Below are 70,496 nucleotides of genomic sequence, written 5' to 3' on the forward strand. Positions count from 1 at the left end.
CACACACCCTTCCAATCCAGGCTGCTTTGGAATGACAGAGCACATGATCCTTTCACTAATTAATCTGAAGACCTTGTAAATCATCCACTGGAACCCGTGTAGCACTTTCCAGAGGAGGGAACTGAGGCTCAAAGAAGTTGTCTGGCCCAAACCGCATGGCTAGGTAGAGGTAGACTGGGTCTGCCCTAAAACTCAAGGCTCCTGACTCCCCGTCCTAGCTGTCTTTTTCTCCTCCCATCCCATTCTCCCGTCACTTCCTAAGAGCCATTTCTCCTTTAGAAACAAAAACCAAAAAAGCAGATGCCCACACACACGAACACACACATGCGCGCACACACACTTTTCCTGAAACTAGTGAAAAATCATTGAATCCGGAAAACCGACGTTCAGCATGACATTGTACTTAATTAATGATGCTCTCTTCATATTTTTCCTCTCTTCAAATTTGCTTTTTAACAACAGGAAGAGTTAAGTAGAGTGACTGCATTAACTCTGAATTTCTTGCCTTTGAATAGTTGGTGTCACCACCTTCATGTGATTCAAATTTAGTTGCTTTGCATCTAATTGAAGCATTGCACACAAAAAAAGGTAATTTGCCGTCCAAAGGAGGAGTGAGGGGAGAGCAGAGAAAAGAGGGGACATATTACTTAACTTTGTGATGATAATTACCTGAACACAAAGACGCTTACAAGAACATTCTACACTGGATATCAGCCAGAAAAATTAAACCTATGTTGCTGCTTCAATACATCTGAATACTAGGAATTGGCAGAAAAATATCTATTCTATGAATAATAGCCTCTACAGTCCCAGAGGACAGCGGTACATGAATTTTAAAAAAAGGGGGGGGGGAAGAAAAGAGAAGAAAAAGAAAAATAGTCTTGAGCTTTTTCCAAAATGGTGCTAATGCGCCACTGAAACTTAATTTTATAATTTACTGGCAGTCAAGATGGCAGGAAATAAAATAATTTGCTGTATTCTGCACAACAAATCCTGCTTTTCCTGGGAAGGGGTAATTATCCCCATGGAAAAAAAAAAAGAAAGAAAAAATACGCCATCTCATATTAGGCTAAAGTCTCATCAAGAAGAGAAAAAGTGCCTCATTACACGTAATTACCAGGGAATTAGAAACATCATTTAACTAAATGAGCGAATAATGCTCAGGATATTGAAGAAACTTGCCTGCACTTCTGCAAAGCACTCTAAGTCCCATTACAAAAATTGCCCCTCTTTAATGGAATAATTTTCGGCCTTGTCTGCCTTGCTTTAAAAATAAAGAGGCTCGGAGAGGCAGAAAGAGGCTGAAACTGCCATAAACAACTGTTGAAAGGACTGGAGAGAAGGCGCGGTCTCTCCTGGAGACCAAGACTCAGAATGACTCATAATCTACCATAATCATGAAAATTAAACCTGAGGGCTTGAAGAAAGGATTACCCCCTTTTTAATTGTGCTTCCTCAAGACTGCAACGTACTTCTGGGTATGTATTAAGGGACGACAGATGAAAGATCTTCAGGTTCGGGTACAGCTTCCCTGCTCCAATACAAAAGCAGTTACAGCCATTCCACGTTCTCTTAAAAACAGAAAATTATAACATACCTGCAGATTGATGTTTATTGCGACTTCGCACAATGATTTTTCCAGCCACTCTAAAGCCTCCAGGCTTGGGTTGGGATGCCCCTCCCCCTTTGCCATGCACTTTCAACATTTGTCAAAATTCAGCATCGAAGCAGTGAATGTAACAGAACTACCCACCTTCCTACAACAGCACCCTTGACTCACACAGGGAGCTAGAGTTGCTGGGTGCGCTGGTCCTGGCTGCCTCGTCAATGTCTTGACTTTAGAGCAAGGAAAATCAGAAAGGAACTGGTACTGGTCAGATGCTTTGTAAATGACCCAAGAAGGAATTGAATAAGGTGCTTCAAAGAAGAAACTGGGGTCAGGGAAGACCGCAGTATCATCCTGAGGACCCTACCCCAAGAGCCTTTAAGGAGCCACCCCTAACCTTCAGCGACACCAAGTCCCCTTCCCTGGGAGAGGCACAGCCCGAGCTACCAAAGGTGCCATTCCTTTCAAATGGACAGTGGTGAGGAAGCTAAATCCAGCCCAAGGCTACTGAGCTCCCCGTTCAGGTCCTTCGTGTCCTGGTCCAGATTCCTACACATAAACTAGTCGCCTTTCAGTCAAGCAGGAATGACGTTCTTGCTTCTACACCATGCCTGAGCTCTTGTTGACTTGCAGGTTCTGTGGCCCAAATGCATTCCTTCCTGGTGCAGCACATGTGAAGGATCGCAGAAGAGAACCCCATGAACCACTGACACTCTGGGTGTGCTCATCGCAAGCACCTGCCCTTGGGAAGCTCGCAGATGGCGGGCAAGGAAGGCAGGGGTGCCAGCGCGGGAAAGACCGGAGGCTGATCTGTCCCTCTGCCTCTCAGAGCCACCTGGCCACGGCCCGCTGAACCACTCTCTAGGTTCAGTACCCAAGAAATCAGAAAATAATGAAAGGCAATTGGCTGGTTTCCTCAGGGATGAGAAGAGGTTCATACACATGATGCTCTGGAAACAGAAACCACTTTGAGGGATGATAAAGGTCAAAGTGCCCTGTGCTGCTTTAACCCTCTCATTTAACTCCAGGATGGAGGTTGGCACTACTGAAGTTTCCAGAAGACGGGAAATGAGAAGTTGACCTCCTATCCCAAGCTAATGGAGCAAAGTAAAAGGGGCAGGGTAAAAACAGCTACTGCTTATCTCATTTAAGGAACGAGAGTCTGGTTAACTGATTTACCCACTAGGATCACACAGCTCATAAGAGTGGACCCAGAATCACAACACAGATCCACCTGCTTCCAAAACCCTTCCCTCGGGCCCCACTGCACTATCTCCTCCAAGAAGAATTGCCAAGGAGGAATGATAACAATACCATCCACTGTGGCGGAGGACTTCCAGATGTTTTTCAAAGCGCTTTCACACCTCCAATCTCCAGTGAAGTCAATCAGAACAGCACAATACCCACTCCGCACCAAAACAGAAAATGACCTGGAGGAAGTCATCCTGCCAACAGCAGCCAAGACAAGTGGCACTTCCTCCTGACCTGGTGGTCATCTTGCTAGTGCTGGTAAAACAAACCCTGAGAGATGATACGCCTGGCCTAAGAGGTCTAAGTCCAACCCCTTGGTTTCGTTCACCAACCAGGATTAATTCTCTCGATGTAGGCAGTATTGGGAGACGGTAAATATTTGAACCACTACTTTTATTTTTCTAATTGCTTCTCATCAGGTCATCTAACTGGTGCAAATAAAGCAAACTATTTAAACCACATGAGCTAACTCATCAGGATGACATAGTAAGCCCACATTCTGATCACCCTCTGCTCCAGACACCAGAGCAAAGATGGCTAAATTAGAAGAGAAACAAAAAAGACAGATTTTGACCCGAAAACCAGAAACCCAGGTTTCTGTGGAGTTGAACAGCTGATCTCTGGGGCTGTCAGCAGAAAGCAGCAGCAGGGAGTTTCGTGTCTGCTGGGTGGCAGGGGACTGCTAGACAGGAAGGAGGAGGTTTAAAGAGAGAAAAACCAGTAGTAACAACTAAGGACCAAAATTAAGAAACTTTACTCAAAATCTCGATGGGGAATTCCTAGGACAATGTATACATATATCAAATCTTCCCACTGTATACTTTAAATATCTTATAATTTTGTCAACCTCAATAGAGATGGGGGAAAATAATAAGCCTAAAAAATAAAATTATAAGTCAGCCATCAAAATCAAACTGAAATATATATTTACTCCAGATGACATTCATTTTAGAGCTCTATCAACCAAAGACTTTCTTTATGTCTAAAATATTCAACAAGGTCAAGGAAGGCATGACTTCATTAAAATCAATTTAAGAAGTTATGTATCAAAAATAGGCAAATATAAAATAAGAAGAGGAAGATATTAAAAAAAAAACAGAAATCCTAGAAACAAAAAACACTTACTGGGTGAAATAAATTCTACACTAAATACAAAGAGAAAACTAATACATTGGAAGAGAGTTCCAAGGAACACACTCAGAATGGAGCACAGAGAGAAAATATAACTTCCAGCAAGCAGAAGTGCCAGAACAAGGCAATGTAACGAATTTGGGCCAAGCAATACTCACAAACACAAATGTGACAAATTTCCAAGAAGTTAAAGTTTGTACACTTTGAATACCAAGCAGGTATAGATAAAATAAATCGCAGTGAAACTACAAAATATAAAGGATCAGAAGAAGATCTTAACAGCTTCCAGAATGTAACAGGTAATTTTATGTGTCAAATTCACAGGGCCATGGTGGCCAAATACTTGGCCAAACATTATTCTGGGTGTTTCTATGAGGGTGCTTTTGGATGAGCTTTATATTTGAATTGGTGGACTTTGAAGAAAGCAGATTACCCTCTATGAAGTGGTGGGCCTTACCCAATCAGTAGAAGGCCTGCCTATAACTAAACGTTCACCTCTCCCACGCAAGAGAGGATTCGACCAGCAGCTCGCCTTCAGATTTCATATGCAAGATCAGCACTTTCTAGTTCACCAGAAGACTGCCTTTGAAGTGCTCTCTTTACTAGCATCCAGCCTGCCAGACTCCCCATATCCAATTTTGGACTCACAAGCCTCCACAAATGCATAGGAGTTAATTCCTTAAAATAAATCTCTTTATATACACATATACATCTTATCAATGCTTTTTCTGGAGAATCTCGACTAATATACAGAAGGAAAAAAACACAGATACTCTATAAACAATAGTTATACTTAAAACAGGCTTCTCAGCAGGAAAGTACAGATGCTAATGAAAAGCAGCCTGCATCTCTAAAGCAAATTTTCAACAGACATAGTACAGCCCAAATTTAATAATTAAACTGTTTAGCAATGTGGAAGAATTTTCCATTGATATTATCTATTACTATTACCAATATTAGTTGCTCAGAAACTATCGTAATTAGACAAATGAAAAGATGTGGAAATAAAGACAGTTTTTAAAAAGGAAAAAAAAAAAAAAAAGACTGTGCCTGGGTGGCTCAGTCAGTTCAGCATCCACCTCTTGATTTAGGCTCAAGTCATGATCTCAGGGTCATGGGATGAAGCCTGTGCTTGGGGCTTGTGCTCAGCAGGGCGTCTGCTGGAGATTCTCTCTTTCCCTCTCCATCTGCCCCTTCCCACCCCTCTCTCACACTTTCAAATAAATAAATATATTTTTTAAAGCAGACTGAGGGAAAATAAACTGTCAACCTAGAATTTTATATACAGCTAAGCCACCCTTCAAGAGCGAGAACAAATAAAGACATTATCCGGATACAAAGATACGCTCATGCCCACTATGGGTAAAGATTTTTTAAAAGTTAATACATGTAATTAATTAACTATAAAAAATAACTAATTTTTTATTTTTAAATTGAATAAAACTAAAATTAAAACTGTAAACATCAATTATAAAATAATGGGAAGGAGTGTTTAGTGAACAGGTAACATGTGTGAGACCACGGTTGCTGGGAGGAGGCTAGCAAGGCTGAGCCCAGAGTTTGATAGAACATTTATACTTGTGGTGCCTCACTGGCTCAGTGCGACCCTTGATCTTGGGGTTGTGAGTTCAAGCCCCACACGAGGTGTAAAGATTACTTAAAATAATAATCTTTTGGGGGCGCCTGGGTGGCTCAGTGCCTTAAGCCTCTGCCTTCGGCTCGGGTCATGATCTCAGGGTCCTGGGATCAAGTCCCGCATCGGGCTCTCTGCTCAGCCGGGAGCCTGCTTCCCCCCTCTCTCTGCCTGCCTCTCTGCCTACTTGTGATCTCTCTCTGTGCCAAATAAATAAATAAACAATATTTTTTTAAAAATAAAAATAAATAAATAAAATATTTTTTTAAAGAAAGTTTTATACTTAATTATGAGTGTTTAAACTTGAAGGGAGCTATCAATCTACAGTCTTCAAACTAAGTGAGATGGAGAACAAGGAATATGAAAAACTTTATCAATCCACAGAGAGCAGAGGAAAGAGAAAAGAGAAAACAAAAGCATGGTAAATAAAAATACTCAAATCAATGAAATAGTAGATACTATAGAAATGAACTCATATACATCAGTGATCACATAAAAATCTAAGTGGATTAAGCTCATCAATTAAAAGACTGAAATTATTAGACTGCATTTCCATTTTTAATCCAGCTATATGATGCTTAAAATAGACATACATAAAACCCACCAGAAAGTTTGAAAATATCGGAATATAAATATATATCACATGCAAATGTTAACCAAAAGAAGCCCAAAGAGTAATATAATAGCAGATAATATATAAAGCAAAAGGTATTCATAGGGATGAAGAGGTATACTTCATAATAAAGAGAAAAAAATCCACCTAGAAAATATAATAATCACAAACTTGTATATGCTTAATAACATAACCTCAAAATAACATAATTCATAAAATATATAAAAATATATAAAGTAAAAAATTACACAAAGCAAAAACAGAATTACAAGCAAAAACTGACAAATCAACTTAGTTGGAGAGCTTAACACATCAGAAAATTGATAGCTAATGTAGTTCAAAATTTAATAAGAACATAACAGATTTGAACAACAAAATTAACTTTCTAATAAATATAAAAATTGAACTCTACACCTGACAGAGAAAATTCTTTGCAGATGTACATGAGCCATTTATAAAAAATGTGTGTCACAACGGAAAACATAACAAATCACAAAAACTGGTATCATTCAGACCACTCTCCCTGTCTACACTGTGTCATTTAGTTATAACTCAACAAATAGCCCACATGTTTGGAATTTAAAATGTACATCTCAATAATTCATGACTAAAAGAGGAAACTCTCAATGGAAATTATAAAGTATGCGGAACCAAACAACAATGAAATAACTCATATCAAAACTGATGAGATAGAGCAAAGAATATACTTAATCGTAAAGAGTGTAGAGCTTTATATACATTTATTTTACATTGAGAAAGACTGCGCATTAGTGAGCTTTGTGTTCCACTCAAGAAGCAAGAAGGAGAACCGAAAAGAAAACCTAAAGACGTTGGAGGAAAGGATGGGGCGCCTGCGCGGCTCAGTGGGTTAAGCCTCCTCTTTCCACTCAGGTCATATCCCGGGGTCCTAGGATCCAGCCCCGCATCGAGCCTTGCATCAGGCTCCTTGCTCCTTGGGGGCCTGCTTCCCCCTCCCCCCGCCTGCCCCTCTGCCTACTTGTGATCTCTGTCTGTCAAATACATAAATAAAATTTAAAAAAAAAAAAAAAAGGTTGGAGGAAAGGAGAAATTAATGAAATAGAAAAGCAGAGCAGACAGGAGCAAAAAAACCAAAAATGTTCTGTGGTGGGAGGCAATAAGATAGACATTCTTCTAGCAAGATCAGTCAATAAAAGTCACAACCAATATTGGGAATAATAAAGTAAGTAGTGAAGATTTTTTTAATCCTAAGAGAATGCTACAAACAATAAATTTGGAAATTTACATAAAATGAAGTGCAATACATGTATTACCAAGATTGACCCAGGAAGAAACAGAAAAGTGAAATAAATCGAATTAATTACTCATCAATCTCCCCAACTTCCCTACCACTTAACAACCTACAAGGTCCAGATGATTTTCTAGGCAGCTTTTACCAAATCTTCAAGGATCAAGTAATCCCTAAATTGTTTTAGAGACTGGAAAAACAGGGGGAGCTACCCAATTTGTCTTAGAGGACGAACAATAAACTTGATCTGACAACCGGACAAGACCCGGGCAAGAAAGAAATCACGGGGCGCACTGAGCAGCATTAGAATGGAGAGCGGCCACCCGGGCTGGGAGAAGCGCTGTGACCCAGCAGCTGCTGGAGCTCCCCAGCCCCGCGCCAGAGAGGTCACATCCTACCAGCTTCATGAAAACTTCAAGTAGAAATCCAGCAAGAATTCAAATTCTCTTTTTTTTTTTCCCCACCTTTACAACCTAGAAGCCACGTTCTCACTCTTCAGTACAGCTGGGTGACGTCGGGCTGAAATCAGTCACACTCTACCCAGAAAGACAGCACCTCCAGTCCCATGCACACCCTGAGGGACTTGGGTTTTCTCACAGCCAGTGTTTCTTCAGACTGGGCGCTGGGTGCTAAGAGTGTGTTTGGCCTGTGACTGTGGCGAAACATACACGAAATTTGCCAGTTTTGCCCTCTTCAAGTATACAGCAGCGGTAGGGGGTAGTTCCCATAGCTGCGCGGCCATCCCTGTCATCTCCAGAACTTTTTCGTCTTCCCAGACTCAGTTCCCATTAAACAAACCCCTCCAAGCTCCCCTCCAGCAGCAACCACCATTCCACTTTCTGTCTGTGTTTGACAACTCTAGGTACCTCATGTGAAGTGGGCTCACACAGGGCTTCTCCTTTCGTGACTGCTTTATCTGCCTTAGCGCCCTGTCTTTGGAGTTCATCCGTGTGGAGCCGGTGTCACAATTTCCTGACCGACCAGTATTCCTTTGCAGGTGCAGAACCCATTTTGTTCCTCCATCATCTGCTGATGGACGCTTACTTGCTTCCACCTTCTGGCTACTGTGATTCACACCGCTGTGAACAGGGGTGTGCGGATGTCTCTTCAAGTCTCTGCTCTCAATCCTTTTGGATATATACCCAGCAGTCGGTTTACTGGATTACAGGAGAATTCTGTATTTCCTCTCCTGAGGAAAAACCTACTGTTTTCCACAGAGGCTGTACATTTTCCATTGCTACCAGCAGGGCACAAGGCTTCCGGTTTCTCCACACCCTCGTCAACACTTGTGAGTTTCTGGGTTTTTTATAACAGCTGCTCTCATGGGTGTGCAAGACATCTCATTGTGGCCAGAGAGATTTTCATGACATTAGATGCACGGTGGGCATCCTTGGAAGAGGGCTTCTGTTCCCACAGTAACAGCTCAGTTTAGAGCTCAGTTTGGGTTTTAAAAGAGACTAGGGAATAAGGCAGGGCTGGGGGTGGGGGGGGTGTAGTTACAAGATGCACCGCTTGAAATAAAAGACCTTTTATTTATTTATGTTATGTTAGTCACCATACAGCGCATCATTAGTTTTTGATGCAGAGTTCCATGATTCATTGTTTGCGTATACTACCCAGTGCTCCATGCAATCCGTGTCCTCCTAATTCCCATCACTGGGCCCACCCATCCCCCCACACCGCTCCCCTCTAAAACCCTCAGTTTGTTTCTCTGAGTCTACAGTCTCTCATGGTTTGTCGCCCCACTGATACCCACCTTCATTTTTCCCTTCCATCTCCTAATGTCCTCCATGCTATTCCTTATGTTCCACAAGTTAAACCATATGATAAATGACCTTCTCTGCAATAAAAGTCCTTTTAGATTAGAAAGAGAATATTCGATTGACTCCCATGAGAGTCCACCGCTACACAATGGCACTCCTATAAACCGAAAGAAAAAGGAAAAGGAAAACAGGAATTTGTGTTTATTTTTGGCTTTGTGGGTCAAAGATCACCTTCCAAAGTCATAGTTTATATAATATCCAACGTAACATAATATTACCATATTATATATTATGTAACTAATTAGCATGAATTGAGTCCTCACTGTATGTTGGGCACTGGGCGAGGCAATTTTCATAACTTTTCATGTCATCCTCCTAGCAATCACCTTTTTCAGATGAGGTGGGTGAAGCTTGGGACCTAGGAAACGTACCCCAGATCACACAGCTGGTCACCTGCAAAGCCAGGATTTGACTCACAGGCTGTCTGCTTTGGAATGTTCCAGTCCATAAGTCATAAGACCTCAGGATTTTTTTCTCCTGTTCCAGTTTTCTCTCTTATAAAACTTAAGATCAGCTTTGCTCACCAAGTTAGCTGCCACACGCTTCAGAAAAAGGTAGCCCCTCAGAAGAGGAAGGATTTCTTTCGGTCATGCTGCAGTTCTCTTATGAATTTGCAGCATCCTCAGTATAGACGAAACTCCTTCCTCAGTGGAAAGCATGGATCACACACCCCCAATTGCTTCCCTCTGGATTGGGGTACACGTTAAATGCTGAAGGTTTAGGACGGACCATCTTATAAACTCACAAGACAGCTGCATAGGGTTTGAATCTTCAAAAATAAAGCCCCCACTCTTTAAATGTAATAGCATTTATCTGGCAATCAGTAGTGAATTGATTTACAACTATACTGCGGAACAGAAAAAAAGGCCTATAGATGAGTCTGTAGAACTTCATCCCAAAGATCCCAACAGAGTTAAGAATGCAAGAAACGCAACAGAATATACAGCCTAGACGCCACTGATCAAATGTCTCAGTGGAAGCAGGATCTCCATTTCTCAAGGGCTCCATGGTCTCTGCTCCTCGGGGCACACCTACACTCCCTTCTCCCACCTTACTTACCTGCCTGCCCTAGCAGAAGGACCAGGAGCTTTCCCAGCCATGAAATGTACAAGAGCCTCCGTCCAGCTGCAGAGCCAACCACCAACTGGCGCAGTCTCTTTAGTGCCCTAGGAATGAATTCCAGTTGGTCCAACTCATCTTTCTTGAGTTGGAGGACAATGAAAGCCCAAGGTCACCACCCTATTTCCTACCAGAAAATCAGATGCCCTTGGGTCAAATATCCATCTCAAGTCCATTTAACGTGCCAGGAAGGGAGAGGAGGTGGTGTATAAAGTTCTGTGGCTTTAGAGACCACCCCATGGAAGGGGACTCGGTCCAGGACCGAAAGAGCAATTGTGTTGCGCAGAAGATACGCTGGGGAGGTGGTAATTTGGGAGACCTTTTTGTTTTAACGATGATTATGATTATATTTTAAATATGTATGTAGCCACATAATGCTTATCCACCTATACTTTCAGTATCTCTAAGCTTAAGAGAAAAACACCCAACTCTTGTCCCTTTCCTCTCAGCCTCAAGCCACTTTGCTGGCTTCTGTGTCTGCCCCTCCCCAGTGAACTGTCAGCTCCTTAAAGACAAAGACTGCACGTGGTTCGTCTTTGATTAACAGTAACAATTACACATCAATTCTATCTTAATAAAGGTGGAAAACAGTAACAGCAGTTAGCACTGTGCGCTATTAATATACTATACACTGGTGTGAATCCCTTTACACTTGTTAGCTCATTGAATCCTTATGACTATTCTGTAAAAGACACACTGTGGTGTTATCACCACCACACAGACTAAGGACATAAGGCTCAGAAGTTAAATAACAAGCCCAAATTCCATAGTCAGTGAGTTACAGCACCTACATTCAAACCCGCCAGGTCTACCACAAAGCCCACCCTTCTAAAACCAATGCTATGTCCAAGGCAAGTCATTCAGAAGTGTTAAGATCTGAAGATGGACAGACAGGTGGATAGATGGATGGATGGTAAGTTGGTGGGTAGGTGGAAGAATATGTTAGGAAAACAAAAAAGTGACCCACAAAGGGAATACCTTGGTAGTCAGTGGGCTTAGTAGCAATAAGGCATGTTCCTGAGGGAGGGGAAGGGCATGGATGTGCTGTATTCCTGGCTTTCCTAAAACTTTCGATCCTTACCACTAGTCCTAAAACCGTAAGAGGTTCCAGGACAAGGAAAGGAAGAAGGGATGAAGGACAGAAATAAACCCGTGTCTATTCTCTCTCATGAGCTTTCACAGATCTGAATTTGTCTTGATCAGCACGAACACCCCCTTCACAAATGGCAGTGAGTCAGAAGGGTCATCTTCATATAAAAAAGGACATCTCATTATGTTCTAGAGACCACAGAAGCAAGGCAGAAAGGTTTTAGCACTTTTGTCCACTACTAAACACTTGCCCTTAACAATTTTAAAAGCAAAAGGCTTCGAAAGAATGAAAGCCCTTTGGAAAAAAAGACTTCACACTTGCTTCTAATTCTCTTCCTCCTTGGGTCAGTCAGGGTTCAGTTGGGGAGCAGAGACATCACAAAGAAATGGAAGGGGATTTTATTCTAGGAACCTGACTGTATGCAGCTGTGGGAGGAGCTGAGAGGGGGGCATGAAGGTCCAAAGGGTGCTGGCAGATCAGGAGTCACCAAACAAGCATAATGGACAGGCATGTCCGGCCACAAAAAAGACTACACTGGGGAGCCGGGCAGAGGCCTCTAAGTAGCTGCTGTCCTGGGAGTCTCACCCACACAATTGGTGGTGGGTCTCAGGCTCCAACTGGGCATCACAGCCAAATCAGGAAGAAATGCTGGGGTGAGGACAAGCTGGGCACCCATTAGATTCCTCTGCTGCCATCCGTCTCTGCACCTGACGGCAACAAAGCTTGAAGAATTACGGCCATGTTTCTAGTCTGTGTACCTTCCTGATTGGGCCACATCTCACCCGGAACCATACAGACAAAGGGACGCTGGGAAATGTAGTTCTCAGCTTAACCAAGGCAACCCAGCATAGTCCACCAGACTCCTTTAATTAAATATAGAATACTTAACGTTATTATTCATATCTTTGGGGAGACTGTACATTTTAATCATAATTACATGATAAATATTTCATGGTATATATCTTTGTCATATAATTAGGAATAAAAAATGTAATCTCAAAAAGATGCTAAATAATTCAAATGGTGGAGGATGTGATTAAAGCCATGATTGAAATATGGTCAGAAGGTAACTCGAGGTCTTCATGCATGATAGCCCAAGAAACATGTCACACCTAGGTGTTTTAAAAAGTGCACTGAAATGGAAATGACCCAAAAGGAAAAAATTTATATGGCTGTTTGGGTTCAAAAACCTGAAGGACCTATCCAGCTCACGTTAAAATCTGGCAAGAAATATTTAGGCCAGTTTATGAAATCAATAGCTATTCTTCTCTGGCCATTGCTGGGGCAGTGGTATTCATTTCACTCACTGTGAAAATTATCTTCTTTTTCTCAAACCCCTTGAGGTTATGGACTGTGCTATGTTACTTCTAAAGGCCGTCACAGTACTTAGTACCAGGAAGACTGGCATTTGGGATACAGTGCTTGATGAATTTCAACAATTCCGTATTTACTGCATCCTACCTCATGTAGCACTATGTTTGATGCTGGGTTGCTATGAACTAGTGGGGTTCCTGACCTCTAGGGGGTTCATTAGCCAGCACAAGAGACAAGAGACTACTTGTGCACAAAATTTATTCTGAAACAGAAACAAACTGGACTTTGAAAAGTATAAGGAAACATGCCTTGGGGAATATGGGAAGAGATGAGATCAATGTGATATGGGAAATCTGGGAAAGCTTCTTAGAGGAGGTGGTGGGAGGACCTTGAAGATTAAAACATCAAAGGAAGGTATATGTGAGACAGAGAGGCAAAGAGACAGATGGGGAGGTGGGGAGAAGGAAGGAGGAAGGAGAATACAACTGAGGATAAACTGAAGAACTTATTGAGGAGGGTCTGTGGGGGTGTGACTTACCAGTAGATCACCTGAAGCATTCTAAGTGTCTCCCTTAACTTACAGCAAAGTGACTATCCATGCCTTCCATCACTAAATCTCAAATACAGTAATAAACAATTTCTACCAAGTGTTACATCCCGGTTTGTTTTGTTTTTTTCAAGATTTCATTTATTTAGGGGCGCCTGCGTGGCTCAGTTGGTTAAGCTTCTGCCTTTGGCTCAGGTCATGATCCCAGGGGCCTGGGATGGAGCCCTGCATGGGGCTTCCTGCTCAGCAGAGACTGCTTCTCTCTCTCCCTCTGCTGCTCTCTCTGCTTCTGTGCTCTGTCAAATAAATAAAATCTTTAAAAATTTTTTTAAATTTATTTATTTAATTTATTTGAGAGAGAAAGAGAAAGGGAGAGCACAGAGAGAAAGTCAGAGAGAGAAGTAGGCTCCCAGTGAGCAGGGACTCAATCCTAGGACCCCACGGTCATGACCCTAGCTGAAGGCAGACACCCAACCAACTGAGCCATGCAGGTACCGTACATCCTGGGTTTAAAGAACTCATGCCTAATGGAGAAAATTGGAAACTTTTTTTTTTAAGATTTCATTTATTTATTTGAGAGAGAGAGCATGAGGGGAGAAAGTCAGAGGGAGAAGCAGACTCCCTGTGGAACTGGGAGCCCAACGCAGGACTTGATCCCAGGACTCCGGGATCATGACCTGAGCCAAAAAGCAGTCATTTAATCAACTGAGTAACCCAGGTGCCTGGAAATTGGAAACTCTTGGATGGATCAAGCATAGTCTTGTACCATGAACTATGTCCATCCTTCCAGACAGGTATTCACGTAGCATACATAAATTTATTGAGCACATAACTCCAGTTCAGACACTGTAGAAAAAAATGAAAATCAAGACACCATCCTTATCCTGAATGAACTCACTACCTACCACAGTCTGGAACTCCGTATGGGCCAAAACAGATATAGAGAGAATGAATGAACAAACAAACAAACAGGAAAAGAAGATACAACTTCATCAGCTATATAGATAGAAACAAAATGGCATAGCAGGTTAAGTGCTCAAGCTCTGGAATGAGGCCAGATATGAATCCTGGTCCTACAGATACTAGCAGTGTGGCCCGGTTGCTTAATTCCTTGAAGCTTTGGTTTCCTTGTCTGTCAAGTAGATTCATAATATCACCCTCTTTGATTGGATGGAGAACACTATGCAAGAACACTATGCAGTGTCGTTCAGGAGATGCTACAATCATTGAAGGGCTCTGAGCAGGTAGAGGCAAGATGCTCGTTGTCTTCACCTTCATCTACTCAAATACTTAGAAACACTACAGGTCCATCCCTGTAGAAGCTGAGAACCCCTGCCTTTTTCAGAGGCAAAGGGACAGCAGGTCAGGCCATGTTGGTATGGGGAGGAGCCTGAGAGAGCCTTTCAGAAAGAGCTGGAGCCTAGGGTCCCCCCCTGCACCCCAGGGCACCCTGAAAGGTAGGCCAGAGACATGTTCTGTTTATCCTGAGCCCTGTTGAGAAGCAGGAGTGAAAGGATCTCCTCAGCTACTATCTGGCAGAATCCTTCCACAACGCTTGTGCTTCTGTGTTTTCATGTACGGAAAGGAAAACGTGCTCTTTCACTGTGCTCCCAAACGGCCCAGTGACTTCATGGCATAATGCACACAATGGGCTGAGTTACCCGGTGCCACCCTCCAACCGCCTGGACCGAAAGACACAACGGTGTCTTGAGCGTCTATTTCAAAAGCCCACCAATGGCCTTATTTTCCTAAGTCAATGTCTACACAAATGCCTTTTATTATCAGTCCATAGACTGAAGGAAAGAAGGAGAAAAGAGAAAGAACAGAGGCGGGAAAAAATGAAGGACTGTATCCCCTGAATTATAGATCTGATGATTAGCTCTACACAGCGGCCAAAAGACCTTGAATGATGCGCCATTTTAACACGCAGCCGGGCATAGGCTTCTGATCGCCGAGGATGAGAACGCTATTGTCAAAGACCCTGATATTTTTTCCAGCAGGTACTCGGCAGTAATGGATGGTTCCATTAGGAATGGCCACGACTCCATGTTTTCTATGAGGCCATCAACATTCGGTAAGAGGCCAGACCTGAAGAAGCTTTTCAAATCTCCATTCTCCAGATGTCCAAGGATTTGGAGAGCCCTCACTCAGCAAGCTCTGGCAGAGGTCCAAGGAGGCTTGTTTCAAACTGATTTCCTCAGTTTCTAATTCCTGACCTTTGCACTTCTCCAGGGCTAAGAAAAACAAAGACGAATCCCCTTCTGCCAAAAGTAATGACAACTCCACCCACAACCACCACAGGCATAGGCTCCAGAACAGCTGTCACCCCTTCCAACATGTCCCCTTCCCTCTGTTGCCGCGAGCTGCCAAAAAAGGAGAACTTCTTGCAGGAGTTTTGTAGTCCAAATCTACGATTAGATATGCTCAAAGCAACAAGAATTAAAAAGAACTTTCTCTAATTTATTTATTTTTTTCTCATCCACTCCACTAAGAAGCTCTAGTCAAGGAAAAACCACAAAAAGATGAAATCAATCAAGAAATTTGTGGAGAGAGGTCTAAATGCTGTCCAAAGAGGAAACAGAAATAAGCCTCTCTCCTGGCTCTCACCTTTTCTAAAATTCTCCTAGGTGGCCAAAGTAAAATTTTGCCTTGATAGCCCAATTTAAATTTCAGGTTAGTCCTACTGTTTCCCAAGTAATCCCAAGAAGCAAGTCTCTGCATGTTTCCACAGGTTTGTCCCCAATCACCAGCTTAGAGGTCTCGGGTAACTCAAACTGTCTCACTGTTTTTGGCCAAAAAGTGTTTCTTCAGAAACATGACACATGCCCAGCCTCTTGGAATGGGGACAGGTCCTCAAGCGTCTCCAGGCAGAAGCCCTGTTTGATGCCCAGATCCAACATTACCACTCTCTCTACCAAAGTGCTAATCGCCATGGAGAACTCCCCTTTCAGGAGTTAAATATATTCCCTCTGATCTCATTTGCTTTTTCTCCTAAGTCAAGTCAATTTATCACAAATTCTCTGTTAGTGAAGTCCAAACAAATGAGATTTCCTTCCTCTTCAATAGCTTCAGGCCAGAGTCAAAAATAAAACCATGGCTAACGGTGGGCCCTGCGCAGAAGCTTTGGAACAGAACGTATTAGTGCAAAGCGAAGGCCAAGTGCAACCTTCACAAGTACATTTAACACCCCCCCCCAGAACACAAGCAGAAGGCAGGGCCATCAAGGGAGGACCAAGCTGTCAATGAACAGTGCCTGTTCTAGACTTCTGCTAGTTACTGAAGTCAGCGTTCACCTGACAGAAGTACAGAAGGACAAAGTGCAACGCGGGGTGTGACTGTCAGCAGGCTTGTGCCCCGCGGCAAGGAGAGCGGTTCCTTGGGCCGGGCACGGGAAGCCGGGCTCCTCCCCGGTCTCCCCAGGTGCCCCCCCACCCATGAACTAACCGTGAACCTGACGCCGAGCCTCTGCCACACTGGAAGCTGGGAGGTGCGCACGGCCATTACTCCGACCCAGGGTGTCTCTGGAATTGGGCGAATGCTGGTAACGGACTGCTAGGGTAAGCCGTGAAATGACTAGGGAGCGGAGTGATTTCTGTCAGGCGATTTCCTAAGAACGTCGGGTGTCACCGGCAGAGGAGATATGGCTAATAAAGCACTGAAGACAAATCGTCTGGCCTCTTTAAGAATACATGGCTGGTACTAAGAAAATCTTCGAGAGCCGAGTATTTTGAGAATTATAAAGTGATGTTATAACAAGGTCAGGAGTCTAGGTACATAGGTTTTAAATTACTGCAATAGCCTGTAACACAGTCCTATAAAGGGGCTGAAAGGTACTTCATTACCACACTGGAAAAGCAAACTTTCGGGGCTTCCCAGATGACCGGGTGTACCCTGTATGGCTTCCTCAGGTTTGCGGGCCAGGATGGTCAAAGGTGAAAGAATACTTCGTGGGGAATTAGTTAGTGGAATAAACCACTGGAAATGAGCCCTCGATTCCTTCAGCGTGACACGCTGCTGCATTAAAGCTAAGGAAAGCAAAACATTTCTTTTTCCATTTCTCTGCTCAAGTCAGGTGACTCGGGAAAGTCAGACCACCAGTGGTGTATTCACGGAGAGCAAAACAACAAAATAAAACCAATTGCTTTTCATTTAAAGTAAGGTTCTGAAAGCCGGTTGCCAAATCCTAAGTTATATTAATCGGGCAGACTAACTTGTGTTGTACTTGCTTCGTGACAGCTCGCCATAAATCACAGAGCTGCCTGTACCTTCGGATTTCTTCCCTCAGGATATAAAGTACTTCCCAACTAAGAAGCCAACACCCCACGACAACCCCACAAGTTCTGCGGGCATCCTTCAAATATGAAAGCAATGTTGGGGTGCCTGGGTTGCTGCGTCAGTTAAGCCTCCAACTCTTGATTTCAGCTCAGGTCTAGATCCGAAGGTCATGAATTCAAGCCCCATGTTGGGCTCCACACTGGGTGTGAAACTTACTTAAAAAATAAAAATAAAAAAATAAAAAATATTTATATAAGCATTGTTGCAACACACCCTTGATCAAGGGAAAAGTATCTTTGTATTCAATGGTCCAATGCGCATTTGTGGGCACCACACTCAACAGTGAGTTTCTCTTTGTGCCAGTTCCAAAGCAATGGAGGCAGCCAGGGGCCATTTTTTTAAAGGAAACTGCTGTATAGACCTTATAGCTTAAGTGTTTCCCAAGTGAAAGCTGGTGGCTCATCTCCTAGGAGGAAGGGGGCACTCGCTCAGTCACTCCACTCTACAGCCTTGCTGCTTTGCTGTTTCCCTACAAATGATCCTGTCTTTGCCCCTTTCCTTCTACATTTTTTTAACCACACTTGATGGAGAATAGGGGCAGCCTCATTCCAGGATACAAACAGTATACCATTTCTGCAACTTTTTAAAGATTTTATTTATCTGATAGAGAAAGAGAAAAGAACACAAGCAGGCAGAGCACTACACAGAGGAAAAAGCAGCTCCCTGCTGAACAGACAGGCCGATGTGGGACTTGTTCCCAGGACCCTGGGATCATGACCTGAGCTGAAGGCAGACGCTTAACCGACTAAGCCACTCAGGCGCCCCCCATTTCTGCAACTTAAAAACATGTATGTTTTCGGGGCACCTGGGTGGCTTGATTGTTAAGTGTCTGCCTTCAGCTCAGGTCATGGTTCCCAGGGTCCGGGGATCAAGCCCCACATTGGGCTCCCTGCTCAGCGGGAAGCCTGTTTCTCCCTCTTGCACTCCCCTTGCTTGTATTCCCTGTCTCTGTCAAATAAAAAAAGTCTTTAAAAAATGTATGTTTTTTTTTTTTTTTTAAAGATTTTATTTATTTATTTGACAGAGAGAAATCACATGTAGATGGAGAGGCAGGCAGAGAGAGAGAGAGGGAAGCAGGCTCTCCGCTGAGCAGAGAGCCCGATGCGGGACTCGATCCCAGGACCCTGAGATCATGACCTGAGCCGAAGGCAGCGGCTTAACCCACTGAGCCACCCAGGCGCCCCAAAAAATGTATGTTTTTTAAATACCATATGAGCCTAAAAGAAGAAAAGTGGGAATGGGGTGAGGGGTACAAATGAGGCCTCAGGAATGTGCAAAGCTTCATAGTAAAAATAAGCAATTAAGTAAAGATGGCAATATTAACTTTTAAAATCTGGATGATGGGCTTGTGACTGTTTTTCTGAATGCTTGAAAAAGCTTATCAGTTTTTTAAAACGATATATATACTAGCAAACTTAAGAGTAAGGGATCCTAGATACATGAGAACTATATTAATCTACTAAAAAGGAAAAAAACCTAAAAGCTAGCTAATAAACGAGAGCAACAGATTATTTTTTTTTATCTAAGGGAGCAAGGATTTGCTATTTATTGACTTTATCAGATACACCCTCAGAAACATGCTACACACTCATTTCTAACTCCATAAATTAGGTATTTTCTCCATTTTACAGATGCTGAAGTTGGCTCAGAAATTAAACTTAATGCAATGAATGAAGCAGAAAGTTAGGATTCCAAGTCAGGTTCAAAGGCTAGATTCAAGACTTGTCATGCTGCCTGACCCAGTAAACTAGCAGACCCAATTCTGGAGGGCTAACAGGCCACACAGGTGATAGGCTCTAAGACTCTACACTATCTTGGTACACTCTTTCCTTTTTAAAGTACTAACTAGAAAATTCTTAACAGGGGCCTTCTGTCTGAGCTGCTTTTCCTGGTGCCCAGGTTGTCATAGTTTTCTGCATCATTAACCAGTGACGTGACCTTAGATTTAAGAGCAATCACGAAACTAGAAACGCCCCCTTCCCTGAGAGGGTAGCGATGTGGGGACCAAAGGTCATCCAAGTGCTTCAGAGCAGGACTCGGTCCCAGTCCGGCATCTCAGCATTTGTCAGTTGTAACGTCTGCATGCTCTGCTCGTCTCTACCAGTCACAATCCCGGCCCCAGACTGGCAGAAACCCACCAGGGAGAACAGGGACTTTACCCTTACTTACCACTGGAGCCTCAGCACCTAGCACAGAGCCTGGCATACATACAACAGGCATTAAATATTTGTTCAAAACCTTAAGTGAGGTGGCAATTAAAAATAAGGCAAGAGGGGCGCCTGGGTAGCTCTGTCGGTTAAGCATCTGCCTTTGCATCAGGTCATGATCCCAGGGTTCTGAGATGGAGCCCAACATCGAGCTCTCTGTTCAGTGGGGAGCCTGCTTCTCTCCCTCTCCCTGCTGCTCTGCCTACTTGGGATCTGTCAAATGAGTAAAATCTTTAAAAAAAAGAAAAAAAGAAAAAAGGCAAGAAACAAATGAGAGACTCTTCGTAATACATTAAGTGTATAAAGCCAAGGTTCTTCCCTGTGACCCAAATGTTATAAAACTGCACATAACACAGCCCCCCGGTCTTGCTCAGGAGCATCTTAGCTGTAGGTAAACAGGCACCTGCAGCCTCTCACTCTGAACGGCCGAAAGAACGAGGCCATGCGAGAAGCAGCTCACTTTCAAACTGTCACCGGTCATTTGGAGCACCTGCCCAGTATGAACAATGGGGGGGCGGGGTCCAAACTTGAAATCCACCTGTCACGAATTCTCCAGCATCAGGCTCCTCTCAGCCACTGCTGTAAAATCTCTTGTACTCATGCTTCAAACGCTCTGGAAGACGACCAGCCACCCATTACTTCAAAGTACACCTAGGCTACCTCCTCAGAGTAAATGCCACGAGGACATATGGCATGTACCATACAGCACACCATCCATAAAATCTCCAAATATGTTCACCAAGGCTTTTCATCTTTTGATGTGGTTAACAAAATTGGTTACCCACAGAAAATTCTGAAGGATGGATTTTGGATAACCGAAATGTTATCTCCTACTGTAGGATTGTGTGATACAACAACTCATTTTTTACATGTTGTTATCTCAACATTTCTACAATGAACAGGTTATATGAATTCTGTAACAGTTACTAAATGCTTATTGAATTAACATAGCCGAAGGTCATGTGTCCACACTGGACACTATTTCAACACTGTATTGATGGGGCGCCTAGTGGCTCAGCTGGTTGAGCATCTGACTCTTGATTTCGTCTCGGGTCGTGATCTCAGGGTGGGGAGACCGAACCCCGTCATCGCCATCGGGCTCTGCGCTCAGCAGGGAGTCTGCTGGAGAGTCTCCCTCTGCCCCTCCTGCTGTTTGCGCTCTAAAGTAAATCAATCTTAAAAAACAAAACAAAAATTATACTGAAAATTGCTTTTAAAAAAGAGATCACCTCTATCATCCAGCAATATCAAAGCGGACCAATGCTCACGCACCAGAGTGTACAAAAAGATGTGGTCCCTGCTTTTGATGGAATGGAACAAGGGAGCAAGGTCTGTACACACAAAAATGTTAAAATACCAGGCAGTATATGTTAAAGCCGATATAAACAGGAGGTGCTCCACGCAAGCTTTGAGGAAGGCTATACTCTCGTGAGCTGCAGTAAGGTCGGAAGGCTCTGTGGCCAAGGGAATCCTGAACAGGACCTTGCAGGTTCTAATTAAAACTGAAAAAGCAATTTAGGAAAAGGAAAAGGCCGAGCGGTCTGTGAAATCCGGTAGCCGGCACGATCTGAGCAACAGTAAAGCAAACAGCACTCCGAGTCCAGAACCCTGTTTTCTCCAGGAAATGGTAAGCAGCGCAGAGTTCGGGCTGAGGGGTGTGGAGGGTCTGGGGACAAGCGAATGCGGACAACGAGGAGAGGTTCGGGGCAAAGGTCTTTGAGCAAACCAGGTTTAACCAAATTCACAGGCTCGTCTCTACCGGTGGAATTCTTCAAGCTCCTCGTGGGACAAGGGGCACGGAGCCTCCTCCCCCTGGAGAAGAGATCTTCTTTGACCTTGCCATCCTTTTTCACCGAAGAGATTCATGCACAGCCAAACAACTCAGGACACACCTCTTCGACAGAGAACAGAACCAAAACAATAAAGGGCTTGAATGCCAAAGGCAAATTTCAAAGTCTGGCCCTGGTCCAATCGGGCCTGGATTTTCCCCAGAACAGAGGAGTTGCAGATGTACCCTGAAGTTTCTACACAGAACTCAAACCAGGTACCGCTACCCCCACATATCCATCTACTTGTCAGAGTCCCTCGTGGTCAGCCCCGCCCCATTCTTCCAAGAGCACCTGGACAGTCAGCAGTGGCTTCCGGGGTTATCTGCAGGCTCTGGGCACAGACCTTCTTGTAAAAGTGATTCAGGGATGTCTATGAGCAGTGGGGTGCCCCAGACAATGCCAAGCACAGCATGAGAAACAGAGCAACTGTTTTTAAAGTCTTACGTGGCATAGAGCAGCCTTCTCAAATTAGAGGTGGCAAGGCATGTGTTATAAAATCAGTTCAGGGAACCAAAACCAGCATTTCTTTAAAAAAAAGAAAAAAGAAAAAACCAAACAGATACATCATAGGTACAAAGAACAAGGAATACTTTATGAAATTTATCTCTATTACACATACTGGATTGACCTCTGTGTGATCTGGACTTCAGTCCAAATGTATTTCCTACTTGGATCACAGCTAAAAGTCTGAAAGTCAGTGTTCCAGCAGATGCAGAACTCGGGGCAGAGCCCCAAGGCTGCTGCACATCCCCGACGGGTGAGTAGCAGTGGGAGATGGGCAGTAGAAACAAAAATCATCAGAAAAGACACTTAAAAACACTGAAGAGGATATGGACAAAGGAAATCAAGGAGAACACTAAGGTTTTTACCCCTGGGTCGTCTGGGGGGAAAGGTGGCTGTAATCCTAAACACACAAATTGTGAAGAAGAGCAAGCAGGTTAACAGGTCCACAAGGGAGGCCAGGAGACACCTTCAGGTTGAGACACATCCGGTTTCAAGAGAATGAGGACATGCAGATAGAAGTACAAAATCAGCCCTCCCACACCACGAACTCAAAACAGTTCCCCAACACTGCTTTAATTTTAGTCACCTTTTACACCACCATAGTAATTCCCTTTCAGTTCAACAATGTTTTAAATTTATGCTTTGTCCTCAACCAAGTGGTTAGGAGTCTGAAAAGCACATAATCACACTCCAGCACCAATGCCATCAGTTAGTCTCTGGCTGTTACATTATTTACCATCCCAAGGGCTTCATTTTGATTTAGCGTTTGATGGAGAAGTACAGACAGGTCCGTCACCCGGCTCTGTGCAGGCGCGTATGATGACTGCACCGGCCCACGGACGGGGAAGCCGCAGGACCCCTACACCAGCGCAGGAGAGACAGGCCGAAGGGTGCCCGTCAGCTGCCACCCTGTCTGTGCCCACCCTGCAAAGCTGAACAGTTGGCTCAAGGCCCCTGCTGATCCAGCAGGAGGGCATGAGGGAAATGGCAGAACTCCAACAGATCACTTTAGCCAGGACTGAATCCCCAATGTACACAAAAACAGACGTAATTAAACGAGGCCGTGTGGACTTAAAGGTAAAATGTCATCCCTACCAGGCCCTTGATGAAACGAGTTTTGCTTTACAGAAGCCTTTTTATGAAGTAAATTACATTAATTACCAACATTTAAAAACATCCAACATTTAAGGGTTCTGAATCTCTGATTTATTAGACAGCACGGCAATAACAGGGTTAGATTATTTTACAAAAAGAGCTCAAGCTGCTCCGAAACAGCAACTGGGCTTTCTGGGGGTAAAAAAAATTCTTCGGACTATCACCCAAGGACACAAAGACTCCTCATCCTACACAAAGTCAGCATGGAAGGGCACACAGACAAGTTTTTTTAAGACAGAAAACAGAGAAATCCACATACTAAATAAGGTGTCCACAATGACTACAACGCATCCCTTAGGGGATGAGTACGTATTTGTAGGAAGCAAAACAAAGCTTGCCATAGAGAAACCACTTTCACGAGATGATTAGGTGGACCTGCAATGAAGAACATACATTTCAAAAGATGGGTTCACACTTAACACTAAGTTTTCACTGAAATGCTTACACAATAAAAGCAAGACTTTCTCTGTATCAAAAGAATTAAAAAAAAAAAAAAAAAACACGTCATGTGTAAATTTCAGTAAGGGTCCAAAGCCCATTCAAAAACATACATTTGCAAATAATATAAATAAAACACGGAAGTCTGATCACAGAAATACTATTTGGAACTAGCTAGAACAGACCAAGCTGAGTTCGTGTTCTGCTTCAGGGCATTACATTAAAGTGAATCTCATTCTCACTATAATTTTTTCTTTTTAACCTTAATCACCAGCGGCTGGGCAACTGCAATGGACATGAGAACTATATAAATGTCAGAGAAATATGTAAACCTCGTTAATGTTTCCAAAAATTCATTTAGAGATAGAAACAGGTCCAAATAGATGCCTGTCTAAATGTACTGCAATTACGTTACAATTATTTTTCCAAATACACAGATATGCTCTGTCTTTTCTCAGCTCATTACTGACTCAAACAATTTGCCCTTCTGGGATCAATTGTTTGCTAATAAATAATTGTTTACAGTCACAAAATGAAGTTAGGAGGTTTTCTTATTAGTTTTCCTTCTGCACCCTAATAAGATTGAAAACTAGCTGATTCCCAGGAGTCTAACCTTAACCTTGCTTTGTGGAACAGCCCAGGAAACGATGACCCATCTGCTTCGGAACATAATGGGCGGCCAAGAGGAAATACTGTTTAATTGTAGATTAACCTCCTCATGAGGCGGTCTGAAGCAGCTTTCGAATTAGCAACTACAACCAGCAAAAGAAACAAATGGCTCAAGAGCCTGTTCCTCCACCATTTAAGGTCCAGAAAGAATGCAAAAGGATTTTTATTACCTATATTTATTTACAAACATGTATTTCCACAGTGGAAACAAAAATTACCAAGGTCAAAACTGATTCTCAAAAGTGCGGTCACTGCCCTCCAATTTCGTTTGCCCAGAATACCTTTAATGCAACAAACCATCAACCATCTCATGCACTTAAGAGTGCTCATTTAAAAAAAAAAAAAATCAATAAAAACCTCTTTTCCATTATTTTCAGGTTCTTATAATATTAAAATTAATATATTTCCCTGGTTTCTTTGTTAATAGTAATAAATCCACCATTGGGGAGTACGAATTGTTTTATTATCATCAACATGGCACTTAAGTAAATGAAATCTTGTCAAGTACATGGTGACCTACAAGTTCAAAAGAAAAAAGAACAGCATGAGATCAAAATGGCCGGCCAGGACAAGAAACACAAAAGTGAGAGATTATAAGCAAACACAGCCCTTTATCCAACAGGCTTCACATGCTAAGTCTTTGCTAAAATCAAACCTGTAAAAGTATGCATGTAATTGAATATTTACTACTCTGCCTCCTTTTAGGGACTCAACCAATTTAGCAAGGGTGTTAAACCATTTTAACTCAGACAAGTAGAAGAATCCTGAAAAAGTTCAGTTATTCCGTATTTACTGAGGCCTGGGTAGAGAGGGACAGAGAACAGGGACAAAGACCCCCGGGGGGTAGGTATTTTACGGTTTAACAAGAGCATAAGTATCAGTTTTCCCTCAGGCCTACTGCAGGTAATTAAGTAAAGAGCTTTGCCCTGTTGGTACCAAAAAAATGTAAATCGTCCGTCCCTGTCAACAGTTACAACCAAAAGCCAAAGACAGCTATGAAAATTTCAAAACTACGGAAATTTGCTATTCCAGGCAAGGCCATATTACTCTGGGTTTTCAGTAAGACCTGAAGGTCATTCACTTTGTGTAAATATTAAAGAAACAACCTCTGTGGAGAGGAAAGATTTTTGGCAGTTCAAATTCTTAAATATCTTAAATAGAATTTGCTAAAATAAATTATTCTTGAATTCCTCAACTTAATTTTGAAGCAATGAGCTGGTAATAACTCCAGAGATTCAAATAATAGTGCCTATTCAAGAAGAATGAGGGTTTGACATTCTTCTCTACCAAACAACTAGGCACAATTTTATCCATCAGACGTCTATCAACCTACGGATATTGAAAGCTTGGGAGAACAAGATAAAATCAACTCCAACCCTACAGTCAGCTGTAATATCGAGCAGGCATCAACAATGCTATTCATGAATTTAGAAAAATTAATAAATCCTGGGTTGAATGCGAGAAAAGGCTCAAATACAGGTGAAGCATACTCACTTGGGTTTTGTTTCTGCATCTGTCACTTGGCGAATGAAGATACCATCTTCGGGATGTTCTGTGTCATCCATTTCATACATATACGACGATGCTATTGCGAGCGTGGTCCCGTCGTTACTGAAGGCCAGAGACGCAATGCTGGTGGGGTACCGGTGGAACTGGCACAGACGCTTCTTGTTAAATGGGTCCCAAATGTTTACAAATCCATCAGAGCCACCTGCAAGTCATTTCAAAAGAGGTAAAATGGTTCTTAAAACCAGGTACAGGGGTGCCTGGGTGGCTCAGTGGGTTAAGCCTTTGCCTTCAGCTCAGGTCATGATCTCAGGGTCCTGGAACTGAGCCCTGTGTCGAGCTCTCTGCTCAGCAGGGAGCCTGCTTCCCCCTCTGCCTGCCTCTCTGCCTACTTGTGATCACTATCAAATAAATAAATAAAATCTTTAAAAAAAAAAAAAAAAAACCACGTACAGAAAAAAACTATTACCCTTCATGGTTAATTTCTAAGGTCAGAGAAGTTACATTTTCCCCAGAAGATCATATAAAATGTTTACTCCCTATGTATCAGAAAAAGCAAGCCTAATTTTTTTCCAAAACTCTAAGTTGAACTGTCTAGTGCTCAATTACAGCAAAACTGTCGGGTCGCTGGGTGGCTCAGTCAGTTGGGCATCTGACTCCAGATTTTGGCTCAGATCATGATCTCAGGGTTGGGAGACTAAGCCCCATGGGTAGGCTCTGCGCTCAGTGTGGAGTCTGCTTAGGATTCTCTCCCGCCCCACTCCCCTCCCTCTACCCCTCACCACCTTCTCTCTCTACAATTAATTTAACGGATATAAAATAAAGCAAAATCATTATCACAATGATGGGACGTAGGCACACATGCCACACTGTATACCTGTAGCAAATGTGTTGTGGATGTTGTGAAAGGAAATGGCATTGACCGGGTAGATCTGCTCGATGTTGTTCTCCTTCAGTCTGTGACACTTGAAGGCGTACTTCTTCTTCTGCACCTCAGGGCTTGGGTCCAAGTACTCAACTGCCACTCGGCCTTCTATGGAGCTTAATACATAGCCCTGCCAAGAAGGAACCAGAGAAGGACAAACCTGGTGACTCCAGCTCCCCAAAACAAGGCACTAATTCCCAACTTCAATCCACATTAAAAAGGATTATTTCAGAAATGAAAGCTAAGTACAGCCAGGTTTTAACCAGGTACAGGTTTTAAACTGCACTGACATAGCTATGACAGGGCCAAGAGTTTAACATTTATACCTGTTCTATAAAAAAAGAAAAATAAGGCTATCACATCTAGTAATTCTGTCACATCTAGACAAGAATTTTCAAGTGCTTCAGTATCATTTGTTTGTTGTCTTGTCCAGACGGGGCTCAAACTTGTTCCATCACTTGGATATAATCTGCTGTGCTCTGTGCCTCTTCACCTCTAACAACTCTTAAGAACTATGTGTCCTGGGGCGTGGCTGGGTGGCTCAGTTGTTAAGCATCTGCCTTCAGCTCAGGTCATGATCCCAGGGTCCTAGGATCGAGCCCCACATCAGGCTCCCTGCGGGAAGCCTGCTTCTCCCTCTCCCAACCCCCCTGCTTGTGTTCCCTCTCCTGCTGTATCTCTGTGTCAAGTAAGTAAATAAAATCTCAAAAACAAAAACAAAACTGTGTGTCCTTCGAGGGGTGGGGGGGATTATCCACGATCCAAATCAACTAGAACACCAGTCTTCCACCTCAGTCATTCTGCCTCTTGCATGTAACTATAGCAAGTTGAGTTCACACACAAACAACACAGATTTTCAACGATGTTCAAAGTGGTTTACTGTTTAAAACCTTTCTCACCTTCCCTTGAAATGACAACATGTCAAAGAAACTAAGAGATACGATAAATATGAACCCTATATTTCATTTATTTTTTAAATTCTGAAGGTATGAAGAAGAATTATTCCTCAAAAACTACTTAGGGAGAAAAAAACATATCAGTAAAATCTTAAGCTTCCATCACCAACTAGAAACATGTTCTAACAAAGTTTCAGACTTAAGACATAAAAATAAGATTTATAAATACAAGGATATCTTATAATCACATAGTCAAATCTTTAAGTCACATAATTGCAATGTCTTATCTTCAACGGAAACTCACAATTTCCTGAGAAAAAGAAGTGTGATCACCATTTGAGGTACCAGCCCTTTGAGATAAAGGGCCAAGAGAGTAACTGACATAACTGCATCCAGCTTGTCAACCACTGAAGAAGAGCGTAAGATTTCAAAGATATCTGCTGTTTTTAAGGACGTCTCCTCTCATAAAATTCTTACTGCAGCTGATCCCACCACCAACTCTCCTTCAAACTTCTAAGGATTTCAGGGGAGAGGGGCTCACTAATAAACAGGGCAGTCTTGTTCAGTTGTGATTACGAGGAGGGGAACCCACCCTGTGTTTGAAGAGGTAGTCATTACATAAGGATTATTATCTTCTCTTTAAAAAAAAAAAAAAAGAAAAAATCCAAGTTCTGCTGTCAGACCAGCTAAAGAACTCTCTTAGTATCAGAGTTACAAAGAGGCCAAAAAAAAAAAAAAAAGAGAACAGCAAATTCCATAATCCTGTATTTCCAGATTTAAATCTAAGTTCACTGGTTTGGTAAATTGAAATACGTGCGAACTGCTCCCTGATTACCGTCCACCTGTCAAGCATCCCGGACCGAGGGAATCGGAAGGCCTCCAGTCAAACCACTGGTAGATTACTTTACCCCTCTGAACATCGAGATCTTCTCTGAAACTGCTCTGTAACACATGGCTATTGGAAATGTAACTACAGTAGATTCTAAATCAGTCCTCAAACATTTTTGAAAAAGCAAAGCTTTAAAAGGCAGTGACCAATGAGATGAGATCCTCTCATTTTCAAATTCGCAAACGGGGGGGGGGGGGGGGTAGGGGGGTTGGGGACAGGTCAGTACCTGCTTGTTGGGAAACGCCCGGATGCAGCGAGTCTGGTACTTGAGGCTGGACTCCCGGCGCTGCTGCACGTAGCCCATGTTCCGTAAGTCCCACACCAGCACTCTGCGGCCTGCAGTGCCCACAATCAGCCGGTCTCCAGACACGGAGAGGGTGTACACCTTTCAAGAAAGACCAAATCTTACTAAAATCCATCCACCTGCCTGAACAGGCCATTCTGTCCCCCAAAGAAGTCTACTAATTGTGAAACTGTAAAAAAGTTAGCTAATCAGATTTGCAAACACAGCTATTAAATTTTAAATGCTACAGTTACATAAACCAAGTAATGTGCACAAAACTACCAACCTGAAATATTCTTACTACTTAGCCATGGATCATATAACGTACATTCTAATTAATTCTGCAAAAACACTTTTGAAGACTTAATTCTCTTGGTTACTAAAACAAATTCAATTATTAAGCTAGTTTTCCAGCCTTCTTGCTTCATTTAGTTAACAACATGAAAGTATAAAAACTACTCAAAGAGGAGATAATAAAGCCCAGTAACAATTCAAAATACCTCTCAACAGGCTTCTAGCTTTTCACAAAATAATAATTTTCCAAATTATTTTTCTATGACTGCCCTTTTAAAAAAGATCTCCCGTTGTAACTCTAAAAATCTTGATTTTCTAGCTGTCACAGTGAATAAATAGGCCTTTCCAAGAAGAATGAAGGAGCCATCATTAATTAGCTGCTTAGTTGCTGTTGGTGGCACATGTACTCAAAATTAAAAGACAAGGACAGTAGTCTGGCATGTGACAAAGCACATTCTTGTTCCCTGACATCCTACTAAACACTCAAGACAAAGTTCATCTTTAGTGAAAATTTAAAAAGCATTTTCTCCTTTAAATGCATTTATTTTCCCCATATAATGCCCTTTTTACAGTATTTTTTAAATTTCCATAAAATTCCTTTACAATAAATCACAGAATTTCCTGCAAGTATTTCAAGTGGTTTGCTTTCAAAGTATGTCAAATGCAAATAGCGAATTCATGAAAATGGTGACAAAATATATTTTCCTGATCATGTTAAATAATGTTTTTTTTTTTTTAAATCTAGACTTCAGGCATAAAATTGTACTCTGGTTGCTACTTTCAACTAAGAACTAACTCTAATTTAATCTGATTTAATATTTTAAAACCTGAAGAATCACTATTAAAAAATGAAGAGAGCCCATGGCCTGCTAAGACATCTCTTTAACATTCAGTCACTGAACCGCAAGGTTAGTAATTACTAATGTGTTAACTCTATACCACCACCCCAAAATACCAAGTTAGGTTTAACAATACAACAATCCAAGAGTCTCAGATTTCTGACCTTAAAATTCAACAACTAATTGTCTAAGGGAAATACGAGGAATTAAGAAGATTCACAACAGTAGATCACCATAAGCAGATATAAATAAGAGAAAGGCAAGGTCTACTGCACTTTATTCAGGAAAACACAGTGTTTGCAGAAAAACAGAAATTAACCTACGACAGTGAGATGGCAAACTTTAAAAACAGAATCCAGAAAGAGATCGATTTATAACAGTACAATCAGACTGGGAATTTTATCTTAAATCTTTACTATACAGGTGACACACAAGCTTCTAACAGGGCTTTCTATCCCCACTGATCGTAAATCATGTGAAACCACTGTCATGCCAGTGACTAGGTGTATACATTTATCAAAGAAAGTATTAAGAAAAGTGACATAATGAACCTTGCTGAACCAATAAGCAGCTTGATTCAGTGTGGCTGTCCATTATACGATATTCTGTCAGCAATTTATCACAGCTCTTAACATGTTACATAAAACCATAAATCAAAACTAGAAACAATGCAATTATTTTATTCTGAACAAAGGTCTTGCCAGGAGTAGATTCGACTGTGATGTGACAGAAATAATGGCTCTTTGGATGCACTACAGTATATAATGATGGCTAACAGGAACTGAATAGTATATTTACACTAAGGAAATAGACTGGAGTGAAGGATACCTTTAAACTGCTAAAACAATCAATCTTTAAAATTAACTACCACCTGATAAAGTCTGATGAGGATACAGCAACAAAGCTCAATTACACTTTCATTGTACAGATCAAAAGGTTAGAACAACACAAACTTTGGGTTTTAAAAAGCTTTCTTCAGGAGAGCCTTCAAACAACATCTGCCAACATTAAAAATAAATTAATAAATGGCAAAACCCAGGGAATATAGAATACCTTTCTCACTAACTTCAAGCGATAACCCATTCCACCCTCTTAACAGTCCACTCCAATGAAACCTCAGGTGGTAAGTGAAAATGAGTGATGCTCTGTCCCACTTCCTGGTCTGGGCACGTCAAACCCAGTTTAAGGCAATCCAAAAGTCTTTGCTAAATGACTTCTCTGAAAAGGCACGGAGTTGCTTCTCGGTCCTGGGATTTAAAGCATTAACAATACAGTAACCATACAGAGCAGTGGGTTTATTTAAAAGCTACTACTATCCAGTACAGAGATGACAACAAACAGAAAAAGAAGTTCACCCAAATACCAAAATCCAATCCCTCTCTTCAAAAAAAAAAAACCAACTTCTTAAAACTAATCTCTAGGCCTCATCCATGTGGGGCTCAAACTCCTAATTCCAAGATCAAGAGTCACGTTCTCTACCGACTGAGCCAGCAGGGCACCCCTCATCAACTCTTAATTAACCTTCAAATTCAACACCATACTCACCAACCATGTATCAAATCAAATCACCCCAAAGATTAAAATTCCTATTATGAATGTCAAGAGCCTACCTTTTCGGGCTGAGAGAAGGTCCCCGCATTACAAGGAGTTCTGGGATCCCACAGTTTAACTGTCTGATCCCAACTCCCTGTCACCATCACATTCACTTCTGGGCAATATTCAACACATCTGATAGGGGCATCATGGGTTCCGACGAGATTTTCTACAAGAGGGAAAAGGAAAAAAAAAAATCACCCGGCTTCATTATCTCCACTAAACAAAGATTCCTCAAGTGAACAATAGAAGAAAACACTCATTAAACTGTAATGAATCTGCTTCCACCAACTCAATGAAAATGCCTGCATACAAAAAAATTTCTCCATGACTACAAACTGTCACCCATCCCTTTCTGTTCACCTTATAACGCATAGTTTGATTCACTAACATGGTCCCTACCAAAGGCTGACCTGAATTTCACATTATATTAAATTTGTGGCATATCTGGGTTTTTTCCTTACAATGATTCTAGACTTCTTAAAATCAGGAGCCTTATTCAACTCTATAGTTCTGACTTTATCTACTGCAGGTTCTGATACGTGGTAGGTACTCAAAATACCTGCTGAATGAAACAATGAGTAGAAAACTCTGGTCTTCTGGATCTGGATAAAATTTACTGCATTAAAGCTAATGTTTATAAGAAACTTGTTTATGTGGTCTAACAGGATATCTGAGAGCTGGGGGATAAGGAAGGCAGAACAGTCTTATGACAAGTTCTCCTGGTTTTCACCGTGGGTCAGATTTCCAAAAGGCAATTTCTTTCCTTTCAATTTCAACTCTTCACACTATCTCACCCATTCATTCAACGAACATTTCCTAAATCTCTAGTATGTGCCAAATCTATGTCATGTGCTAAGGGTATGACAAAGAACAGTATGTGGTCCTGATCCTCAAACGGGAAAACTACCTATTTAAAAAATATATCATTTAAGGGGTGCCTGGGTGGCTCAGTCATTACGTGACTACCTTCAGCTCAGATCATGATCCCAGGGCCCCGGGATGGAGACCCACATGGGGCTGACTGCTCAATGCCTGCCTCTCCCTCTCCCAGTCCCCCTCCTTGTGTTCCTGCTATATCACTTAAACAAGAAAAAAGAGGACCTTATATAGTTCAACAATGACCTCCTGAGAGTAAACAGCTAATTCCCTTAACTATGGTCTCCATGTCAAAAATCTTTGACAAAAATCTTTTCTGTGGTTTTTTTCCCTCCTAAATTTTCCAACAAATAGGACCCAAACCCACAAGCTAACTTACTATACGAAATAAGCTAACAAAACCAAGTAGTTATGCAGTTCTAAATTACATGACAAAGTGACTTTCCTGAAATAACCTCTCCTGAGTTATTTTTTGACAAAATATTGTGTTCATCTTCTTTTCATCCTCCAACTGTCCAGCTCATCCTCAGCTAGTCCTATCTTCGTGCCTTGCCAACTGCTTCAAGCACATCTATACCTAATATATGCATTCTTTTTAATGCTCCAAGAGGTTCTATTCATTTGAGTTCCATTCCATTTCTGCTCTGCTCCAAAGTCAACATAAAAAATTGGTCAAGACATTTCCTATCCGGGCCTCGAAGAAATTAAGTGGAAAAAAAAAAAAATGTGTCATCTTCTTATCCATTCAATAAATGCAACTGAAGCATATTCTACGCTAAATCATCACACAAGCAGAATTACAGCAGCTGGACAGGACTGGCTACTTTATAACATCAAATTTTTAAAAACCTATCATCCTTCAGTCTGAACTAAATAAGCTTCTGAAAAAAGAACACTCAGACATCAGCACTGTCCTGCAAAATTTTAATGAGCAGTAGATTACTATGGCATCCAGTCCACTTCTGAGGACAGGTAAGGGTCGAACACTTAAGGGTAACTTCATGTAAACACCTAGAGTGGTGATCTACATGGAAATGAATTTACTGAAAAAGTACATGGATAGTATTTTGTGTTCAGTAATTTAACGGTTAAGCCACTTTTACTTGCAAACACTCGGAAACTAAGCAAAACCACTCTTCTTAAATAAACATTTACACTTCAGTACCCTAGCTGAGAAAACAATAAACTGGTAAAAATGTGGCATATTACCTTGATCAGTGTTCAAATCATGCATTTTCAACTGATGGTCTAATCCTCCACTCCAAGCATGTGTTGGATCCTAACAAAAAAAAGTTTCAAGTCATTCAAAAGTTATAGACCTTTATAAAGAATTTCAAAATCCTGTTTCTACAGCCAACTGTTCACTTTATGCTCAGGTTGATGTACACTGGGCTCACACACACACACACACACACGCACACAAAATACAGCAAATAACTGGTCACCAAAATTAACATCAGCAAATTAAGGAAGGATTATTCACCACACTGGCTGAGAGCACGTAAGTATTCCTATGTCCTAGCTTTAAAAAAAAAAAAAAAAAAAAAAAAAAAAAAAAAACCCTTCCTTTTGATAAGGGCAACCAAATTTTATCGTCCTGTTGCAAATTTCAAATACAAACGTCATATATCCAGAGTTTGCAAGGTTACTCTTTTTGACATCTAGACATCTGCATAACCCCAGCCCCTCCCCCCAAAAAACTGTATTGGTCTCAAGATCAGTGTTCGGGAAAATCTGCAGTGCTATCCAAACCACCACCGACAGAAGCTTCTGCCCCACACTAGTGCAAGGACGCTCCCAACACAGGACATCCGGAAACAAAGCGGGCAGGTGCGCGAACTGAGGACACCTACGTAGAAGGCACAGTCCAGGACGGCGCCGGTGTGCTGGTACTTGAGCCGCATGGAGTTGGCCGGCACGTCGTAGAGGCGCACCGACGTGTCCCAGGACGAGACCAGGAGGAACTGGGAGGTGTTGGGGCTGAACTTCACCGAGGAAATGCCGTCCTCGGGTGGCTGGTTCAGTTTGAACTCGTTAGAACCGGTCATCTACGGAACAAGCGACCAGTCAGTCCCCGAGGGTCCAGGATGGGGTGCTGGGCCGACGGCAGGTCGAGCATTCAGGGGGGCTTCACGGACAGGGGGTCCCTTACGGGCGCGGGGGGGGGGCTGCCTAGCGGGGGGTAGGGACCTAGAAAACGAGTCTGCGCCTGCGCAGCATCAGCGCGCCCGCCGCAATCAGGACTCACCCCCCCACACCCACCGCCGCCCCTTCCAGGCGCCCCAACTTGCCCCGCCCGCGCCGGGGCACCCCTAACCCTCCCCGGGCTCCCGCACCCCGGCCCCTCCGCCGGGCCTACCGCCCTGGACGCTCCTAAAATAAAGCAAGAGGGATGGAAGCCAAACGGGTTCCCGTGGATGGCTCTGCCGGCTCCGGACCTGGGATGTCCCCCAAGAATCCACCCCAGCGTCCCGTCGCGTCGTCCCTGCTACCTTGGACTCCCCTCGAAGCAACTTAGCCGCTGCTGGCCGCCGCCACCACCTCCTCGCTTTCCTCCGAGTACTCGCGGGCTGGGCGAGAAGAGGCGGAGAGGAAGCTCCAGCGTGTGACTGCCATTGGCTAATTTCAAACGCCAACGTCTCGCTCGAGGCAACCAATTGGTCCGCTCGGAGGCCCGGCGCCGGTCAACGCAGCCATCTTGTTCCGGCTCAAAGGCAAACCGCGGCTTTTCCGATCACGTGGACTTCCTTTAGCGCACGCCTAAGGCTCCGGTCCTCGTGAGGGCCGAGTGGAAACTACAATTCCCAAAGTGCCCCGCGCCCAGGATGAGCTCACGCTCTCTCCCGCCCTTTTGCGGCACGCTGGGAAATGTAGTTTCCCTGGAGGCGACGCCCGGCTGCTCATCTAAATATTAGGCGGGAAAGATGTTCTTTCCCGTTTGACCCGTGGCTCACTTCCCACCTCAGTCTCTCAGACTCAAGAACCCCGTTTTGGTCAATACTTCATTTCTCCCTTTCACTGGACATGCACACGCCCGTTAAGTTAACCAAAAATTGGTGTGGAAATACTTGCTCTAATCAATTGCATTACTTTGCTCTGATTTATTCTCATTTTCCTGATGTTTCCACCCCTGAACCAAGATCTCACATCTTCCATTGTCTTAAGATCTATTGATATCATAAAAAGCCATCCTTATTTATACTATGCTTTCTCCCTCCGTTCCGTCTTTCTTCAGACATTTATGGAGCACCTACTGAATACCAGGCCTGGTGGGAGCCTCTGGGAAGATGCATTAATCGGACAGCCCTTGCTCTCAAGGGAGCTCCCTGTCTAGAAGGGTGGACAGACTGGAAAACAATTACTCTGCAGTGTGTTCAAGCTCAAAACTTCTGTATGTTTAAGCAGGGTCCTAAAATGACAGCTACAATCTTCTCCCCATTTACTTCCCAACCCTCCAAAACTCCCTAGAACTGCAGGCTGTTTGTTCCCATTATCTGTTTCTGGACTCCTCCAGAAATAGGAGAATCAAGAAGTTGCTTCTGGAACTTACTTGATCTCCATGAAAGAAAAGTAATTCTTAATTAATAACTAGAATGCTGTGGCTCAGTTACTCTTGAATATAAAAAAAACTCATTGACAATTTTCAGTTTAATCCACACTGTAACCTCTTTTTCACTGCCTCTTGCGTGGGAGGGGAGTCCGAATCTTATTATGTGATTTTGTATGAAGTGGGAAGAAATTGTTGGAATTAAAGGGTTTAACTTTAAAGGTATGTTAATAAAGGGAAGTGTTGTTGGTCTTTACCCCCTCAGGTGCACTTCTCTTTAGGATTCTTGACACAATGAGCATGCACACAGTAATCACCCTTCTGCCCACTGTGTTGATATCACCGCTAAAAGAACAGATCCTTGCCCTCCCTCAATGCCAATCCTCTTACTCAGTTCTCTACACTTTCTCTTTCAACAAGTTAATGGTGAAGTTAAGAATTTTAAAATGCAGTGCCTTGCCATTCTAACTTTGGCTAAATAATTTTATCCAAATAATTCTATTTGGTTCCCTCTCCCAGTTGTTTATTTAATTCTATTAGAGTTTCAAGATTCTGAACATGAATTATCTGCTAATAAAATCTAACAGTATTTCATTATACAGTGTGTGTATGATTCAGATCCCTCTGGGCACACAGTTGCAGCCGGACTCTATTCGAGTTTTAAGAAACGTCAATCTTTAAAATCCAGTTTACAGCCTAAAAAGGAGGCTGATGATTTTGCTGATCATTCAAATGAATTGATAGCCTTGAGATAGGAGATCTGGCCACAATGGAATCTTGAACATTTTAAATCCAAATGCAAAGTCTTGTGTGTGTGTGTACACTCAGTTACCTGTAGGAGCAGGGAATTCCTAGAAACTAATTACACTGTTGGATCACCTTGGGCTGCTAATTTCTGAATTAGTAAAAGGGTTGAAATATCCACTATATGATAAACCAGAAAAGGGTCATCCCTGAAATCTTAAGGGCGAAATCACTCTGCCATTAAGAGCCTTGAGTGGCTGGAGAAAACCACTTCCTATAAGAGAAGTAAGCGTAAGGAGGATATAGTGACCCAATACTGTTAAACCATCATCTCTTGACAAAAACATCATCTATTGAAATGCAGACAATAATGAGATGGATGGAATATTCTTATACAAGTGGTTCCTTGAGAAAACTGGTTGTTCCTGAATGGAATATTCAAATAACAACTTTAAAGGGCAAGAATAATTTAAAGTGGGTCATCTGGAAAGAAAAAATTCTTTGGAATAAAATACATGTACCAAATAAGTCAGAAGAAAACAGATCCAGTATCACTTTTGTTTTCTCTCTTTGTCTATACAATACTTAGCCTAGTTCTCAGCAACTTCTAGGGCTCAGTATACATTTACTGAATTGAACTTGCTGTAAGGAAATAAGTGGACTAGAACTAACTTAGCATCTGCAGATGTGTTCTTGGATAACGTCCCTCTAACGTCATCCCGAAAGAGATTGTAATTTTCATGAAATCTTATGTGAGAAAACAACAATCTCAAAATGGACAGGAGGCCAAGCAGTTCAGACAGAACACTGCGGGTCACACAGACGGTTTACAGATAGCCTCTACATTTCCATAAAATGCTGATAATTTCGATGCCTCTCGGCTCAGAGACAAGTCCATCACGCAAATGTTTTCCTTCTAGAGCGTAAGGTCCGACCTCCTCACTGCGCACTCCCAGCACCCTTGCACCGGCTAAGGGGACTTTGGGACCGGACGCGGCAGGACCGGGGGGGGGGGGTTCTCCCCACGTGACACGGGACCGTCGTCTTCCTCTAAATTCCAGCCACCTTTTCCGCCGTTTTACTCGAACAGGCGGCCGCGATCAAACATTGCAAAACTCTGTGATTTGCATGACACTCGCGCTGCTGTTCTCTGGGTGCCGCGCCCTTCTAGGGGCAGGTGTTAGGGCGCGGAAGCCTGTGGGCACGCAGGCCCCCTGCCGAGGTTCCTTTCAGCGCGACTGGCCACGTGCTTGCCCTTGACCCCGCCATTCAGCCACGCACAATGCAAAATATACAACAACAACAATAATGTGCACGGAAGCGCCTTTGCAGTCCGCGCTTTCTTCGTGGCCCACGCCTGCTTTGCCTTGTCTCCAGCCTCAAGATCCCTCCTCAGCCGAAGAGCCGCCTCTCTGCGTCCAGTTCCCGCGCGGCACCGCACGCACAACTGTGCCACCCGCTCGGGAAGTGCGCGGCTGCAAGCCTGTCGCGCCGGGTTGGGGGACGAGCAAAGCGGGCTCTGCACTTGGTACAGGCACGGCCTTTCCACCTGACCTTCGCCCTTGGAAGGAGGCGCGCAGCCCAGGCTGGGCCAGGTCGCCCGGCGCGCTGTTGCGGCTAAGCCCACGGCGCTCCCAGTGCGGGGAAGATGCTCATTCCGGGAAGGCAGCGCTTCAGCAGTGAGGCTCCCCGCCTTTGTCCCTCTCCGCCCGGGCTCCGGAGCTGGATTCCGGCCCAGGTGCGCCTCAGCCTGCTGCAGGTCTATGGGCACCAGGGAGTGGAAGCGGGCGCAGCTCTAGCCCGCGTGCGGCCTCGGCGGTGCGGAGGTCCCCGCCTTTAACCACTGACCGCAGGCCCAACCGCCACGTGGGGCGAGCAGGACCTCTACTGCCGCGCGCCTCCACCGAAAATCGGATAAAGCCGCGCATTAGCTCGCTGGGCAATTAATCTCACCAAAATTAGCAACGATGCTTAAAATGTTTTATTTTTTTTCCCCTCTTTAAAAATATTTACAGATCTGAGGTCTCCTCCTGCCCATCCTCGGGACGAGGAAAACGAAAAGAGGCGTTGAGATCATTGTCCGAAGCCCCCGCTGGCTTGGCCGGCTGTGTGTGCATGTACGTACATACAGGTGTATGTATGGGGAGAGGAGTGTACCTGGTTCTGTTGATGTTTTTCTGATTTTTTTCCCCTACCAATTAGTGTAGATCTGGCCGGAACTCCCTTTCCCACCGCCACCCGAGAACATCCCCTCCAAAATGGTTTTCAAAGCGTATTGGTTTGTTTTGGCTAGAAAGCAGGCGATCTGGCTTGAGAAATGCCGATAAATAACCCGAAACAATCAAAACAAAAAGTAGGGCAGAGGCCATAAATAAGAGATAATGAATACACATGGTGTATTTCTTAATATTCCCGGCAACGCACCGGCCCGCGCCGGAGCCCCGGGGAGGGAGGGGGAGGGGGCGCCGCTGGAGGCGGCCCGGAGAGCGCGGCGCGGGCCGGCGGCCGCTCAGTAGTCGAGCTTGTTGTAGAGGTTGTAGAGAGGTAAGGCCGAGAGGTTGCTGCCGGGGTAGTAGAGCGGCGCGGGGAAGGCGAGCGAGCGCGGCACCGGCACGCGCAGCAGCGAGCTGTCCCGGAACACCAGCGGCATTCCCACCAGAGTCTGCGCCGACGCGTGCGCCATGTTGGCCGCCTCCAGCTCGGCCGAGAGCTGCCGCTTCCACTTGTTGCGGCGGTTCTGGAACCAAGTCTTGACCTGGGTCTCGGTGAGCTGCAGGCTGGAGGCGAGGCAGGCGCGCTCCGAGCTGCTCAGGTAGCGCTTCATGTCGAAGGTGGACTCGAGCTGGTACACCTGGCTGCGCGAGAAGACCGTGCGCGTCTTCTTCTTGGCGCCCGCCTGCCGCTCGGCGCCGCCGTCCCGCGGCCGCTCGGGCCCCGGCGACGGCGAGCCCGCGGGCAGCAGCCGCTCTTTTTCTTCCTTAAAGTCCGGGTGTGACGGGGAGAGGAAAGGCGTGCGCTCCGAGCTCGCCGGCCCCGCGCCTCCGCTGCCCTTGGGGGTACCTGGGGAGGGAGAACAGACAGGGAGGCATGGAGTCGGGGAGCCTCCGAGACCCCCCAGTCCTGGCCGAGGCCAGGGGGATGGCAGGAGGCTGCAGCCTTGGTCCCAACGCCTTCCTCTTCTCCCTCTCGCTGGAACCCGAAGCCCCGCACCCTAGCTTTGAAAAGGCAGCGGGACCCAGCTATTTCGAGAGTATGGGGTCTCTGTGCCCCCCCCCCCAGCTTCGGAGAAAGGACATGTGGCAACGGGGAGCAAGTCTGGACGGGGGGGAGGGGGTACTAGCATCATTTTAAAAGGTGATTTTGCCTTGTAATAACTGAGCTGGAAGAGTTCCCCGAGCTTTATCGGGAGGCATCATTTCACAGGCCGTTTGTTCGGAAATCACGCTAAGGACTAACGCGGGGCTCCCCTTCGTCAGTGTTGTGAAGAGGAACCATCTCTGAAAGGCACCATTGTCAATCATCTTGGAGTGGTAATCAGGCCGAGGGGGGGGGCGGGGAGAGGAAGCGAGGAGAAAAAAGAAGCTGCAAGAGATTGCGGTAGAGACAGACGGACCGCTGGGACCCGACTTCTAGACCTCTTGTTCGGAAAGTATCCGACCGATGTACAAAGGGGATATTGAGGGCAGAGCCGTGTGTGCGGCCCGCCCCGTACCGGCCCGCTGTGGTATACGCTCCTTCCAACCCAGCCTCGTCCAAGACCGTTCCCGTCACCTCCCGAGCTCCCTCCGGGAGGAGGAGACAGCATCGCGCGCGTGTCCCCTCCCCTCCTCCCTGGACCCCGGGCGGCCGGGGTTCTGGCCAGAGGGGCCCTGCACCCCGGCACAGCTTCCCTCCCGTAGAGCTTGCTCGCGGCCGGCCCGGCGGCGTGCGATCCTTACCCAGGCAAGGAAAGGGGATGGGGGGGTGATGCTTGGGGCCCGGCTCCTTGGGGCCGTGCGGGTCTGGGCAGAAGCAGGCAGGTGCCTTCCAGCCGTCGTCCGGCTCCTCCTCCTCCGAGGACACGGACAGGCTGCGCTTCCTGGCCGGCCAGCCCGCGGGCTCTCGTGGCACCTCCGAGGGGCCCCCGCCCAGGATGGACTGAATGGTGAAGCTGGAGACGCCGCCGGCCGCCGGACACCCCTTGCCTGCATCTTCCTTGCTGCCCATCCTGGGTTCATAAGAAATCGGAGGAAACCAAGAACTCCCTTTAGAGACGATCTGGGTGGAAGGTGGTGCAGGCAGGCAGGCGGGGGGAGGGGCGGGGAGGGGAGCCAGGGGGAGGGGGCGGCGAAGCTGGTGAAGCGTCCCCTTTGCGCTGGGGACACGCGGGCACCGGATGGCTGCGCGGGATCCCTGCCTGCCCGGCTCTGGGTGCGCCCGCCCAGCCCCGCCGCGAATGTCCCTTCCTTGCCCGCCAGCTCGGCGGGTCTCCGCCGGCGCGGAGGTGGCGCGGCCTCATTTGCATAGAGGTTACCGGGACGCGGCCAATCGCAGCGCCGCCGAGCGGCCCCGGAAATTTTCAAAAAGCCCAGGCCGGGCAAGCAGCCACTGTGCGCCCCGGAGCGCGCCGAGAAGCCGGCCGGCATCCGCTGTGTCCAACCAGGGACAGCCGGGCCGAAAGCAGCCTGTAGATTCCAGCCCAGGTTCCTAGCCTCTGTGGTGACTCCCACCGCTCCGACTCCGGCCCCCTTGAGGGGCAGGGGCCAGCGCGGGGCTCCGAGCTGGAGTGGTCCAGTGCCTCCGTCGGAGGAACTCGAGGTCCCGGGGAGCGGCAGCCGGCATGCCGAGCTGGCGCCGGGTAGACCGCTGCATTCGGCAAGGGAGGGAAGGGGTTTAAGAGCATGCGCTTCGGTCCTGATGCCCTTCCTGGGAGCTTAACTGGGAGGCCCGGGAGTAGACAACAGCTGGCCACCCCACCCTACAGATCTCACCCCATCACAGGCCCCACAGGCCTGCACGATCTTTGGGGGTGGGATCTTGTTGCTAGAGATCCTGGTTCAAGTCCCAGCACCACCACTTACAGACTGCGTGAACTAGGACAAGTCCAGTTCCAGTTAGAGCCTCACTACCCTCACAGGGTACCTCGCATGAACTTCTCAGTAGCACCTCCTCCTTTCCCCTGTTTAGAGGATAGCCTTAGGTAGGAGTGGAAAAGGCGTGGAGAGCCCAGAAGCACTAGGAGTCCATAGTAGGTACTCTGTAAACTTTTGCTGGCGAGCCCACAGCCCACACTCGGCTTCACAAGTGATTTTCCAGTTTTGGCAAAGACCGCGGTTTCGGAATTGCTGCAGAAATAGAGGCGCTTTGATGTGGGAAGAAGGCGAGAACAGGTTATGGTTTTAGAATTAGGCAAAATTGATTCAAATCTCATCTGGGTAGCTTTGGGTATGCTACTAAAACTTTCTGAGCATTGGTTTCCTCCCTTCCTAAAATTAGAGGAAGCAATGCCTACCTGGAAGAAGTTAGGTTAGGTCAAAGTGGCCATCTCGGAGGCGCCGATAGGTGTTCAATAAACCGTGGCTCGTTCCCTCCCAGCGGCCTCCTCTAAGCCCTGGCTCTCGCCCCTGTAATTCCCGGATCGGCTGTTACTGGGTCTAGAAGCAGCCTGGTGCGGGCAAAACGGTCCCGGGGCACAGTTGTCTATACAAGCATGGAGGAAACGAAGGTGAGGTAAGGCCCAAAGGCGCTCAGGCAAGACCGCACTCCCCCTGTTCTGTCCCCCTAACCCCGCCCAGGGGCTGCGGCCTTGGGATTGCCGGACCAAGAGCTCTTGGGAGCCCGCGCGCTCCTAGGATATCCCCCCAAAAGCAACCAAGGTGATAGGAGACTCTGGAATCAGTCCCCACAAATGTCCAGACCCTGCACCATGACGGCGCAGTTCCCTCCTTGCCGGCGCCGCGCGGGGTTATTGAGTAACGCGCTTATAATATCATTAGCCGCGGTGAGTTACCGACTGCAGCCCTACCCGTGGCAGAACCTCTCGCTACTTAACTCCTCGAAGGGCTCGTTAATGGGCTAATTGATTAGGAGTCGGCGGCGCAGCCGAGCAGGGGCAGGCGAGGGGGTGGAGGCTAGGGGCTGTGCGCCACGGCCCGGGAGGCCGGCGAGGGGCAGGTGCCGGCCTCCGTCACCGCATTAACCTCTTCAGGGCTCGGCGGCGGGGTCGAGACACATTACAAATGGTCAGCTTTAATCATGGTGTCAGCTCATTAACCCGGAAGGACCCGGCGCTGAAATACAATTTGTGCGTCCTCTCTGCGCGGCCGCGGCGCAGGCTCGGGGGCCACGTCGCAGCCTGTCCCGCGCGCTCCCGCACGGTTGGGGGTTAGAGGGGAGGTTCCTGGAAAGACACAGCCGACTCCCTCACCCGCCTGCGGCCTCGGCTCCGGCCAATGCTACCCCAAGGGAAATGGGCCAATCCAGAGAGCGGAGGCCGCCACCCTCTGGGGAAGAAAACGGGAGTTGTGGGGGAGAGGAGCATTGGTTGGACCCTTCTAATTAATAAATACTTGGCCCCAGCAACCTGGAACACGCTGGGAGCGTCCTATCACTCTTCACTTTAATCCTCATAGCAAACCTGTGGTGCAGATCTTCATCCCCGTTGTACGGGCAGGGACACTGAGGCCCAGTGGGGGAAATTGACCAGCCCGAGCAGAGTAGGAAAGATTGAAGCTCAAGGTTACTCCACTGCCAATTCCAGGCCCTTGGGAGGGGCGAGGGGTGGAGCAGGCTTTGGCACGGAGCTTGGGGAACAGCTGCGGGGGAGACTGTGAGGACCTCTGCTATCTGGAGACCGCTGAGGCAGATGTATGGGTGCGGTCAAGGATCCAAGGAGTTGGCCTCTGCCCGAGCCGGGAGCATGTGAGGCGGCGGCCAGGCCTCTGGGGATGGACCTCGGAGAAGCAGGTCCAAAGCCAGGAGCAGTGAGAGTGGGGAGGAGAGTGTAGCGTGGTGGGGTGTGCCGAGGTTTGAGGACTGATTTGGGGACTCAAAACTAGGAAACCACGCAGCCCCGCGACCCCACAACCTCGCCCCATCCCTCACCCCAGGCTAGTTGGGAAGTCAAAGGGAGCCATCTGGCTTCCCTCGCACTCCGTTTGTTCGCTACCTCCCCTCGCATTGACCGTCTGGTCTACACAGAGGCGCGCTGTGAGTCCTGCGGAGCCTACGCCACCTTCCCACCCCGCACATCTTCAGACGCGCACACATTAAGCCACCCGCACGCACTTGCATAAACGCTTCCGCCTTCGCACGCATTGAGTCAGCAGACGCTCGCTGAGCTCCGACTAGTGCGCGCACACACGCACACTCACTCACACTCTGCCCTGAGCCAGGGAAGTGATGATGGGCGCCTGACGGAGGCAGGGAGGCCGTGGCAGAAACCAGGCAGACTCCTGGCTCTGCAACCTGAAGGACTCTCCTCTGGGGTCTCCCTTGCAATGCTCAGCTGGTCACCGGCGGGGGCTGCGGCCCCTAGGGCACGGGTAGCAGTCACGCAGCAGGGGCCGGAAGGCCAAGACTCGATCTTCCCGCCAACCCTTTGAGGCATCCGGGGGCCGCCGAGACTTCACCCAGGGTGCAAGGACCCAGACGTCCTCTCCTGGGTCCAGCACAGCTATAAAACACACTCCCAGGAACCGTCAGCTCTAGGAACCACCCCCCACAGACACCCCGTCTCTCTGTCCTCAAGTGTGGCAATCTTTCAACTCTGTACCACCTCTGGCCCCACCCTCCTACTCAAAGGGTAGCTCCGCCCCTCCCTACAGCGTTTGGATCAACCGCCCAAACTCTGGAGTATGGCCCCTCCTCATTTGGGGGATCGCCCCCTCCCTAGGAATTAGACACAACCGTGTTCTAAGGAATGATAAACTCCGAGGCTGAAAGGACGCTTAAAGTTTAGATCTCGAGATTATGCCGCTGCTCAATATTAAAGCGGCCCAGAGCAAACTTGCCGAGGAGCCTAATAAAAATTGATCCCCTCTGCTCTGCAGCGGTTGGGAAATAGGCTGGCTGAGCCGGGTAATGGAAGGAGGCTCCCTCCGAAATGACAGATGAAGTCATAAACAAGTTTGATCTTGGAATCAAGCTTCGATAAATATTAAACACAGTCTGCCCCCCCCCCACCTTTACGGGAGTGGATTATGATATATGGTGCGTCCAAACTTTAAAATAAGGAAATACCAGAGAAAATGATCTCAATAAATTTTCTAAGTATAAACGTTGATTATGTTTCGATTTTCATTCAAGGACCTCTGCTGTTCGTTCTTTGGTGCAAATGACATCTCGCAATAGGCTTTTGGGGAAAAGGGCTCCCTATTTGAAAAAGAGAGCCCCAGAGGTGTACAATTTATGTAATCTGCGGCTGGAAAATGAATTGTGTAATTTATTGGAAAACAGAAAGTCATGAAGATTGGATCAGCATAGCCGAGTCCCGACACCGCCCCCCCCACATCCATCAAGTTCCAATTAACAGCCTAACCAGAGAGCTTTAATGGGTTTCCAATCTAGTGGCCTGATAGACTCATCAATTCCTCTGGGAGAAATTAAGAAAATCGACCGCCCCTTGGCGACGCAGTGTCATTCCTTTCTGCAACTATATGTCAAATTAAAAACACAATTAAAATTTAAACTGTTTCAATCAAAGGGTGCCCTGCAACCTATGTTTCACTTAATAGAACTTTGATGAAAATCTGATGCGTGCACTCCATCACCAAGGGGGCGAGGGCGGCGAAGGAGCTCAGGAAAGAAGGGGATTCTTTCTATTTCTTTAAGACATTAGCGCTCCGGTGAGGCACACCAGGTGACTCCACCTGGCTTCTCTGGATGAAGCGATGGGTGCCAACGCGCTCTCCTCAGAGCTTGTTCGCTCGCTCTAGACTTCTACCCCCCAGCTCTTTTTCCTCTCCTTCCACCGCAACCAGAAGCAATCCCTTTGGGACCCCGGCGACCCAGATATGGGGCAGTTTCACCCCGCAGACTCGTGGCCTGGAGCAGCAGCCGATAAGGGGCTCTGGGCGGGTACAGCCAGTGTGCACTGCCCGGGAACTCTGCAAGGAGACACGCAGCTTCCTGCCACCCCCTGCCCCAGGTCTCTGAAACTGAATGAATGAAGGTCTAGGGGACCCTAGAGGCAGAAGGGTGGGAAGTAATCCCAGACGATTAAACGGACCCCAGAGATGGCTACGTCTGCGTCACAGTCTGAGACCTGCTCTCCACCCGAGAAGTCTTTAGGGTACCCCACAGGAGGGGGCCACGCGCGGAGTCAAGTGCCCCCAAATCTCAACTCAATATCCTGTCGGAGCAGTCAGGGCTCCAAAGTACAGCCGGCCTAGTTACCTTGGCGGCCTTTTCCTCTCTCTTGACACCTCCCCCCCCAACCCCTCCCATTGTTTATAGGTCAAAGGGTCAACGTGCGCGCCGAGCGCCTCGACTGGGCGCGGGCGGGCGCTCGCGCACACAAGGGCGTGCACACTTCCAGAACCTACAGCGGGACGCTCGGACCGCGGGCACCCAGAAGCCCGAGAGAGCCGGCAGACAGGGCGAGGTGGTGGGCAGAGAGTGGGCGGGAAGCCTGGAGGAGGAGCCTGGCGGATTTTTTCCGCGGGGCCACGTGTCCGCGCCCAGACAGGACGAGTCCCCTGAGCTTGGTCGCTAAAAGGGAAAGGCTCCTGGAGAGGCCACTGGGTCGCGGGGCGCGGACAACCGCGAGAGGTGGGGCAAAATGGAATCTTGGAGGCAGCAGTCAAGTCTGCACCCCACAGGGCCCCTCGAGGGAAGCTGAAGTGTCCCGCGCGCACACTGGGAGCATGGCCCCAGCCCGGGAAGCCCCACAACGCGGGGCCTAGCCAAAGCTCCCGAAGGCCAAAGGCTGCTCGGCCCTCTGGGCCCCATTTCTCAGATCCCCGTTCCTCGGACACCCACCCCCATCGCCCAGGCCATAGCTGGCCCGGCGCATGCCCGCCTGCGGAAGAGAAAGCAAATTTCACCGACCTGGCCTTCTCTTTCTCCCAGCTCTACCCTCCCGCGCGCGCTCTGAGAGCGGGAAGACGGGAGCGCTCTGGTGTTCTCCCCGCGCGGCCTCTGGCTCTGGCGTGCCCGGAGCCTGCCAAGAGGACGTCCCGGTTCAGAATGAGCGCCCGGCGACCGGGAGGGGGGGCAGTTTATATCTGTCTTGCCGCTGTTTGATGTACACAAACCCGCTCTATTTACTATCAAATAAAAGAAATACATCTGTGTTGCCAACACTAACAGCTCAGGCGCTGACTGCGCGCTCTCCCAGGGCCCGCAGGCGATCCAGGGCGCTCAGACTGGCAGAGACCCGCATTGTGGGGACCTCGGCTCCGAGGCAGGTCCCGGCCCACAGGAGTATGGGAGTCTGCGGCCCGGGGGCTGGCAGGCTCCGTTGCTTTGTCGCAGGTGAGGGAGAAGGAAGGAACGGGCCTTCCCGCTGGACTGCCTTCAGGCCCGGTGCTTTCCATGGGATTCTGCCCAGCTTGCCTTCGTCTGGGGCCATCAGAGCAAACCAGCTACCCAGGGTCATCTCAAACAAAGTGTGCCTGATTTTGCGTGTTAGCCATAGCTGTAATGCTAAAATATGCAGGTGGGTGTACAGTGGGCCACTGGATAAGGGTCTGTAAAGGTCTACCTAAAGAGTGTGTGTGTGTGTGGGGGGGTGAGTGTTTATGTCACACGTGAGTGCGTCCTATGTGGGGTTTGCTGGTGTGTCTATTTGGATGATACAGGAAGGATTTCGCCAGAACAACGTGTCATTTGCACTGACTTGAAGATTAATAGGGGGTACAGATAGGGAAGGCTCTGAAGTTAGGGTAGGTGGAAAGAAAGCTAAGTTCTACGATGGGAGGGCAAGGAGGGTGAATGTATAAAATCTGGGGTGTTGGCCCACTGTCCTAGCATAGGGGACAAGGGCTGACGTCCCACAGTGGAACCTCCGTGCATAGAGGTACCCTCATTCCTTCAGATAGCCCCCTCCTGCTGAACGGTTCCAGCAGCCTCTGGCAATTCCTGGGGAAGTGGGAGTGGGGAAGAGCGTTCTTTGTAGGGGAAGCTGACCCCAAGCAGCTCTCCAGATGTGACAGACCCACATGCACTGAGAGGTTTCTTGGGCTCTCCTGACACCGAGGCCTCAGAAAGCCCTGCGGTAGAGCCTAGGATGTTTCCTTGTGAGCAGTGATGCTTGGTGCCCCCACACTGAGGCTCAGTTCTTTCTCTCGCAATGAGAAATATGACCACCCTGACCAGACAGGAGGGAAGCGGAAGTTTCCCACCTGGGTCAGCTTCTAGGCTCACACAGCCACCAGTCCCTGGAGGTCTGATGCTGCCTTTCTCCCCTAGGGCAGGCACAGTGGCTCCACAGAGAAACCTACCGGTACAGAGCAGCGGGGCTGCCCAATAGGAGGGAAAGGGAGGCCTCCGGGAGCAGGACAAAGGATAAACTGTGTGCACGGGGAACCAGTTATTTCTTGACTTTGTAAAGACTTGGTCAGTCAAGAACCGTTTTCTAGAATCCAAACACAAATAAAGAAGTATTTTCTTGGCGTTTGATAGCATCATGTTCTGGCTGTAAACTCTAAGGACATGTTTGCTATTGCAACATTATTTTTAATGAGCTGTTATTGGCCTGTCCCACAGTTAGTATTGCCAACAGTAAAAGCCATCACTGTGTTTGCAGGTAATACAAGGAACAACATATTTTGATCCCGAATTTTTGTTTATTTTTCATTTACGACACATGCTCTCGTTTTTATTCTAAACCACAGGGAAATAAAGGGAGATCTATTTTCACTGAGGTTCAGGCTAAAATTGTGCCATAAATACGCATGCCAGTTTATTTGGGGGCAGTTGCCCGTCAATAGAAAAGGATACTCAACATTTCAGCCATAGTAGATTCCGCTGTGTCCATTGGGTTTGAGGAACCCAGCAAAGCACTGCGAGAGGGAATGGGAGCGCGTGCAGGCGCTCCCCAGCGGACGCGCCGGCAGTGTGCTCTTCGGAATCTTCACCGTCTACAGGTTCTTCATCTCCCCCTTCTGGCTCCCCAGCTTCAAACTTGCCATGCCAGGAGCTGGGCGTACAGACCCCATGCTCTAAGGCCGGCAGCCCTGCGGTGGGCAAGGAGCGTCCAAGCACCTGCTTCTGTCAGCGGACTCGCGCTTGCAAGCAGTTCCCGGCGCACTGCACCTCCGCAGGCTGCCCACCGAGCGGGTGGGAACCTCGAGCTCTGCGCTTCCGGGGATGGGCCAGACAGGGACAGCAGACCAGAGAGGCTGCTGCCCTGGAGGTGGTGGGCGCCGGTGGACAGAAAAGGGCCTGGCTGGGAGGAGACCATTTCCGCTCAGTGGCCGCTGCCACAGTCGGATGATCTGTGTTCCCTGGCACGCCGGGACCGCCCCCCCTACCCGAGCCGCCCGGAGAGCCACAGTTCTTCAAGCCCTGGGGATGCCTCCCAGTCCGGGAGGTGGTCGGTCTCCCTGGGTCTGCCCTCTCTCGATCCCGCTTCTCCCAGCAGGATTTAGAGACCCGCCTCTGGCCACAGCTAAATTCTAAGTTCCCACCCTTCTTCCCCAACCCCCTTCCAGATGCAACGGAGCCCAGCACCATCCAGGCCCGCGAACCAGTGCCCGGGAATGTCCTGCCCCGAAGCTCAAGGCTCTTGACGGAACCGTGGCCTGGGCGCGGAATGCGAGGCTGCGGCGCTGCGATCGGAAATTTACCAGCCAGTTCTCGGCTCGCGGCTGCCGCTTCGCTCAATTTCTCAAACTTAAGCTTAGGTTCTCGCCCCTTCCGCCCCGCATTCTCCCCTGAGCGCAGGGCTTTGCAAGCCGCAAAAGACACGGGAGAGAGCAGCCCTGGTAGCGAACAAAGCCGCCTCTGTCTCTGCCGCCTCCTGGATTGCGGGGATGTGCGTCCAGGTTGGACTCCGCGAGCGCAGAGGCAGCCGGGGGAGCGAGGCAGAAAAGAGTTTCAGAGACACCTGCTCTGCGGAAAATCGTCCGAAGTTACACACTCTGGCAACACGAAACGCGTCACTTTTCTTTTCTTTTTAATTAATTCAGTTTCACGACAACATTAAGTGTAACAATATTTTGTGGGCCTTTTTCATTTTTTCTTAAAAAGGGACTGAACCCGGGCAGTGACGAGGGAGATGGGGGGTGGGGAGAAGGACAAGCTATCGCAGAACAACAGGTGTAGCCAACAGAAAGAAAACAGATTGGGTGGCAGAGCCAGGAGCCCTGGGGAGTTGAGGGTGAACTTTACAAGAAATCTGTACATATATCAAATAAGTTAAAATTCTCCTAAATTGATTGTCCTTCACTTAAAGCGCTCCAGTATTTTGAGCATTGCTACCTTTGAGCACTGCTACCTATCCTTGCTTCTTTCCTCCCTCCTTTCCCCTTCTTAATTTTCTCCTCCCAAACGAATGACCAGGAATACACAGTGAAAACGTCTGCTCCTCTCCGAGGAGAAAGAGATCAGGTTCCCAGGAAATTTTGTACAATATTGCACAGGTCAAAAGTCCAACACTTACTGCAGAACAAAAAAGGGGGGAGAGGATAAAAGACAGATCCTTTTTTAAAAAGAAAAATATTGAAATCACTCTCTCAAAACAGGGAACAAAGCAATAATAGTAATAATAATAATTTACCAACAAATGAAATCCCCAAAATAAATGCTACTAATAAATAAGACCACTCACACCGGGCCAGGTGTGGAGTTGTTTCAATAATCAGAAGTCTAATTTGGGGCTGTCTTGTCTTTTCCCTTTAAACACTTAGAGAATTCTACAGTCACAAAGCAGGATGAATGAAGAGGTCAACGGTGACACACCTCTGCGGGAAAAGCGGCCTTTGCCAGGGTTCCTACCAGGGGCTTCTCAGATTCTGAAAATTGGGCAGGATAACTGGGGTTGGAGAGGGAGAACCACACCCAGAAATCCAGGAATAAAAGTAGGATAGTGTGAATTATCTCCTTCACCCTCTCTCTCTCTGGACTTCTGAAAATAGTTCTATAGAAAGTGAATAATCTAGAGGGGTTTAGGTGTCTGCGGCTTATTTCTCTTCTATAAAAATAAAACCAAAAAGCCACAGCGCAATGCAAATTTAGGGGGAAGAGTTGCACCTTTTACAAAAGCTTTCGGACGAAGTATATGACCCGGGAATTTTCTTTTTCCTGCTCTTTCTTAATAGAACCAAAACCAAAAGTAAGAGGGGAAGCGCCTCAAATCCGTGAGGGGTGAATTGCACGAAAATGCATTGCAAATACTTACAAAACGCTACCGATTGGGGGAGGGGAGGCCGGGGCAGCGAGCCGAAGCCCCGGTTCCCGAAGGCCGCTGGACGTCTCGGCGCCCTCGGCCCGGCCCAGTCTCCTCCGGGATCTGGGAAGGCGGCCGGGCGCTCCCTCCCCCTCCCCCGTCGGGCTTCAGACCGGCCGTAGCAGCGGCACAGAGGAGACCACCGGGTGCGAGTAGTACACGGGGTGCGGGAAGGTGAGCAGCGGCTGGCTGACAGGCACCGGGGCCCCCGCGGCCGCGGCCGCGGCGCCCTCGGCAGCCGAGTTCTCGTGGTAGAGGATGGGCACCCGCACGATGCGCTGCGCCGCGGCGTGGCTCAGGTTGGCCGCCTCCAGCTCGGCCGCCAGCTGCCGCTTCCACTTGTTGCGGCGGTTCTGGAACCAGATCTTGACCTGCGTCTCGGTGAGGTGCAGCGACGCGGCCAGGCCGGCGCGCTCCGAGCTGCTCAGGTAGCGCTTCATGTCGAAAGTGGACTCGAGCTGGAAGACCTGGCTGCGCGAGAAGACCGTGCGCGTCTTCTTTTTGCGGCACGCGGGCTTCTTCTCCGGGCTCTCGGCGCCCTTCTTCCAGTCCTCGGCGCCCGGCGTCGCCGCCGCCGCCCCCACGCTCGCCCCGGCCGCTCCCGCCGCCGCCTCGCCCTCCTTCTTGCCTTCCTCCGAGTCGCTCTCCTCCAGAATGATCTCGTCCGGGCTCTTGGAGTCCAGCTCCTTGTGGTCGGGGTCGGCTTTGAGCAGCGGCTCGGGGGAGTCGCGATCGGTTCCCGAAGCGGGGGAGGAGTCTCGCAGGAGGGCCTTCTCCGAAGCTGGGGAGAGACAGACAGACGGACGCACACACACACACACACACACACGCACACCGACACAGCCTTCAGCGAGGCCTGGCGCCCGGGGGCCGAAGGCTCGATCCGCGCCGCCGGCCTCTGAGCCCCAGGCCTCCAGGCCTCTCCGTTCCCGTGGGCCTCCTTCCCGGCTGGGCCAGGGCAGGGCCCCCGCACCCTGGGATCCCCTTCCTCCCGGGGGCAGGCGAGAGCCCCGGACGGTGATAGAGCGACTGCTTCCTTTTTTGCCCTCAGATCTCCCGCCAGGGGCCCACGGAGAGGTTCGCTTCTGGCCTGGGCCCACCGGGTCATTGCCTCCATCCAGGCCCCGTCCCCGGTCCCAGCCGGCTGAAGCCTCCCCATTCACACCCCAGGCCACTTTTCCCGGGAAGCGCCGCGCCCCGGGCTCCGATTCCGCCTCCTTTTCTCACCAAGTGGGATTGGATTCCCGGGCCGCTACCGGGCGCGCGGGCAGTAGATGCAAGCCAGGGGCCGGAGGAAGTTGGCCAAACGGCGGGTTGGAGAGCGCGGGGGTCTCAGGGTTGAGGTGGGAGGCGGCGCGGGGCGGGGACGGTACTGGCGCGCGGGGGAGAACATGGAAAGTTCAAAGAGAGGTCGGTACCTTCAGGTCTCGAGAGGTGGCCGCCGGCGGGGGTCAGGGTGTAGGGGTACCACCAGGCCGGGGAGCGCTCCAGGTAGTGCGCGGGCAGGGCAAACCTCTGCGCCGGGATCTCAAAGCGGGGGAAAGCCAGGTCGCCCACCTGCGAGAGCGCGAAGCCCGCCGCGCCCTCCAGAGCCCCCTTGGCCGCAGCGGCGGCGGCAGCCGCGGCGGCAGCAGCGGCGGAGGCCGGCGCAAAGAGCGTCCGTGGGGGCGGCTGCGGCTTAGGGGGCGGCCGGTGGTGGTCTCCGTTGAGCAGGTTCTTGATGGAGAACGGGGACTCCTTGGGCGCGGGAGGTGGGGGCGGCGGCGGCGGCGGCGGGGGCTGCGCGCTAGCGGTGCCAGGGGCGTCCGGCCCGGGCTCCGGCATGGTCCCCTCTCCTCCGGGTCCCGGGGAGGGAGGGATCGGGACAGGCGGGCGGCCGGGCGAGCAGGCGGGCGGCCGGAAATCAGACCATAAACGGAACTCAACTACGGGGCGCAAAGTCGGGGGCCGCCCCGGGCGCAAATCCAGCGGCGGGAGGGCGGGGTGAGGACCCGGCCGGGGCGGGCTCGCATGTGGGAGGGGTGCTGAGGGGCGGGGAGCGGCCCAGCCGCGGCAAAGAGGGAGCGAGGCGGCTCGGCGGCGGCTGCAGCTCCCCGGGAGGAGGCGGCAGGAGCAGTCCCCGGCTTGGGGCTGCGTCAATCCGGCGCCGGATGCTAATGATGAAATCAAAATGTCATCCAAGTTAAATGCGGGGAGTATACGGCGATTGGGCGCGTACAATGGCAAATGGGATTAGGCAGGCGAAGGCGCAGCCGAGTCCGGGCCCCGCAGCCGCCTCCGCCACCGCCCCCTCCTCGCCTCCGCTCGGATTTTGGCGCTTTGGCTTCGGGCTATAAGAGCCTGCCTGTTATTGGCTTTATATAGTCCAATTAGGCAGCAAATGAGGACAAGCCTATTAGCACAAAAGGATATTGGCTCCCGCTAAAGAGGCACTCGGAGCGCTCCGGCGAGCGCAGGAGGCGAGCGAGGGACGCAGAGCCGGCGGCGCCCAGGGCCGGGAGCGCACTGACAGCCGAGGCGCCCGGAGCCCGCGCCTTCCTCTCCCCCCTGCAGTTCGGGGACCCGCTTCCAGCCGCCAGGCCTGCGGGAGGAGGAAGGGGCGGGCCTGGCCCGCCCGGGTCACCTCGGGGTTATCCGCGCTCGCAGCTGCCGATCCCCCGCCCCCAGGGGCTCGACAGGGTCCCGCCGCCTCCGCGCTGCTGGAGAGCCACGGAGCCCCGGCCCAGGAGGCAGGACGCGACCTCCGGCCCGCGGCGAAGTCAGCACTTTCCTACCCTTTGGGGTCCGGCAGCCTCAGCATGTTCCCCAAAGCCTGCTAAGAGCGCGGCCACGAAGAGGGGGCTTTGGGTTCCCGTCTAACCGATAGGAAGGGAATCGGGGTGTATGTCCTTGCACTGCGTCAGCGGGCTCAGGAATCAGCGTGGCCTTGGCCTTTGGCCCTTGGAAACCGAAGAGTGAGTCCTCTGGACCAGGAGTGGGTGTGCGTCTCGGCGCACCCGCGTGTGCGCGCAAAACGGGCTAACGCCCGCGTGTCACTTGCTCGGGCTGCTACAGCAGCAGCGTCGCGGCACCGACGACTACGCTCGCAAGGGCGCTCTTCCTCTCGCGCCGGTGGCCCCGAAAACAGCTCTTCTCTTAGGAAATCTCTCCTGCCAGCGTTTGGAGCTGCCTAAAGCTTTAAGAGGGAGCGACGAGAACCGAAGGCACAGCGGCGGGACCTTCCTCGGTGGTGGCGGCGGCAGCGGCACAGCAGCGTGTCCCCCAGGGCCGCCAAGTCCCTAGAGAACCCTGCTGGGCCTCTGAGGGACAGCTGGGCCGAAAGTCACTCTACTCCGTCGACATTAAAAAACAACTCCCCAGGTTACACAAGAAGCCCATAAGGCAGGCATTTAAGACTCTAGATTTAAGCATCAGATAAAGTAGGATTGTTTGTGGGGTCCCTTCCCGAGAGACAGCTCCCTGGTCAGAGAAAAGCGGCAAAGTGGCCATCACTCTTCTCCACCCATTGTGAGCTTCCATACACCCAAGATCTTTTCATGGCTCTTTCCCTTCCCCACTGCCTCCCCCTCCCACCCCCGCCCCGCGCGGGTTAGAGCCATCTCGCCGCTAAGTCAAGGCCGCCCGTGCCCTGGCAGGTGTAACCGCTTCGGTTCCCCAGTAGGGAAGTGGGTATGTATTATTTTCTGATCTGATTCGGGTCTTCAGACCGCCCCCCAAATGTCGATGCGCGCATTTAATGCTTCTTTCAGCAAACATTCGTCTGCAGTGGTGAACCCTTTTTTTTTGTCCCCCCTTTGGAAACCTGGAAGCATTGTAAATGGTGCTTCCATAAACAATCATTATTCTCATTATTATTACTCCCTTGAGTTTGTACAGAGCTTTAGTGGAATGCAAACCGCCAAAGCGTCCAAAATCTGAGTTTGAAATCAATCATCGCCCTGAAACTCAAGTAGGGCTGGTCTCACACTGGGGTTTTGTAGATGGAACAGGGCTCCCGGAGAGGAGACTGGGCCAAGGTCACCCAATCGGTGCTGGACACCCAGAAGTCATTTTCTCCCCAATTCAGAAATAGCTCGAAGCGCGCAGGTCTATGCGGATTGGGGCTCTGCCGCGACGCGCCCGCCATGCAGCGGAGGCTGCGAGAGAAAGGCCCCTGCGTGGGTTCGCGCGCATTGTGGGAGCTCTCCTATCCCGAGCGGACGCGTGCAAAGTCGGCTCAAGTTCTGCCGCGTGGACGCCGCCTTTAAACGGAGACAAGCAGAAAAGCCGCTCATCTCCCAGGAAAAAGGTGCGACCGGCAGACGTCGCCGAAAAGTTCTGGCTGGGGAAGTGGGCTTTGGGCTGATCCGCGAAACGGAGGCCTAGACCCGGATGGCAAGGGGTCCAGGCCGGCTGGACAAGAGTCCGGGACAGCGGCGGGGGCGCGGCTACCCGAACTCACTCTCTCCGGTCTTCCCAAGTTTTCCCGGGGCGCGCAGGTGCGCCCGTGTGCGCGTGTGTCGCCCAGAAAGAGGAGTTTTTCAGCACCCTCGGCCCATACCGTGAGTTTCTGGGATGCTGGGCTTGAACAGCCAATTGAACAGAGTAAATCTTTCCTTTCCGCTGCCCTAAAGCTGGTGGATGTGGAGCCACTGGCTCGGACACAGCCCTTCTTCGCTCGCCCTCCGGCGAGGGGTGTGGCTTCTGATTACTCACGCCCCGGACTCCGTTCAACGGCAGGCAAACAGCGCCCTCTATGGGACAGCCTCGAAACCAAACCTGCAGGCTCGGCGGGAGAAACCACTGTCCCCATGAAAAGCATTAAAAGCCATCGCTGTCTTACCCTTCCGGGCCAGGCTAGAGAACAAAAGCATTTTTTTCCCTCTGGATTCCTGAAGAAGCAGAGAGTGAAATCGACTGCAGATCACTGCTGATCTCTACCTGGCCACCATAGGAAGTGTCTCACCTGCCTCCCACGCTCCTACCCCCTCCTTTCCTGCCCCTGTTTTAGGGCCCATTTTCTGTTCCTGCCAGTAACTGACCCCTGAGGTGTCCATGTGAGCCCCTGGAAGGGCCAGTGGTGCTCAGTAGGCACTAGTGTTCGAGTCTGAATGCCCGAGTGAATGAGTGAATGAATTCACAGTTCCCATGCTAGAGGATTTGTCTAGTTAATTATGGTTCTTCCCATAGGCTGATCATAGCCAATAGCATTTTTCAAAAACACTTGAGAACCTGAGGTCCTTTGATAACAAGTTTTATAAAATCTAAAAAGCCCAGCAATAGGACTACTGGAGGGGATACTCACAGGCTGATCTAGGTAGACCGACTGTTGAGAACAGTGCCTCCGCAGCATAGTGGGACAAGGGTAGAGGGGGCCTAGGGAATGCTACTAATTAGCACCCAACTTTGAGGGCTGATAAAGGAGAGCTTAGAATGATGTTCTCCCCTGCTTCCCCTCTGCCCACCTCCAGTGGCTGCCAGACACACAAAACAGTTATACATATGCACATTAACGAGTCAGTGAGTAGTGAGTTCCCTAGGGGAGGGGAGCTGTCCATATTTTTTTTTTAACATTTCATTTATTTATTTGACACAGAGAGAGAGAGATCACAAGTAGGCAGAGAGGCAAACAGAGAGAGAGGGGGAAGCAGCCTCCCCGCTGAGCAGAGAGCCCGATGCGGGGCTGGATCCCTGGACCCTGGGATAATGACCCGAGCCGAAGGCAGAGGCTTAACCTACTGAGCCCCCCAGGTGCCCCACATGTCCATATTCTTCAGAACTTCACCTGTTTTCCTCCACAGGGTCCTCCTTGGATATACAGCTTCCTGGGAGAGCCCACCTGCTTACCCATGGAGTGGGGAGGGTCTGCTCAGGCTTTTAGCTCAGACTGCCAAGTTCCCAGACATGGAGGCTCCCCACACAGTGGGCACTGACTCTGATGACCACACTTCAGCTCTTCACTCTTCTCACCCAGCAGGTCCTTGATTTGCAGGCAGGATTGATAAAAGTCTGGAGTAATGATCTCGGGGAAACTGTGCCCCAGTCTGCATGTGCTTTGGCCCTCTTTACTGGAAAGTTCTCTCATTTGTTCCAGGGCTGCCAGGAATGTTGTCAAAGACCCCTCCCTTTGGCTAACGAGTGTGACTGTAAGATGTCTCACATCTGCATCCTGGGTCAAGTATAATTTTCTTAGAGTGGCTGAATGTCTAGCCCTTTCCCAAGAGTTAAGGGTGATAATTACACGGGCATAATATCAGCGGACAGTCATTGAGTCCCCACTATATGGCAGGCACTATAACCTGGGGAGGTGGGTGCTATTATTATTCCTCTTTGGCAGATAAGGAAACTGAGATACAGAGAGTATGACACAGGCAAGGCAGAGAGAGTCCTAAAGGAAAATGAGCCTCAGGGCATTGTTATAAGGACAGATGTTAAAAGGACAGCATACAGCCAGTCCTATGTAAGCGGGCTTTCTCTGGTTAATGGTATCCTTAGTACAGTTTTTTTTTAGGATGAGCTCAGAATGGGCCAGAGATCCATTCTTTTTTTTTTTTTCCAAGATTTTATTTATTTATTTGTCAGAGAGAGACAGCAAGAGCGAGAAGACAAGCAGGGAGAAGCAGGCTTTCTGCCGAGTAGGGAGCCTGATGCGGGGTTTGATCCCAGGACCCTGGGATCATGACCTAAGCTGAAGGCAGACACTTAATAACTGGGCCTCCCAGGTGCTCCCAGAAATCCATTCTTACAGGATTTCTTTCTCCAAGAAAGCTAGCAGTCTTACAAGGGAGAGACACCCCAGGAATTGCTGCCTTGACCCAAGGAGGTCTTATTCTACTGTCAAGGAGCAAGTTAGCTCTCCCAACACTGACCCCCTTTCTCTAACTAGTTCCCTTGTCTTCTTAAAAAGCCTTTCTCTCCGGGGCAGGTGGGCGACTGCCTTCAGCTCAGGTCACCATCTCAGCGTCCTGGGATGGTGCCCCACATCAGGCTCTGGGCTCAGAGGGGGGTCCTCCTCGCCTTCTGCCTCTCCCCTTACCACTGCTTGTGCTCAATCTCTCTCTCTCTCTCTCAAATAAATAGATAAAATCTTAAAAAAAAAATGCTTTCTCTCCAAACAAGAATTTCTCACATGTTCTCCTTAGGGTAAATAATGCATTTTGGGGGCGGGGGGCATTTTGCTCTATTGTATCCTACTATTTGTAACTGGATATTTGGTGGGCTCCAGTTAAGAATTTGCTGTCACCTTTGACAAGACTCTGAACTTCTCTGTGTCCCAGCCTCTCCATCTGGAAAACAAACACCAAAATGACTCTATTAGGAAAACCAGGCAGGACACCCGTTGTATCTTAGAAGAAGATACTTAATGGAGAAAAGGTTTTGCAAGCTATCAAAGCCCACCCTCGGGTCCTCCCCACTCCAGGGTCTGACCCTCTGAGAACACCTGTGTTCTGCACACCTCCACTCAGGGGGAAGCTACCATTGCTGGCATTGCCTAAGGGCCCACTGTGGACACAGCCACTCTTCTTGGGTTTCTCCTATACTGCCAAGATTTCCAAAGCAAGTCTTGCTAGATGCTAAGAATATCACCATAAAATATCAATGTTTGTTGAGTAACTAATATGAGCCAGACTCTGTTCTAGGCCCTTGAGATGTCTCAGTGAACAAAACAAAGTTCCCTGCCCTTGGGGAGCTTACATTCTAGTAGGGGGATCAAATAAATTATAATGCATTAGGAGGTGATAACTGTCATGGGGAAAAACTTAAAGGGGAGCAGGGCACTGAGGTGGGGGGGTTTTGTAGTATCAAATCAGGAGGTCAGATGAGGCTGCCTGAGAAGGTGGGGTTTAAGCAAAGACTCTGAGGAGGTATGGTGTTAGGCTGAGTGTTCCAGACAGAAGGAAGTGCTTAAAGGCTCGAGGCAGAAGGAGGCCTGGTATGTTCAAGGAGCTGTTTGGCGCTGTGACCCAAGGGAACATAGTAGCTGAGATGGGAGATGTCAGAATTTCCAAACACATGGGCCTCTGGAGGCCTGGGTAGGAATGTCGTCTTTATTCTGAGTGACATAGGACCACCACAGAGTCCTAGGCTTTAAAAGATCAGCTTTCGGGGCACCTGGGTGGTTCGGTGAGTTAAGCATCTGACTCTGATTTCAGCTCAGGTCATGATCCCAGGATGGTGAGATTGAGCCCTGTGTTGGGCTCCGCACCAGGCGTGGAGTCTGCTTTAGAGTCTTTCTCCCATTCTCCTTCTGCTCCTCCCCCCTCTAAAAATTCAACTTTTTTGAGGACAGTGTACCACTCAAAGAAATGCACACGTTCTGAGAGTATGGACTTCGACAAACAAATTTAGTCTGGTGGTATGGTGTGGTCGATGGAGGCTTCCTGGAGGAGGTGTTCAGCTAGAGTCTTAATGCGTATGTTATCAGGTAGAGAAGAGAGAAGGACAAACAGACAGAGAACACAGCCAGGAGATGGCCAGAGAGGTCGGAAAAGGGCTTCATGTGCTGGGCAGAGGGCACACACAGAAGGCTGGAGGGGGCCTGCTGAAACCCGACCAGAGAAGCTGTTTCCCTTGCGTGGGCCCTTGACTTCGTACATCAAAATCAACAAGACTCCACCACACCCACTGGATGACATGGTGGTGGTGAGTCACAGGCTCAGAAATCTGCTATTTCTGTTAGCTGGGGTAGGCAAACTTCTCGTATGATCCGTGTATTTGTTTCCTGGAGCTGTTATAACAGAGCCACAGACTACTGGGCTCCCGAAATGTATCCCTTCACAGTTCTGGAGGCTTTAAAGCTGAAATCAGGGAGTTGGCAGGGCCATGCTCCCTGTGAGTTTCTAGAGAAGATTCTGTTCTGGGGAGGAGTGCCTCTTTCTCAGCACCTGGTGGCATCTGGCAGTCTTCGTCTTTCCTTGGCCTGTAGCTTTATCATTCTAACTTCTGCCTCTGTCTTTGCATGGCCATTTCCCGTCTCCATGTGTCCCTGTGTCTTTACATGTTCTTCTTATTAAGATCCCAGTTCTTGGATTTGAGGGCCACTCCAACCCAGTGTCTTCTAATTTATCTTCATTTATATCTTACACCTACAAAGACCTTATTTCCAAATAAGGTCACATTCACGAGTACTGGGAGTTAGGACTCCAACATATCTTTTTGGGGGAAACAGCAGCGCCCAGGGATCCCTGCCTCCTAGCGCTCATGACTTCGTGTGAGCCCCTCCCCGTGAGTGTGGGCTGGGCCTAGTAACTTGACTCAAAGCAAGAGAAGACAGTGATGGTGAAGAATGTCACTTCCATGAGTCAGTAACATCTGTCTTATCAACTAACTAACTCTATTGCCTTCTCCGCTTGCATGCTTTGATGAATGAAAGGCAGCCTCTCAAAGAGGTAGGAATGGGGAGCTATGGAAGGATTTTCAACAGGAGGCAAGAGGTATGGACAGGTTTAAGTTCTGGAAAGGTCACTTGAATAAGTTGAAGGATTTGTCAGAGGAGGGAGGGGCAGAAAGCTGGGAAGCCCTAGATGAAGCTGCCAGTGGATTTGGTGTCTGGTGAAAGCCCTCTTTCCGGTTGTCAGAAGTCCGCCTTCTTGCTGTGTCCTCACATGGCAGACAGAAGCTCATGGCCATTATGAGGCTTCATTCTAATTACCTCCCCACAGCCCCATCTCCAAATACAATCACCCTGAGGATTAAGACCGCAACACGTGAAGTTGGGGTGGGGGAGGAGGACAAAACAGTCCACAGCAACAAGGAAGCAAGGATTCAAATAGGGTCAGAGCTGAGGTACCACAGAGATCCTGTACTCCCAGAACTCTCCAGATCACCTCGGTCAGGCCGTAGATGTGCTGCATTCTGAGAAGCACTTTCTCACCCAACCTCCCACATCTTCCTTATGACTCTGTGGTCAAGGGTATTTATTACTCCCTCTCAGAAAACAAAACAAAAATACTAAGTCTCAGGAAAGTTGACAACTTGCCTTCCTCTTCCTCAACGGCTTTGCTGAGCCTTTATCCTCCCTGACAACTGGGCGCGGTTCCTTCCATTAGAAGTCGGCATCAGGCCCTCAGCTGCTGAGAGTCATGCCAGACTGAGCTAAGGTCTTCACACAGGGCTCAGAATTTTGCCACGATGTCACAAAAGAAATTTCTCTCCTCTCGTTGTAGTTACAATGGGCCTGACAGGGAGTGGGAATCCAGCTGGGTAGGGAGGAGCAACACGGAACAAGTGGTTTAGAATCTAAAGCAAGGCAGATCTTACTTGCACCCCAACCCGCCTCCTTCTGAGCTGCACGGATTTCAGCACGGTGTCTGCTTCCCTGTCCCCTTGGTTTCCTCACCCGGATGGCGGCCATGACAGTGCCCACTTCCTGGACAGCTGTGGGGCTGAGATGAGGTCCTGAGTGCGCAGTGCTTGGCGTAGTATCTGGCTAGTCCCTGCTGAGTAAATGTAGCTGATCAAATGTTGGGGGTGTGGACAGAGGGCTAGAGGAAGGTATTAGTCTGTGCAGGCTGCTACGACAAAAATACCATAGATGGGGGTGGGGGGAGCTTAGACAGCAAACATTTGTCTCTCGCGTTCCAGAGGCTGGAAGTTTGAGATCAGGGTGTCAACATGGCTGAGTTCTAGTGAGACCCTGTTCCTGATTTAGAGACAGCTGTGTCCCTGCTGTATCCTCACATGGCAGAGGGAGAGAAATCTCTCATTTTGTGCCTCTTACAAGGGCATTTATCCTATTCATGAGGGCTCCTCCCTAATGACCTGGCCACCTCCTGGAGGTCCCGCCTCTGAGGACCATCACCTTGGAGGTCAGGGCTTTGACATATGGACTTGGGCGGGCAGGGGACACAAATACTCAGTCTGTAATGGCGGGGGTGCGGGTGCTTGGAGCCTGGATCTGAGTCAGTCCTGGTATCCCTGGGTGTCAGTCGTGGGCGGCGAGGCTGAGTCATCTCCGTACTGCTCAGTCGTTCCTGTTTCCTCATCCGCAAAGTAAGGGGCTGCACCAGACAGATCCGGCTCAACTGTGATTGCACTGTCTCCTTTTCTCACTTCCCTGAGAAACTCCTGCAGATTAGACTCAATTGAAAAAGGAGAGCATCCCTGCACTCGCTTCCACAACTGACCTTTGATGAGGCCAGTTCTCTCAGAAATGCCAGCCAGAAGGCAGTCATTCCCGGACACGAGTTTATCCCAATTTTCTCTATAAATAGGAGGTCCTAAACTAATGCCAGCCCTGAAAGGTGTCAACTTTTCCTCCCTGAAAGGTGTCAACTTTTCTAAAACTCTGAAAGTGTTGGGATAATTAATGAGATACATTGTTTCTTCCTGAAGTGTGTGGGTTATTGTGATGTGTGTGGTTTGTGTACTGAGGCTCCTGGAAGTTGATGTTGTTTTTCTGCAATGCAGGGTGTCTAGAAGCTGAAAAATGGAATTCAACTTGGCAGACAAGTATTAAGCAACTACTGTGTGTCTGGATCCCTTAAAGGGGCACAGGATTGGTCAGAGATGTGGTCTCTGCCCTCTGGGAACTTACCGTCTAGGGCAGGAGACAGACAGGGGTCACAGCTAGCTATAAATTCACGTTGGGATAGGATGAATGCCAACACTGAGATAGAGAGAAAGCAACAGATGACATCTGAAAAGCTGGGGCTGGGGGGAGCTGTCTTGGAAAGTCTCATGTTGAAGGGGGTAGGAGAGGAAGGTGACACAGAGGCCCGGTCTTAAAGGAAGCAGGGATTTCAACAAGCATGGATGGGAGGGGGCGGAGGGCATTCCAGGGAGAGAGGACAGCATGTGACGAGACCCAGACACTTGCAGATGGAGAATGGGGTGTGGCATCTGTGGCGGGTGGGAGCAAGAGTTCGATATAAAGGCAGATTGTGTCCACATCACGAGACTCCTAATGCCCAGCTATAGAGCTGGGATATTCTTGCAGTAGTTGGGAGCCAGAGAAGGTGTTGGAGCGAGGGCACAGCAGGACTGAAGCTATAGTTCGTGAAGAGAAATCTGCCATCAGAGTGAGGCTGGGTGGGAGTAGGGAGAGTCTGGTGGCCGGGAGACCAGGCAGGAGGTTCGGGCTACAGCTCAAGAGACAGATTGTGAGGTTCTGAACAGGGAGACGGCCTGTTCAGGAGTGGAATGGGATGGAAGGGCAGAGGAGGGCGGAGAATGGATCTGGGGGACGTGGGACACGCAGGGAATGACCGAGCCCAGTCAGCACCAGAATGAGGGTGGGGAGAGGAGACTGAGGAAGGCAAATGCAGGGTGGGATCCTGCCTTTATTAAAATTTAGGCATTGTGTCATCCTGGATGTTTTGCCCTAATTTTGTTTTGTTTTTATTTTATTTTATTTTATTTTTTTATTTACTTGAGAGAGAGACAGTGAGAGAGAGCATGAGCGAAGAGAAGGTTAGAGAGAGAAGCAGACTCCCCATGGAGCTGGGAGTCCGATGTGGGACTCGATCCCGGGACTCCAGGATCATGACCTGAGCTGAAGGCAGTCGTCCAACCAACTGAGCCACCCAGGCGTCCCTAATTTTGTTTTTTAAAAGCTATTACATTAAAATATTATTTGTCTGGCTAATGAAATAAAATATTATTTGGGTGGCTCAGTGGGTTGAGCCTCTGCCTCCCGCTCAGGTTATGATCTGAGGGATGGAAGGAGTGACTTTACTTGAGATTCATCAAAAAGGCAGAGCCACAGGAGCTGCTAACTAATTACACACAGAAATCAGGGACAGGGAAGAGCTGAACGTGCCTGAGAGTGTGGCATCCAGGAGGATGGTCATAAATTACTGAAATTTCCACAATTCTCAGACACTATCAATCTTAAAATACACCATCAATTTCACAACAGCCTTTTAGACAAGAAGAAGAAGAAGAAGAAGAAGCATAAATTCGCTCCAATAAATAAACACACTAATTGCCATTCATATCTCAATTTCAGAAATATTAAGTATAAAAGCATATCTACCTTAGAATTAAGGAAGTACCGTCATTTAGGGAATATAGAAGAAAACCTGGTTTGAGCAGATTAAATTGCTGCTCAAAATAGTTAGCCCATCCATGGGAGGCTCATCCTTCCCACTCCAAAGACATCCAGGTTGACCCTGGACTCGCTCTCATCTTACAATGATGCGTGCACTTGCCTGTCCCTTGACTTCGGGTCTGGCTGTCTGCTTTGCTTAGGCTCTTCTTTAGCTTGGGCCCCGGACTAGACAGACCAGAGCCCAGCCTCTGGTGAGGAGCCAGGTCTGATCAGACCCTCAGCTTCAAGTAGTTCTCAGCCAATTGAGGCTCCATCCTCCAACTCATAAAACAAATGGTGATCAATGCTGACCGGGATAATGATGAATCTGGGGTTACAAGACCAGTGCTCTAACCGCTGAGCTATGGAGCCTGCCCGTTTGAATCTGGGTTTAGATTGGTTGGGTAGAGAGGCACAATCAGAATAAAAGAAAACACCAAGACAGAGGGAACACTGGTTTACCCACAATATTCTGGGCCTGGCCCTTTCCAGACTAACAAGAGTCCTGAAGATTCAAACACAGTGCTCAACAAAAGTGACCTGATAGTACATTTCTGTATTGGTGCATATAGATGAGAATTTCCAAACTTTAAAGCAGTTGGGTTCTGCCCAAACTTATAAATGTCCTAACACTGTAGTGGTTTGTGATGTTCTCATGTCCATTTCCACCTGGTTTCTATCTGGTCAACCAGATCACTGTGACATCCATGTTTGGTGTTTCCACCACCACCATGAGTTAGACGATGGGGCACACCCTCCAGCAAGATTACATTCTCAAGTACTTTCTGAGTGCCAGATGCCAGCCTCTGCTCTGGGGTGACAGGGATGACCAGGACAAAGGAGGGCCCTGATCTCCCGGGGTTCACACTCTGTTGTGAAAGCCAAACTTGTTCACACTCTGGTGGGGAAGCCAAACTAGCAAAGGAGAGAAACAAGATTTCAGACTTCGAGAAAAAGAAGCCAGAGAATGATAAGATTTTTTTACTGGCCAACGGTAAAAAAAGATCCTCTTGTTTGCTAGTTCTAGTGTGTAGCCTTCAACATCATTTGACTTTAACCACAGATTTAATTTCCAAATGGCCAAACCTGGAGATTAAGCCTAGTGATCAGGGCAAACCTTTAGCAAGAGTGACATTTTTCTCCGTCACCCTCTCATCAAAATGTCCTGGACATCTACTCCAGGGCTCGCACTGGCTAGGGGCGTGTTGAATGAATGTTATCGCGTTCAGTCCTCTCCCATCTGCAAGATTACACCTGAGGAAGCAAAAGCTGATCAACCTGCCCAGGGATCCAAAGCTGGAAGGGGCTGGACCAAGGTATGAATCCCAAGCACAGCATTTTTCTCCCCCACAGACCGCTGCTGCCTTCCCTTGTGCCCATGGTCTTAATACTCTCACTCCCAGCATAAAACAGGCCTCAGGTTATTGACACCTCCTTGCCTGGCGATTGTCCCTCTCTTTGCCTCCCCACCCTGCATTCCCAGGAGCCATCCTGGTAACACATGGCAATGCCCACTGACTGGAAGTGTTTGGATATGTTTTTTCTAGCCACATGCATGATGAAGTAGAGGAAGGAGGTCTGTAGAGAGAGAAGCAAGAGGTTGCCGGCAGAGAGGAGCTGGTCCTGTCCCTGATGACTTTCTTGTCCCTGGTTGCACTCACTTCCTGAGGCCTGATGACATTCCATCTTTAGGTTCTATGTGTCCTTTTACTAAATTTCCCTTTTCTGCTCAGGCTACCTTGAGAACTTACTCTCACCTGTCAATTTAGAAAGAGTTTGACTGATTCTTACTCAAGTGTGCATGACTACGAAAAGTTCCCTAAGATATTGGCAGCATGTATTTGTAGAGTAGGAGTCAGTCCTGATGCTAAATGCCTCATGGATATGCCCTTAAATCTATGCTATACCAAGTCCCTGGTAGAGAATACCCATAAGTAGGAAGCTATGAACTTAGGACATCAGACCCAAATAGCCCAGGTTTAGAGGGTCGGGGAGAGTATGGGCAGATGCAACCAGCAAAGGCTCCTTGGCTGACCCAGCTGAGAGGCCTAGGGTGATGCAGACACCTCATTAAGGTTTTTCAGCAAATCTTGGATGTGACATTAGGACATGGTCACTACCCCCTTATGTTGTACAGGTGTTTGTTTGTTTTAATACTTTATTTTTTATTTTCTTTTTTTTTAAAGATTTTATTTATTTATTTACTTGTCAGAGAGAGAGAGAGAGAGCAAGCTCACAGGAGCATGAGCAGGGGGAGAGCAGAAAGAGAGGCAGGCTCTCACTGAGCAAGGAGCCCCATGCGGGACTTGATCCCAGGATTCTGGGATCACGACCTGAGCCGAAGGTAGGCACTTAACGGACGGAGCCACCCAGGCGTCCCTATTTTTTATTTCCTTAAGGTATGCTCCACACCCAACGTGGGACTTGAGCTCATGACCCCAGGATCAAGAGTCTCACGCTCCATTGACTGAGCTAACCAGGCGCCCCAGTCGCACAGGTGTTTTTATCCGCAAGGGGCGCAGGCCAGCGTGGCTTCTCCAGGAGTGGCAGGTTGGGTCCTTGGAGATAGGCAAGAGTTTCTTGAGGCAGGATTTGGCTGGAGGAGGTGTGCTTCTGCCTCTCCCCGGAAGGGGACGCCGTGTGGATGTGGGACGACCTCCCTGCCCTGTCTTCCCGGGGACTAAGGAGCGACAAGTGTGGGGCGCATGAGCATCCCTTGTGCTGGAGTGACCCAGGGCCCCCTGCTCCCAGAGTTCAGGCTGGACCAGAGAGCACTGGGGGGTGGGCTATGCTGTGCAGGAGGGAGGGGCGAAGGGAGGGGCGGCTCTGCAACTGGTGTGCCTGGGTTTGAGTTCTGTCCCCACCACCACCAGCCGGCTGAATGAGGACAAAGTGCTTACCGCTCTGTGCCTCGATGAAACATCTTTGTAACAGGGGTAATATGAGTGTCTTCTTCCTAGAGCCTCTGAGAGCATCAGAGGAGAGAATGTGGAAGTGTCTCATGGAAGACTCCTGGCGCACATTCCATCAACACCAGCTGTTGGCAACAGGTGGAATGAGTGTTACTGTTTCATCTACTTCACAGGTGATGGCTCAGACGGATAGAGAGGCAAGAGGCATGCCAGGGTCACTCAGCTAGAGAGCGGTTGTCCCAGGTCAGGGCGGGGGAGGGGGGCGGGGCGGAGCAGATCCAGATCCCGAGGCAAGGATTTGCTTGATTATGGCAGCAGTCCTAGGGGACTGGGGAGGTGCATGGAGAGCTGGACGGGGAAGACCAGGAAGCCAAGTCAGGTGCAACTCCAGGCCAGGTTCTGGAGTGGGTGGGCCTGCTCTGATCTCGTGAGGGAGCCCCTATGAGTCAATTATGCCTCCCAGTGCCCTAGTCAGAGGCAAGGTGCTGCACCTGTCATGCTTCTGCATTCCCAGAAGCGGTCCAGGTAAGGCCTCCCTGGCGGGACACGAAGTCCCAGGCACTTACTGCGGCAGCCTTATCATTTGGGGGGGTAGCCCCTCAGCAGTCCTGCTGGAAAGTCACAGGTGCTTGTAGTGGGAAGAAGAAGAACCCTAAGCCATGCGGGGGTGGTGTGGGGCAGATGTGTGTGTGCAGGATCTGGGGATCTGGCTGGAGAACTCGCACGCACCTATTCAGTGGTGGAGGCAGGATCCCAATCTGTAGCTTCTGGATTTAAGTTTCCTCTGCCCCAGGGCCCCTCCCTCCCTCCCTTAAACAACCTAATCCAGCAAGACCTGCACCAAGACAGACCCCGTCCATCCATGTTTGCCCTTTGGGGGCTATCCACTGGCTTTCCCTTGTTTTGGTAGAAATACTGATCCAACGGGGAAGCAGCCCCTGCTTGGCAAACAAAAGAAGGCCCTCTCCTCAACCCGTGCCTTGTCTTTGCAAATTTGTGGCAACCATTTCAGTTGGAACGTATGACAATTAAATCGTTAAGAGTTCCGATGCTGGATTAATTACCCAGTAGAAAAGGGATCAATTGTGTAAATATATCATTTATGTAATGAGTCCTGGCTGTGATTTAGATGTCCAGATTGGTTTTTCTTCCAGCTTCTGTCCTGAAAACAAGTCTAGCCTTTGGGCCAGGGCCAAACAAACAGCCTCTATTAGGTCCGAATCCAGAGCATTAAGTGGCCCAAATAGACAGGTGGGGGCAGGTGATACAGGGGGCCGAGAATGCGGGAAAATTGGAGCAATTTGCCAAAATGAGCCAAGTTCCTCCTATTATTCTTCATGTCTCTGCAGAAAATTACTCTTCAGAAACAGGGAGTGGAAGTTCAACATCCCCTTCGATGGCACCTCAGGCACGACCCATCTCACAGCCCTTCCCTCCCTCCGCCCACCGCCACGGTCCCACTGGGGCAGCCTTTCCTGAACATGGGAGCCGCCACACGTTCCAGGAGGTGGCAGAGGCCTCCCAAACAGTAAGCATTCCTGGGATCATCAGAGCTGGCCAGCCCTGCCTGCCCAGCCCGGGGCCAGGGAGCAAGGAAGGTACTAGGCAGGCTCTGGGGGTGGGGCAGTGGCTGCTCAGCTACTGACCACTCTTCAGTGAGCACTCACTTCATGCTACTCCGTCCCTCCCTCCCTCTGCTTGCCCAGGCAAGAGGATCCCCCCTCCCCACCCATGTCACGCTCTCCACTCACCCAGCCCCACAGGCGTCCCCAGGAACTGCCCCAGCACCTATGGGACATGCAAACATGCTTTCAGAATGTCAGCTGGCCTCTGGGGGCTTGGAGTGGAGAGAGAGCCATCTCAGCCAAGTCTCCACCCCAGACCTCCCAGGGATCCCCCCTTCTCTGAGATACAAGCCCTTGTGCCTAGTACTTTTTCCTCCCTACCTTCCTTCTGTGTTGGAAACTACCCTGCCCTGTAGTCATGAAGGGTCGGGAGGAAAGTGAGCTGGCTTGACGTCCATCCCAGCCCTGATCCCAGGAGGTGGCGGGGAGGGACCCAGGATGGGGCTTCCAAGGCTTTTGCCTCCCCGAGCCTCAGTTTCCTCACTTGAATAACAAGACCACTACTTTGTGATAAGATCCAATCCCCTAGCCCAGCTCCTTCTGGGTGGGGTGTACTCAAGAGATCTATCCTGCGGGAAGAGGGGTGGAAGCTCGGGCTTGACTTCAGAGGGCGAAACAGAACCTGAATGGTCCCGGAAGCCTTGGCCTTGGGGAAAACGAGATTGGAGGGGGCAATTATGCATCAAATGCCATGTATTTGTCACGATTTCATTGCTTAATTGATGTTTTATTGCTCCCACTGACACGTGTGATCGAAATGAAATTGCATCTACAGGAGGGGAAGTGAAATTTATTTCTGCTTGTATCTTAATGGGGGGAATAAAGCGTCAATTAAACAATGAAGATGACATATACTTGATGTATGATCTGAAGAAGGAATATTACTCACTAAAATGTTATTTTACAATTTACAGTAATGGAGCACCTGGCAATAAGGAGAGGCACAGTTCACACATTTTCCATTATTTAAAAATAGCAAAAAAATGTATTATTATTAAATAATACAAGAAATTTCACTTCTAATAGCATAGTGTAAGAATTGTTCCAATGGATGCCTTGCTGAGTTACCCAGCTAACGAGTAACAGGTCTGGGACAGAGGAATGGGAAAGGTGATCTTGAAAATGAGATGGACAAGGAGCTGGGGAAACCACAATCATAATGGAGGCGGCTACTGAGCTCCTGTGTGCCAGGCTCTGTGTTGAACTTGACCTTGATGCTAAACCTCAGGTCACCCTGCTTTACAGACAAGGAAGCTGAGGCTCAGACACCTTGGCTGAGGTCATACAACAAATAGGCAGGAAAGGCAGGATTTGAACCCAGGTCAGCTCAACTCTAAGCGTCCTCTCTTTCCTTCCTGACAGCAAATATGCAAGATACCTACCCAGAATGTTTTGTGAAGGCAGAGACAAAAGTAAGGAAGGATAGGATTTAGTTAAGATCAAAGGCCATCAGAGGGGAGTGGAGAGGGAGGAAATGGGAACCACAAGGAAACACAGGGAAAATTCTGGAAAAAAGGAGAACCAGCAGGGCCATATATCTGAGGTATGTGTCTTTCATAAAGATCACCTTTAGTTCAGAAGTTCATTTATGATAATGAACAGATTACACTCTCTATCGGTCAAACAAATGCAAATGAAAACATCAATGAAATA

General features: G+C 48.4%; 3 protein-coding genes across 4 annotated transcripts; all 3 read right to left on the reverse strand.

The window, feature by feature from the left end:
• Window positions 1–23,452: 23,452 nt before the first annotated feature.
• On the reverse strand, window positions 23,453–35,336 carry BUB3 (BUB3 mitotic checkpoint protein). 2 transcript variants are annotated; one of them, XM_045068592.1, is made up of 8 exons: window positions 35,128–35,336; window positions 34,489–34,683; window positions 33,845–33,914; window positions 31,774–31,925; window positions 28,974–29,132; window positions 26,915–27,092; window positions 26,026–26,242; window positions 23,453–23,799 (listed from the first exon to the last, which is right to left on the reverse strand). In XM_045068592.1, exons 2-8 carry the CDS (start codon window positions 34,681–34,683, stop codon window positions 23,790–23,792), a joined length of 981 nt encoding a protein of 326 aa, XP_044924527.1. In that variant the 5' UTR covers window positions 35,128–35,336; the 3' UTR covers window positions 23,453–23,789. The 2 variants fall into 2 exon arrangements, with proteins under 2 accessions (XP_044924527.1, XP_044924526.1); XM_045068591.1 differs by having other exon boundaries at window positions 23,453–25,047.
• Window positions 35,337–38,889: 3,553 nt separating this feature from the next.
• On the reverse strand, window positions 38,890–41,383 carry HMX2 (H6 family homeobox 2). The gene is made up of 2 exons (XM_004751758.3): window positions 40,865–41,383; window positions 38,890–39,986 (listed from the first exon to the last, which is right to left on the reverse strand). Exons 1-2 carry the CDS (start codon window positions 41,130–41,132, stop codon window positions 39,436–39,438), a joined length of 819 nt encoding a protein of 272 aa, XP_004751815.1. The 5' UTR covers window positions 41,133–41,383; the 3' UTR covers window positions 38,890–39,435.
• An 8,606-nt stretch (window positions 41,384–49,989) lies between these two features.
• HMX3 (H6 family homeobox 3) lies at window positions 49,990–55,959 on the reverse strand. Its single transcript, XM_004751759.3, has 2 exons — window positions 52,716–55,959; window positions 49,990–52,078 (listed from the first exon to the last, which is right to left on the reverse strand). Exons 1-2 carry the CDS (start codon window positions 53,119–53,121, stop codon window positions 51,405–51,407), a joined length of 1,080 nt encoding a protein of 359 aa, XP_004751816.2. The 5' UTR covers window positions 53,122–55,959; the 3' UTR covers window positions 49,990–51,404.
• Between the last annotated feature and the right edge of the window lie 14,537 nt (window positions 55,960–70,496).

This window comes from Mustela putorius, unplaced genomic scaffold, assembly GCF_011764305.1.
Source record: "Mustela putorius furo isolate JIRA1106 unplaced genomic scaffold, ASM1176430v1.1 tig00003909_pilon_pilon_pilon, whole genome shotgun sequence".
NCBI lineage: Eukaryota > Metazoa > Chordata > Mammalia > Carnivora > Mustelidae > Mustela > Mustela putorius.

Coding starts and splice junctions, on each gene's coding strand:
- HMX2 (XM_004751758.3), bottom strand. CDS start 41,132: ATGGGCAGCAAGGAAGATGCAGGCAAGGGGTGTCCGGCGGCCGGCGGC. Junction 39,987..40,864: donor CATCCCCTTTCCTTGCCTGG/GTAAGGATCGCA, acceptor CTCCCTCCCCAG/GTACCCCCAAGGGCAGCGGA.
- BUB3 (XM_045068591.1), bottom strand. CDS start 34,683: ATGACCGGTTCTAACGAGTTCAAACTGAACCAGCCACCCGAGGACGGC. Junction 29,133..31,773: donor CCTTCTCTCAGCCCGAAAAG/GTAGGCTCTTGA, acceptor CTTTCTTGAAAG/GTGTACACCCTCTCCGTGTC. Junction 27,093..28,973: donor GGGCGTTTCCCAACAAGCAG/GTACTGACCTGT, acceptor CCTTCTTGGCAG/GGCTATGTATTAAGCTCCAT.
- HMX3 (XM_004751759.3), bottom strand. CDS start 53,121: ATGCCGGAGCCCGGGCCGGACGCCCCTGGCACCGCTAGCGCGCAGCCC. Junction 52,079..52,715: donor CCACCTCTCGAGACCTGAAG/GTACCGACCTCT, acceptor GTCTCTCCCCAG/CTTCGGAGAAGGCCCTCCTG.